This window comes from Prionailurus bengalensis, chromosome X, assembly GCF_016509475.1.
Source record: "Prionailurus bengalensis isolate Pbe53 chromosome X, Fcat_Pben_1.1_paternal_pri, whole genome shotgun sequence".
In the NCBI taxonomy this organism is placed as follows: domain Eukaryota; kingdom Metazoa; phylum Chordata; class Mammalia; order Carnivora; family Felidae; genus Prionailurus; species Prionailurus bengalensis.
The window spans coordinates 82,833,551-82,905,639 of NC_057361.1; the positions used below are offsets into that span (position 1 = coordinate 82,833,551).

General features: G+C 38.6%; 3 protein-coding genes across 5 annotated transcripts; 1 reads left to right on the forward strand and 2 right to left on the reverse strand.

Moving 5' to 3' along the window:
- The first annotated feature begins 674 nt into the window (after positions 1-674).
- On the forward strand, positions 675-2,133 carry TCEAL6 (transcription elongation factor A like 6). Its single transcript, XM_043570921.1, is given in 4 exon segments — positions 675-695; positions 806-875; positions 1,245-1,793; positions 1,795-2,133. Coding segments are annotated over 4 exon segments (660 nt in total). The 5' UTR covers positions 675-684; the 3' UTR covers positions 1,825-2,133.
- Positions 2,134-20,924: 18,791 nt separating this feature from the next.
- Positions 20,925-24,284, reverse strand: TCEAL2 (transcription elongation factor A like 2). Of its 2 annotated transcripts, XM_043570922.1 has the most exons (3): positions 24,172-24,284; positions 23,234-23,303; positions 20,925-22,885 (listed from the first exon to the last, which is right to left on the reverse strand). In XM_043570922.1, exon 3 carries the CDS (start codon positions 22,856-22,858, stop codon positions 22,091-22,093), a length of 768 nt encoding a protein of 255 aa, XP_043426857.1. In that variant the 5' UTR covers positions 22,859-22,885; positions 23,234-23,303; positions 24,172-24,284; the 3' UTR covers positions 20,925-22,090. The 2 variants fall into 2 exon arrangements, with proteins under 2 accessions (XP_043426857.1, XP_043426858.1); XM_043570923.1 differs by lacking the exon at positions 23,234-23,303 and having other exon boundaries at positions 24,172-24,278.
- A 13,506-nt stretch (positions 24,285-37,790) lies between these two features.
- Positions 37,791-39,947, reverse strand: BEX5 (brain expressed X-linked 5). Of its 2 annotated transcripts, none has more exons than XM_043570925.1 (3): positions 39,801-39,947; positions 38,650-38,716; positions 37,791-38,374 (listed from the first exon to the last, which is right to left on the reverse strand). In XM_043570925.1, exon 3 carries the CDS (start codon positions 38,343-38,345, stop codon positions 38,004-38,006), a length of 342 nt encoding a protein of 113 aa, XP_043426860.1. In that variant the 5' UTR covers positions 38,346-38,374; positions 38,650-38,716; positions 39,801-39,947; the 3' UTR covers positions 37,791-38,003. The 2 variants fall into 2 exon arrangements, with proteins under 2 accessions (XP_043426860.1, XP_043426861.1); XM_043570926.1 differs by lacking the exon at positions 39,801-39,947 and adding an exon at positions 39,233-39,364.
- Between the last annotated feature and the right edge of the window lie 32,142 nt (positions 39,948-72,089).

Consider the following 72,089-nt stretch of genomic DNA (forward strand, 5'->3'; position numbering starts at 1 on the left):
CGGAGCGGGGTGGGGAACCGAGCTTGGGTGACGCGGCGCTCACGTGACCGGTCGGGCGCCGACGTGGGCAGCAGCCCCCGCGCCCGCCTGCTCACCCACCCTGCGGTCCGGTGCCTGCGCTGTCCGCTCCCGTCGCCCGCGCAGAACCAGCTCCCTGAGCTGCCCGGGCGGCGGGCGAGGGGCCGGCGGGCTTTGGCGAGCCCGAGGAGGCACAGGGCTGCCCCGGGCCCCGCAGGTCCCTCAGGTCGGTGTGAAGGTGGGTGCTGCCGGTGGCCCCGGGCAGGGGTGGAGGTGGATGGGAGTAGGATCTGGGAGCAGCGCGGGGTGGGGAGGGGTCCGGGAGGTTGGGGAGGAGGGGGACGCGGCGGGGAGGTGGGCAGGTGAGGAGGGAGCATCTTGCAGCAGGCTCTGTCGCCTCCTCGACGCCCCTCCTCTGCGCTCTCCATACATTTTTGGACCCGAAATGGGAGGGGGGCGCCCCCGCAGTGCGACAGTGAAATGTAGACAGACATATTCTAGAAATAACCCCCTCTCACACTCTGCACCTAAGTGGAAATATTGACCTCCGCAAAAAGAGGGTGAGGGCGGGCGGCTTGTCTGCAGGGGAGGGGGTCACAGAGATCCAAACAGTTTGGACAGCATCCTGGTCTGGAGCCTGAGGCCTGGAAAGTAATGGCGGCTGGGATGCGGGGGAGGTAAGTGAGGGAAATGTTGCATGAGGAGGGCCCAGATTCAGGAAAGAAACATCAATTTGCTGAGAGCAAATTGCTGAGACGCCCTGCCCCTGTCTCCTGTCTGTCTGCAGGTCTGTGTGTCTGTCCCCAGCACTCTGCAAGACTAGAAAAATAGGAAGAACCTGTTCAGAATCCCTGCGGGTGAGTGAAAGGAGGGAGGGACACTGGACAAAAACAGTGAGGGGAGGGTGTAGAAAGCACAGCTTGGGCAGAATTTGAGAGCCCCACTGCCCATCCCCCACCACATATATTGCACACACCCCACCACGCTTTAGGATGGTAGAGAAGATGGTAGGGCCTGCCAAGGAAATGGTTGGCTCTCAAGTGTGGGATGAATTGTGGGGTAGAGGGTGGGCAGAAGACACACTTGGAGGGCTGGGCCAGGTCAAAGGAACCCAGCCAAGGGGAAAGATGCCAGTACTATCAGGACCTGCATTCCACCTCCAAGCCCTCAGTCTCCCTTGTCTTCTTTATCTTCTCTTCCCCTTACCACCTCACCACACCCCCCAGTACAGGAAAAGAAGGGGAAATCTCAACATGGAAAAACTCTACAATGAAAATGAAGGAAAGCTGGAAATCGAGGGAAAGCCAGAAGACGAAGTAGATACAGAAGATGAAGGAAAATCAGATGAGGAAGAAAAGCTGGAAGTGGAGGGGAAGCCAGGGCATGAGGGAAAGCTCCAGAATGAGGGACAGCCAGATGATGAGGGACAACCAGAAGACGAGAAAAAGCAAGAAAAGCAGGGCAAGTCTGAAAATGAGGGAAAACCACACAGTGAGGGCAAGCCAGAATCCCTGGCAAAGGCTGAGAGTGAGTCGCGGGCTGCCGAAAAGCGCCCAGCTGAAGATTATGTGCCTAGGAAAGCAAAAAGAAAAACAGACAGGGGGACAGACGATTCCCCCAAGGACTATCAGGAGGACTTTCAGGAAAGGCACTTGGGCAGTGAGGAGATGATGAGAGAATGTGGAGATGTGTCAAGGGCTCAGGAAGAGCTAAGGAAAAAACAGAAAATGGGTGGTTTTCATTGGATGCAAAGAGATGTACAGGATCCCTTTGCCCCAAGGGGGCAACGGGGTGTCAGGGGAATGAGGGGCGGAGGTAGGGGCCAAAGGGGCTTACATGATATCCCATATCTTTAATGTCTTTGACGTTCATTTCTGATTTCTCTAATGAGAATATTGCTGATCCTGCTGTTCCTGGCAGGCATTTGCCAGGCTATGTGCTTTAAATTTAGGCTGATACTTTGCTTTAGGTGTCACTCTTGGTTACCAGCAGCCTTTTGATCCAACTACAGTGTTCTCTGTCTTTTAGTAGGGGATTTTCACCCATGTGCATGGAAAAGATGTTCATGGTACATTGTAAAATAACAATAAAGATAAAACCATTTGCAGAACCATATATACAGTATCAGCCCATTTTTGTAAAAATATATTGGCATAATGCATTTGTTCACAGAGAAGACTCTGAAAGTGTGTTACACTAAAAAGTAGACAATATTTTTTCCTGTATGGTAGTCAAAGTAGGGCTCACCTTTACTAAAAAATGAGTTCAACCACATCATGGTTTGGTTAGGTACCTCTGTGCCATTCCCCTGTGTGCATGCCCATCCCCATGTCTTTCCCTAGTTGTAACCATGTCAGTGATCACCGCTGCTCCTCCTGAGTCCTGTACCATCCTATGGCTCCCACCATGTGTGATTCTTTTTATTTGTTCACTCGTCTCTTTTTCCTAAAGGATATATGAATTATGTTTTTTATAATTAAAAAATAACTAAAACCAGAAAATAATACATGATTGAACTGTTTAATGAGTTTAAGAGGGCAGTGAAGATACTTAAAATTCCTGTTGTTAGAACATATGATAATAGGTAAAACTCCCATTTTCTGGGACTAATAGCTAGAGGAATCCACCTGGCAGTTAGACCCATTTCTGTAAGGGTCAGTGTTGTCATTTGTGATATGGGGATATTACTTGCTTCATGGGCCTGCCAAGTGGATCAGATGAGGTACTGAGGATGTGAGCTGTGTTGTCACCCAGCCTCTACCAGATACTTAAGGGAAAAATGGCTCCCACACCATTCCCATGCAAGAACAGGTATGTGAATGGAATCAGACACTTGGAGCAGGACTGAGGGAGGTCTCACTTGTGCCTGGTAACAAGTCTAGGCAGCTAGAACATGAATGCAATTGTCTCCTGGATACTTCCATGTCCACTGAGCTCTGTGCCCTTTCTCCTGGGTACTGTACTCATTACTGATACTGTCTAATGAGGAGGAGGCCTTAAGGTGCCAAAACCCTATCAATTTCTCTAGAACAAATGCCCACCCACCCTTGACCCTTATAGAAGTGTGGGTGGGCTTTTTCCCACTTGAATTACAATTATTCAGTTACCTGTTAGCAGCTGAATGCTAGTGCTACTTGGGACTCTAATATCTGTTATTTTTTAGCAAAATGACCATTTATGTGTATTTTTTAGTTTGTGTGTTTTTGCATGCATGAATATCCTCGTCAAATTCAGATATCGCAAGCTAGACCAGGAAAAAAAATATATCTGTATGATAAAAGCTGTGCTATTCTTACAGGTTAATATCTGCAAACTCTCTTTCCTAGGTTGAATTCTCTCCCAGGAAACTTGTCAGGCCCCACATAAGCAATTCAGCAGACCCTTAAACATATTTAATTTTTAGGTCCTTATTCATGAACATGTTGTGTATAGACCAGCTGCATCAGTATCACCTGAGAGTTAATTAGAAATGCAAAATATCACGGGGTGCCTGGGTGACTCAGTCAGTTAAGTGTCTGACTCTTGATTTGGGTTCAGGTCATGACCTCATGGTTCATGATTTCAAGCCCCACATTGGGCTCCACACCAACAGTACGGAGACTGCTTGGGATTCTCTCTCTCTCCCTCTCTCTCTGCCCTTCCCTTGATTGTGCATGTTTTTTCTCTCTCTCTCTAAAAATAAATAAATAAGCTTAAAAAAAGAAATGCAGAATCTCAGGACCTCCCTCAGACCTACTGAGTTAGAATCTTCATTTTAGCAAGATCCCCTGGTGATTCCTTTGCACGCTGAAGTTTGAGAACCACTGGCTTAGATGGAGACTCTTTCAGGCTCTCCACTCCCATGTTCCCATAAAATATGTGCCTGGAAAGATAAATATATGCACCATATAAGATACACATCACAGATTATTAAATAGACCTACGTTTTCCAAACTGCAGTTACCCTTCCATGCATTGGTAGGTCTTGAAACCAACTCAGTGGGTCAAGACTTTGAAATTTTTAATGAAATAAGATAGAATAAAGTCAAATAGAAAATATAAAATTGCATTGCACCTATGATGAATATCATGTAAAATTTGTGTTTCAGTATGTGTGTGTGTGTGTGTGTGGGGTGGATGTGGGTGTAACATGAATTGTGATGAGAAAATATATTTCTTACTGTGGGATGTGGTTGTAAAAAATTGAGATACACTGCACTGGACTCTTTGCATCTCAAATCCTATCTAGTCCATTTCATACTTGTATCCCTAGTGCCCAGCACAGTAGCTGACAAATTGTAGGTATTTAATAAAAAGCATAAGTAATAATGACTAATTCAGGAACCCCAATTTTTCCCCAAGCCTAATCCCTGTCTACATAAATAACTTTGGACAAATAATTTTAATTGTCTAACAGGGTTTACTTACATTTCCAAAAGTATCAGGGAACCATGAGCTTCACAGAATGGATAGAGCCTACTGCAATTCACAGCCAGATTTGCCATTAGTAAGAATACACACACATACACACACACACACACACACACACACCAGCAGCACCAAGGAGAGCCACCAGCTGGAGACAGTGTGGTTTCTCAATCCCAGGAAGATAGACTCTGTAAAGTGAAATTAAACAACTGTGTAATCTGTGCTGTAAAAGGATCCAGTGGAGGACTCTGTATATGCCACAAGAGCACAGCCTCACAAAAGAACGGTATGCCTGCCAGAGTGAGAGGCTAGGGTAAGGAGCTGCCCTGGAGGGATAACAGTTGAGCTACCTGTAGATGATCTTTCCCCAGTTAGCCTGTGGGAATCAGGGCCTTAGATTTTAGAGACAACATCTATCACATTGGTTTTTTTGCCTCGACTCCATATGTTTTCCAATTTTGAGTGGTACCCAGAGCAAGAAAAAGGTCTATGGGCTATATATGGTGCAAGCTTCTCTGACACTTCAGCCTCATGACCTGCAGACTCAAGTGTATTACATTCCTGCTATGTAGAGTCTATGAAGCCTTAAAAATTCCCAATAATAGAATTAAAAACCACACTCCCAGTGTTTTCGAGCAAACCATGCCCTCTTCTTTTAGCAATTAGTCTGTATTTGGGAAGCTGCTCAGTTGGGCTTCCTACCAGACCCTGGTAGAGATTGAGCACCTAACAATGAGGTATTAATTTTCTGTATGAATGAGACACCCATTAGGAACTTGTTTCTATTTACTCTGTTGAATAGTAGAGTTTTGTGTGAGCAACTGCAACTTGATCTAAAGGGCTGGGCTTGGGTACATCAGGAAGGCACAAGTAAATTACATGATACCTATTACTGCTACTTCATTGTCTCTCTCTCTCAACCATCATGTATGGCCTCATGAGAGTTCTTCATTACCAGTTAGAAGATGATCCAGTTTATGGATGTATCTTCTTGATATGTTGACAATAGATGCAAGTAGATGTCTGCTGCATTATAACCTCACTCAGGAATGACTCAGAAAAACATTGGGAAGGAAACATGTTACCAGTGGGTAGAAAGCTATGTGGTTCATGTAGCTGTTCTCTTTGTATAAAACTCATGTCTGTAGGTATGGATCTACTCTGACACATATGCAATGATGAAAAGATTGGTCAGGGACTTTGGAAAGAATTGAATTGGAAAATTAATAACAGTGCAGGCATTTGCATCCCATGATATAATTATTTACTATTGCACAACAAACTACCACACAACAGCATGATTGCACTCTCTGCTCAGGGTCTCACAAGGCAGACATTAAAGTGTCAGCCACAACGAGTTCTCATCTGGAAGTTCTGGGGAAAAATCTGCTTCCACATTCATTTATGTTGTTTTCAGAATTCAGTTCCTTGCAGCTGTAGCACTGTGGTACCACATTTTTTTTTTTTGCTGGATATCTGCTGAACTGTTTTCAGCGTATAAAAGCTTGCATTCTTTACCACAAGTCTCACTCCATCTTCAAGCCAGCAATAGCATATTGACTCTTTCTCATGCTTCTAATCTCTGACTTCTCTGTATCTGACTCTAGACCCCTATTTAAAGGGATGATGTGATTACAACAGGCCTACCCAGATAATTTTCCCAAAGTCCACTGGTCTGAGACCCTAATTACATCTGCAGGATGGCTTTACAGAAACACATGAATTAGTATGTGATTAAATAACTAGAAGAAAAATATATATGCAATGCCAGCTGGCAATTTGGTAGGCAATCTTAAAATTCTTCATACCACAGTCCACCTTCTGATTCCTGAGGATTCATGTCCTTTCCAAATGCAAAACATATTCACCTTCTCCCAAGGTTAACAAGAATCTCACTCCCTTACAGCATTAGCTCAAAAGTCAAAATCTCATCATCTAAATCACCTAAACCAGATATGGGTGAGGATCCTAGGTATAATCTGTTAAGTACAGTTCCTGAAGATATTTCTCTCCATCTGAAACTCCATGGGCCCATACACTAAGTGGTCATGGTGACAGAGTTGGATACTATGACTGGGCTCCGCAACATTGCCTTCCTATTACCAAGGCTGACCTGGCTACTGCCACTGCTACGTGTTCAAAACTCCCACAGAAGAAGACAATGCTGACCCATATATTTGGCACAATTTCCTGGTGCAACCAACTAGCTGCCTACTGGTAAATTGATTATATTGGAGCCCTTCTTTCATAGAATAGAGGAGTCGTAATTTTATTCCTAAAAGTAATAGATATTCATATCAGTGGAAGAGTTGCCTTTACTGTCCATGACACTTCTGCCAGCATAATCATGTCTTAGTTGCCTGAATAGTGCCATACACAAAATCACCAAAATATTTTTCAACCAAGGAATTGATTTTGCCACAAAAGATAAAAAGAATTTAGCTCAATCTCATAGAATTTACTAACCTCTGACTTCTCTCATTGTGAAGATTTGGTGATAATTCTTTTTTAAATGTTTGGTAGAATTCAGCAGTGAAGCCATCTGGCCCTGAGCATTTATTTGTGGGTATTTTTTATTACTACTTTAATCTCTTCACCTGTTACAAGTCTATTCATATAATCTATTTCTGCTTTTTCACGGAGGTATAAAATACATACAGTATTATATTAGTTTCAAGTGTACAACATACTGACTTGACATTTTCATATATTACAAAATGATCACCACATTAAATCTATTTACCATCTGTTACCACAGATGGCAAAATATTTATAAATATTTTATAAGATAACTGAAAATTATTTTATAACTGTAAGTTTTTACTTATTGTTCCCTTTCATTCTTTCCCCTACCCATTCTCCTCCCTTCTATCGACCACAAATCTGTTCATTCCTTTTTTTCTTGGTGAGTATAGATTTGTCATTTTGTTTCCCTTTTCAATGAACCAGCTTAGTTTTACTGATCTTTTCCATTGTCTTTTTAGTCTCTGTTTCATTTATTTCTGCTCTTATCTGTATTATTTTCTTCCTTCTACTAACTTTAAGCTTCATTAGTTTACAATTTCCTTTATTTGTAAAGTTTAATTGTTTATTTGAGATTTCTCTTGTTTCTTGAGGTTGGCCTCTATTTCTATGAACATCCCTCTCAGAATCACTGCATCCCACAGATTTTGATATGTCATATTTCTGTTTTCATTTGTGTGTAGGTATTTTTGATTTCTCCTTTGTTTTCTTTGATGAACCATTCTTTCTTCAGTAGCATGTTGTTTTATTTCCAAGTTTTTATGTTTTTTTCCAGTTTCCTGCTTATAATTTATTTCTAGTTTCATACCACTGTGGTCATAAAATATGAATGACATAATTTCAATTGTCTTAAATTTATTGAGAGTTGTTTTGTGGCCTAACATGTAATCTATCCTTGAGAATGTTCGATGTGCCCTTGAGAGAATGTGTATTCCGTCACTTTTAGGTGGAAAGTTCTGTGTATGTCTATTAGGTCCATCTGGTCTAATGTATCATTCATGGCTAATGTTTCTTTATTGACTTTGGATGATCTATACATTGATGTAAGTGGGGTGTTAATTTTCCTTATTATTACAGTATTACCATCAATTTCTCCTTTTAGTTGCATTAATGTTTGCTTCATGTATTTAGTTGCCCCAGTGTTGGGTGCATAGATATTTCCAATTGTTATGTTTTCTTGTTAGATTGATCCAAGAGTACAACAAGATAATAAGTCGTTTGTTAAAGTTTCTGTTTTAAAGTCTACTTTGTCTGAGTATATGCACATTTTTTGTTTCCATTTGCATGGAATATCTTTTTTTTATACCTTAACTTTCTTTTAAGTTTATTTATTTATTATTTTTTAATCTTTTTATTTTATTTGAGAGAGAGAGAGACAGACAGAGACAGAGTGCAAGTTGGGGAGGAACACAGAGAGAGAGGCACAGAATCCTAAGCAGGATCCAGCCTCTGAGCTGTCATCACAGAGCCCAACACGGGGCTTGAACTCACAAACTGTAAGATCATGACCTGAGCTGAAGTCAGATGCTTAACTGACTGAGCCACCCAGGAGTCACTGTTTATTTATTTATTTTGAGAGGGACAGAGACAGCATGAGTAGGGGAGGGGCAGAGAGAGAGGGAGACAGAGAATTCCAAGCAGGTTCCGCACTGTCGGCACCAAGCCCAATGTGGGGCTTGAACCCATGAAACTGTGATATCATGACCGGAGCCGAAACCAAGAGTCAGATGCTTAATCTACTGAGCCACCCAGGTGTCTGTCATCCCTTAACTTTCAATCTGTGTGTGTGCTTACTTCTAAAGCGAGTCTCTTTAGGCAGCATATGTCTTGATTTTTTTTAATCAATTCAGCTACTCTATGTTTTTTACTTAGAAAATTCCGTCCATTTACATTCAAAGTAGTTATTCATAGGTATTACTTACTGCCATTTTATTATTTTCTGGCTGCTTATGTAGTTCATCCTTGTTCCTTTATTGTTGTCTTACTCTCACCCTGTTGTTTGATGACTTTCATTAGTGTTACGTTTAGATTATTTTCACATTTTCTTCTGAGTATTTACGCTAAGCTTTTGCTTTGTGTTTACTGTGAGGTTCACCTACATCATCCTATATAAATATCTATTTTAAGTTGATAGCAACTTAAATTTTAACACATTTCAAAATGCTATACTTTTGCCCCCTCTTTATGTTTTATGTTTTCAATGTCATATTTTACAAATTTTTATTTTATATATCCTTAATTATTGTAACTTTATTTAATTTTACTATTTTTGTCTTTCAACTTTTCTAGTAGCTTTCTAAGTGACTGATCCACGTTTATTATATAGTTACCTTTTCCAGTAAGATTTTTACTTTCATATGTTTCCTTTTTATTAATTAGTTCCATTTTTTTCAGCTTAAGGAAGTTTTTTAATATTTCTTATAAGGTTGGTTTAGTAGTGATGAACTCCTTTAGATTTTGCTTGTGTAAGAAAAACCCTCTATCTCTCTTTCAATTATGAATTATGATTATAGATGACATAATCATTTCAGTTATGAATGATAATCTTGCCAGGTAGAGAGTTCTTGACTGGCAGTTTTCCTTTCAGCACTTTGAACATGTCATGCCATTACTTTCTGGCGTTCAAAGTTTCTGCTAAGAAATCTTCTGATAGCCTTATGGGGTTTCCCTTGTATATAACAACTTTTTATTTTTCTTGTTGCTTTTAAGATTCTCTCTTTAACTATTGACATTTTAATTATAATGTGTCTTAGTGGGGATCTTTTTGAGTTCATCTTATTTGGAACTCTCTGGGATGTCTGAATCTGAATGATTGTTTCCTTTCCTAGGTGAGGGATGTTTTTAGCCATCATTTCTTCAAATAAGTTTTCTGTTTTTTTCTTCTCTCTCTTCTCTTTCTGGGACCCCTATTATGTGAATGTTATTCTGACTGATGTTGTCCTATTGGTCCCTTAACTTATCTTCATTTTTTAAATTTTTTTTCCTTTTTGATGCCCTGTCTAGATGAGTTCTATTGCTTTGTCTTCCAGCTTGCTGATTAGTTCTTCTGTTTCATCTAGTCTGCTATTGTACACCTCCAGTGTATTTTTGGCGGTTCAATTATTGTATTCTTTAGCTCTATGACTCCTGTTTGCTTCTTTCTTTATATTTTCTGTCTCTTTGTTGAGGTTCTCACTGTGTTTATCCACTATTCTCCTGAGTGTGATAGTTTCCTTATGATCATTCTCATTAAGGTCTTTTGAGGTTTTGTCTTGTTCTTTCATTTGAAACATATTTCTCTGTTTCTTCATTTTTCCTGAGTCTGTGTTTTTTTTCTAAGTATTAGGCAAAATAGCTACCTCTCTTAGTCTTGAAGGAGTCTCTTAGCTTTAGGTAGATAATGAAACATCTTATTCAACCTTGCTCTAGTTCTTGTTTTTTTCTTAAATCTTTGTGATTATCTAAACTGCTGATTTGTTCTTGAAGTGTTCCCACTTTTGGAAGTGTGCCAAGACATGTCAGTGCTCCAAAAGCAGGAATCTCATTTAGCACCTAGTTCAAGCTGGTTGGAAACCACAGGCAGACAGCAGCTTTTAAATTACATAAATTTTTACAGTCCTGTCAGGATGCAATTATTATCCCCACTAGCCTCCAGACCAGAAAATCTGGAAATTTCCTTTGGACAACAGTTGCAAAAATTAGGGTTTCAGATATGTATATAAGCTCCTTTCTGTGAGGTCTCATCAAAGTGTAGCAAGGCCTATGGGGTATGCAAAGATGGGGTATCTTTCTGCTTACAGTTCCTGGGAGCACTTCCTTAGCCCCTAGATGTGTGGAAAATCTGAAGTCTGTCCTTCAGGCCAAAGCTCAAAGCTAAGTAAATAGGCTTTTTTCATAGGAAGACTGGGGTTGTGTTTCAGTCTGTTGTCTGTTCAGCACCCTGGGGGTGGTAGCCAACCAATAACTGTCTTTCTGATTGTTACATTCCCATGAGGTTTAGGAACACCAGTCAATTGGCCACTAGGGCCAGGTTATCAAGAAGGATCCATTGTGTGAATTTCATGCTCCCTCTGGCTTTAGCTAGGCAGCTGAGAAGTGTAGGAGTTAGGATATGCTTGCCAGCTTCAGAAAGGCAGTGGGAAAATGTCTTGACTTTGCATGCCTATGGCCTTCAGAAATGTATCAAGGCAGTGCTTTTTCTGTCCCCATGTGCCAGCTTTAAGCTAGGAGTGGGAAAATGCCATGATTGCCTTCACTCCCCAGCACTGGCCACAGAGTAGGGGGAGTGTTGCAGTCCCCCATGCTCTCTGGATTCAGCAAAGCAGCAGGATAGTGCCACAACTGCTCACCCCCAACATGTCTTAGCAGGGTGGCAGAAGGGTGCTGCATTTGAACTCAACCACCTGTACTGGTCGGGTAGGTAGACAGTGCAAAACATGGCATCTGCTAGTGCCTCCATCTCTGGGAAGTGTTCCAACTGTCCCCTGCCCCTCCAGCAGATGCTTTTGGATTAACAAATGAATCTCCTTCACATTTAGTCGAGGTGATTTTTAATGGGTCTCAGGATGAGTGAGACAACACATGAGTTCTTTAAAGGGGGAATCTCAGTTTCCTATACATTGTGCCCCTTAGACATCAGCCCCATTGGTTTGCTAAACCAAACATTTTAGGAGCTTGTCTCTGTTGCAGATCCCAGGGTTTGGGGTGCCTGATGTGGGGCACCAACCCATCACTTCTCCAAGAAATAAGCAGGACTGGTGATATCCCTCACTATTGTGTGCCACTGTACTGGGGGTGGGGTTTTTGGAAACTATGTCTGTCTGTCTCTCCTACCCATCTCAATGTGATCTTTTTATCCCTTGTTGTGGAGAAGCAATTCTTCTAGTTTTCAGATCTTTTTCAGAGGAAAAAGATCTATCTATATGTAGCTGTAGATTTGAGGTATCCATGGGAAGATGTAAGTCCAGAATGTTCCTATCCTGCCACCTTGTAGAAATCTCTCTTTCTTCATAAATCTGTGGAATTTTTTATGTTTATTATTATTATTATTATTATTTATTTTGAGAGAGAGCAAATGAACACACAAGTGAGCTGGTGAGAGGCAGAGACAGAGGGAGAGAGAGAATCCCAAGCAGGCTCCATACTGTCAGTGCAGAGCCTGACAAGGGGCTCAACCCCACGAACTGTGAGGTCGTGGCTTGAGCCAAAATCAAGAGTCAGCCACTTAACCAACTGAGCTGCCCAGGAGCCCTTCTCTTTCTTCTTGATTCAATTTTAGTAGTTTATGTCCTTCTAGGATTTTTTCCATTTCATTTAAATTATCTAATTTATTGGCATACAATTGGTCTAGTATTGCTTTATATATATATTTTTTTATTTCTTTAAGGTTGATAGTAACATTCCCTCTTTCACTTCTGATTCTAGTTATTCAAGTCTCTCTTTTTACCTTGGTCAATTTAAAGGTTTGTCAATTTTGTTGACCTTTTCAAAGAACCATCTTTAGGTTTCACTGATTTTCTTTATTGTTTTTTTCTCTTTTCCATTTCATTAATTTACATTATAATCTTTATTATTTCCTTCCTTTTTCTTGCTTCATGTATAATTTGCTCTTCTTTTTGCTCTGACTTAAGGTGTAAGGATAGGTTATTGATTTGAGATCCTTCTTCTTCAGTTGGATCCCACAAATTTTGGCATGTTGTGATTTCCCTTTTGATTTCTTCTTTGAGACATTGGTTATTTAGGAGTGTGGTGTTTAATTTTCACATATTTGTGAGTTTCCCAATGTTTTTCCTGCCATAGATTTCTAATTTCACTCCATTGCAGTTGGAGAACATACACTGCATTATTTTTATCCTTTACATTTACTGAGATTTTTTTATGGTGTAGAATATCACCTATCCTGGAGAATGTTTCATGGGCACTTGAAAAAAATGTATACTCTGTTGTTGGGTGGAGTGTTCTATAGATATCTGTTAGGCATGGTTGTTTCACAGTGTGGTTAAAGTTTTCTATTTCTTTGCTGATTTTCTGTCCAGTTTTTCTATCCATTATTTAAAACGCAGCATTGCAGTCTCAAAGTATTGTTTTTAAATTGTCTATTTTCCATTTATTTCTGTCAGTTTCATTTCGTGTATTTTGGTGATTATTAAATGTATAAATGTTAATAAATTGTTATATCTTCCTGATAGGTTAACCCTTTTATCATTATAAAATGTCTCTCTTTAGCTCCAGTTGCAATGTTTAAAAAAATGTTTTAATGTTTATTTTCGAGAGAGAGACAGAGACAGAGACAGAGCATGAGCGGAGAGAGGCAGAGAGAGAGGGAAATACAGAATCTGAAGCAGGCTCCAGGCTCTGAGCCGTTAGCACAGAGTCCAATGCAGGGCTTGAAACCATGAACTGTGAGATCATGGACTGAGCCAAAGTCGGGCGCTTAACCAACTGAACCACCCAGGTGCCCCACCTCCAGTTGCAATTTTTATATTAGCATCACTTTTGTCCAATGTTAGTATAGGAACTCCAGCTTTCTTGTAGTTGCTGTTTGGACAATATACTTTTCTCTATCTTTTTATTTTCAATCTATTTGTATCTTTCAATCTAAAGCGTGTCTCCTATAAACAACATATAGCTGATTGTGTTTTTTTAATCCAGTTTGATAATGTGTGCCTTTTGACTGGAGTGTTTAATGCATTCATAATTAATTTCATTGTTGATATAGCTAGATTTACTTCTGCCATTTTACTTTTTATTTTCTATTATCGTATCCTTTCCTTTATTCCTCGTTCAGTGCTTTATATTGCATTACCTGGTTATTTTTAAATGTATTATACTTTAATATCTTTTACAACATTTTTCACTTATTTTTTAGTGGTTGCTGTAAAGTTTACCATATACATCCTAGCATATCATAATCAGCTTCTGATTCATACCAGTTTAATTCCAGTGATACATAAAAATGTTATTACTATATACCTCTATTCCCTTATAACCCCTTTGTGCTATTTTCATTATATTTTACAATTATTAATGTTGTAAAGCCAATAATATATCATTATAATTATTAGTTTATAATCTGTAGTTATTTCCTCAGCCATTTAGAGCTTTACTCCCATTCACCTCCTCTGTGCTGTTATTAGCAAATATATTACACATATAGTAAATTCCTATATGTTAGTCCCAATAATCTCTCTCTCTTCTCTCTGGTACTACTCTTACATATAATGCTCATATGCCCAATGGTGTGCCACATTTCTCTGAGGCTCTGTTCATTTTCTTCATGCTTGTTTCTCTACTACATAATCTCTATTGATCTATCTTCAAGTTTTCCAACTCTTTTTCTGCCAGTTCAAATTTATTGTTGAACCCCTGTAGTGAAATTTTTACTTCAGTTATTGTACTTTTCATCTCCAGAATTCCATTTGGTTCTTTTTATAATTTCTATATTTTTATTCATATTCTTTTTTGGATATGACATTGTCATTATACCTTCCTATACATCTTTAATCATGATTTCCTTTAGTTCTGTGGAAAATATATATGTATATTATATATATGCATAAAATATGTATATTATATATATATATATATACATATATATATATATTTACAAATATACATATCTATACCTATTCATCTTTGAAATACTTTTCTATTAGATCTGATACCTGGTCACTCTCCCAGTTTCTGTTGCTTGCTTTTTTCCCAGTACTTGAATTTACTTTTTTGTTTCTTTGCATGTCACATAATTTTTGCTGCAAACTGAACATTTTAAATAATATAGCAACTCTGGATACTCCCCTCACACACACACACACACACACACACACACACACACACACCATGATTTGTTATTGTTATCTGCTTGTTTATTTTTTAGTGAATGGCTGGACTATTTTAGTAAAGTCTATCCCCCCACACAGTGTTAAGCATCTGATGGTTCAAGTTTGGGTATGAACACAGACTTACTGGAATCACAGTAGTACTGGTAGAGCTTTCCTTCACCGTTTACCTGACACATATAGCTGTCAATCTCTACTAATTACTAGAGCTGATTGCTCTATTGTTTCAACAGTGCCCTGGGGCATAAATTTCTCTACAAACTAATCCAATCAAACTGTGGCTCCTTCCATGGATAATTTCTGAGGTCAGTATTTGATACTTGTTCTGACTCCAGAGGCTCCTCGAGCTGTCTTATTTTTCAGCTCTATACTGCAAACCAGCCAGGCCACAGTCTAGGCTCTATGTTCATTAGATCCATGAATATTCTTCCAATTTATTTTCACCACAACAATCACCCTTCTTAAGAGTGCCCTTAGGCTTAAAATTCTTCATCCTTCCTTGTAGATGAAGTCAGTTCCTTTGGGAAGAGATAAGGATCTATTTTATGGCTTGCTTATTCCACTGATAAAATCTCTGAGAAAGGGCTCTGGAACTGGGGATGGGGCAATGGATAGCTGCTTTCTGAATATAACTCATGTTGTATGATCTGAGCCCTCAGTGAAAGGGGACAGCAGCCTGAGGTCCTCTCAGCTTACCTTTCCTGCAATAGTACCACTGCCTCATAAACTGAGGCAAGGGACATTGGGGCCACAAATATTCTAGGCATGCTATGCCCAAGGTACATTCTCTGTTCCACAAGTGGGAGTTGGGTAGAAGAAGGAAGCCCCACTTCTCAGCTGAATTCATACAGGACTTAGTCTCAACAACAGACAATTGGGATAAGGGTAAGAAATGCTAAAGTCCTGCTCTACTTGTGAAGAAGGCCCTCTGATGGGATCTGGGGGAGAGGGAGCCCTGTGTTTTTGGCTCTAGCAGTGTGGAAGGATGTATCCACCTCATTGAGCTTGGAAAGTGGGGAATGAAGGAACTGTCTTGGTTCAAATATTACAGGCTCTCACCATACTAAATTTTTGTAGATTTTCTTGAATAGATGTTTCTTTGTGTGCTGTTTGTCCTTAGCATTGCAGGATTTTTTTACCTCAATACCTGGGGTCTGTCGTCTCACTGTTTTGAAGAATGAAGAGGCAGACATAAAATGAGCAGCAGGCAAAAGTTTATTAGAGTATAAGATTAGAAAGTATGAAAGCTCTCTTTACAGAGTGGGGGCATTCAAAAGTGAGCACCCTGCAACTATAGGTAAGGGTCTTTGTTGTATAAGGTTTTGGTCAGGTCCCACCCCTACCTGTCCCCTTTGTTCCTTCTCAGGTTCTACCCTTATTGGCTTGATAACTGTAGGTGCAGGGCTGTCCATTCTTGATTGGCTCAATTCTATTGTGTGAGGAGTCAGACTACAGTCATAATGTCCCTCGAATAACATAAGTTTTATGGTTTGCCTATTTTAGTTAGGTATTTTGACTGTCAAATTCTTGAGGGGAGTAGGTGGTATCTGTTACATTCTTAAGTGGATCCTTGCACTTGAGGGAGTTTGCTGTGGTCAGATGCTCCCAGTATTTTTCCAAAATATGTGTTTTTCCCCACCCAGGGACCTCAGGTCTTATCCTTTCCCTCCTTGCCTATTTTATCATATATATCCCTATCATATTTAAGACCATTTTCAAAATACTTTAATGGGTGTTGGTTTTTTAAATATAATTTTCATCACTTTCACTGGGTATCAGTCAGTGGGGCTCCTCAGGCTGTCATGATATAAGTGAATCTTCCATTATTTCTTCATAGTGTTTCTCCCCCATTCTCTTTCGCCTCTTCTTCTGGGACTTTGGTTACATATAGGATAGATTTTTTTCCCCACTATGTCCCATTAGTCTCTTATAGCCTTTTCTACATTATTTATCTTGTTGCCTATCTGTTCCTTAGTGTGACAGAGGTTAGCACCAGTTCAGAGTCTTTAGCCAATAACTCCAAGAAGGTCTTGATATTTCCTTTTCCCTAGTACACAGTTACCCTAAAAAAAAATATCTGCAGGTCCCATTGGGAAAGGTTTGATGGAAGATTTATAGTATACACCAGTGGCTTCAAGGTCCTAACTTAAATGTACCCTCTCTTCCATTTAGTTGGGTAAGAAGTTGAGAAACGTCACTACAGCAACTCAAATTAGACTTTCCAGCAGACCTAGAATTTTTTTCTGCCTGAATATGTTGAGCAACATCCTATAGACTGCCCAATTATTTCACTTTTTGGAATGCTCTGGTTAGCCCTCACCACAGATCCCTGTGGGTCAAACATCCTCTAATTAGCATTTCATTCTTGTGGCTTACTGTGGTTATTGTACTCACCTTGTCTTATATGATTAAGCACTGTCACCTGACCTCCACCACTCTAGGATCCCTTCAATTCACATTAAGATCAAGTAGCCAATTCCACTGCAGCATTCTCCACCATTGTCTCCAGCCTACAGAGCACAGACACACAGAAATTTTCAAAAATGCTTGCTGACCCTCTGACCACTGCATTTCTTAATGTTTCAGACCATGTCTACACAAAGTCTCTATCTGATACATCAAGGTTCTATTCCTTCTCTACATGTGCCCTTACCCTATTGTAAAAGCCATAGCAAGTAGAATATTTAATTGGCAGTGGAACTCTGCAACACTGAGTACCTGGGCTTGGTCCTCAGCTTTATCTATCATAACATGAGGGACTCCTCCAAACATGTCATGCAGGCTTTCTAGTGATCTAGATGTGTTTTCTATTGTATTTTCATAGCTTTCAATTTCTTCTTTTTCCTATGCATACTCTTTAGGACCATCAGGTGAATGTAGGCGACTTCACAACCTTTTGGATAATTATTTTCAACACAGTGTTTAAATGACACATCTACTTGATTTCCCCAAACTTTGGATTTCTGTACTTTATTCCATGCCATGAGTGGTGTTAATTTGATTAAGTGTGATACTACTACATGCCATTACCAGTGAACCTCTCCTAACACCTGCTCCCCACTCTCCTGACCCCCATTGTAAGAAGGTTATTTTTCACTCCTCAAATGAGACACCCAATTCCTGGAGTAACTTTTGGTATCTACTGTATCTGAGAAGAGCATGACAGAAACAGGGGGCACGTTCACATTAGAAAATGTGAAAGGTGGAGTGCCTGGGTGACTCAGTAGGTTGAATGACTGACTTCAGCTTAGGTCATGATCTTGCTGTTCCTGAGTTTGCGCCCTGTGAGAGGCTTTGTGCTGACATCTCAGAGCCTGGAGCCTGCTTCTGATTCTGTGTCTTTCTCTCTGCCTCTCCCCCGCTCACACTCTGTCTCTCAAAATAAATAAACATTTAAAAAAAGAAAGAAAATGTGAAAGGAGATTAAAAAAAATACAATATATAATGGTGTGAGAAGAGTATTTGAGAACCACAGGGACAGTACAATACTTCATGGCTAGTAAAGGTAAGATTATCAGCCCTAGGCCTGGGGGACAAAAGAAGAGAGGATTTGCTAAACTCTGGAGACATAGAGCCTATGTTGAGAGGGCCACCTTGCAGGAACCTTTCGAGAGGAGACTCAGCATCTGATGACAGTGCAGGAAACAAACTAGGAGGAAAATTTCCTGACCACATTATCCACCACTGGTTCCCAAAGGACAAAGGAGTCCTTTGATGTAGTTCATACAGGCCAGACCTCGGACATAAAACAGGGAGGAGAGTGAATCCAGATAAGAAGGTAGATAGATATCCAGCAACTGGGGTGAGGGCATGTTAGTAGTAGTCACTGGGAATTGTGTGTGCAGTGAGAAGGGGTATCCCATCAGCTTTATTTACATGGCAATGAAGAGAGTAAAAGGCATATAACAATATTAGAGGTTAACCTGACTGGGATTTGTCTGAGCTATTCTACTGAAATAAGAAATGCACCTGTGTGGTACTGTCCCATAGTAAAGGCATTAAATATACTAAGAATATTGTTTTATAACCATAGGTCTGAGGAGTTTTGGATGCTTTGTACTAGTTTGTTGTTTATTGGTAACAAGGTTATTTGTACCTGATCTTGGTGAATCTTCCCACCAAGAGCTCTACTGTTGAAGCTAGCTACATATCAAGAATATGCCTACATAACCATCAGTGTAGGAGAATCCTGGGCTGAGACTGCATTTGTGCTCTCTGGTTCTGAGGTATTCTGTGTACACATCAGTGTTGCCTGGTCCAAAAGAAGAAGTGCATATTGCCAGGCATCTTATAGACAGAGGGGGAAATTGGAGCTTGCACCTGGCCACTCCAGACGCCTCGTTATGAGACAGTTTTTAGCTGTGACACAGATCCTTAATGCTGTTGCTATACTGAATCTTTTTTTCTGCACTAAACTATGGATTTGCAAGCATTAACATTTGGAGTCCCATGAGTCTTCTTTAGCAATGGAACTAAATAGCTGCTATAGTTATCATAGCATCTGAAGAAGGAATTACACCATACTATGAGATGACTTCTATCTGCCTTTGTTTATATATGTGATTTGCTCTAAAGACACTTTCAGATTCTGTTCAATAGATATGTATTAATCCTTGCCTTTATGTGTTCTTACTCCCAAACTTTGTTTTATACCTTAGAAAGACCTTGATTTCCCATCCCTCTCCAAAAATAGATTACAACTTTTTTTCTTCTACTTACCTATTGGTGACTCACACTTAATATGACTGAATAATAATGAATATATAAGTCAGTGGACATTTGCCTTTGGTATGAATCAGAATTACACAGGAAACAGACCTGAGGTCGGGGTCAGGAGTTCACATTTTCAACAGTCCCCTGATGATTCTGACATGTAGAAGACTAGCACACTTTAAAAACATGCAAGCATTGGGGCGCCTGGGTGGCTCAGTCGATTGAGCGTCCAGCTTTGGCTCGGGTCATGATCTCACAGTTTGTCAGTTCGAGCCCCGCGTCGGGCTCTGTGCTGACAGCTCAGAGCCTGGAGCCTGTTTCGGATTCTGTGTCTCCCTCTCTCTCTGCTCCTCCCCCACTCGTGCTCTGTCTCTCTCTCTCTCTCAAAAATAAATAAAACATTTTTTAAAAAAACATGCAAGGATTAATAAAATGAAATAGGGTTAAGTTTGTGGTACATAACCTTCTACATGGTGTTCCATTTGGAACTGCAAGGAAACCCTGCTAGTGAAGTCCACAGTAATTTATCTAGACAAGAAATGATCTGGGGTGAGAACTTCTATTATTATTTACAACTTTATTAGGAACCTATGACTTGTCAGACACTGTGAGAGGTATTAGAGGTACCAGGATGGAAAGGAAAGATTGTGCTTTGAGAAGCAGAGTCCAATGCATTGTTTCTTAGTTTTTTTAAAAGCTTCAGTCCACAATCACAAATATATATATATATATACACACACACACATATATATATATACACACACACACATATATATATATATATATATACACATAAACATATATATTGGTATATATACACACATGCACACATAACGGAAACACAAATTTCACAAAACAATTTTCAACCTACCTACCTGTGATATATTCTGATTCTTTCCTATTTGGCTGTAATCAATTCTATTCTACCCTACTTCCTTAAAAAATTGCAGGTCTTGACTCATTACATTTGTTTCAGGCTCTATTAATTCAGGGAGTGTGGGACTAAGCTTAACACACCACAGTTTAACACAGTAACACAGTTTAACACATATCATCTGTGATGTATATCTTCTGTAGCACATATATTTATTCTTCTAGGCACATATTTCATGTGAAGGTGGGAGTGGGGAGGCTAAGTAGTCTCCTTGTAGACCAGTGCTTCTCAAACTTTAATGCATACAGAAATCAATTGCAGATCTTGTTAAATTAGGATTCTGATTCAGTACATCTAAGATGGAGACTTGAGATTCTGCACTTCTATCTCTCAGATGATGCTGATGCAGCTGGTCCATTGACCACTTTAGAGTAGCAATGCTCTAAAAACCTTAAGTGTGGGTAGGTGTGCTAACCTTGTAAAGCAGGACCTGGCAGGAGTTTCCTAGGAGACAATTACCTCTAAGGAAAGAGGAATCAAGCAGACAAGGCACTGAAAGATGAGAAAACCAGTGTGTGGAACTCAGATTTTATTTCAACGTCCCATATTTGAATCTGGTATAGAGATAGCTGTACACAAAAACATATTTACAACACAACAAACACAGAAAGGATTGGCTTGCTAAAAAAAATCTGAGATCCATTAAGTGTCAAAGTATCACTGGGATGTTATTCACTTGTGTAAGCATAATTCTAGCTTTATCCTCACTTCTATAGGTGATATGGTGTGAGGCAGGTTTTGGGCTTACTGGGGACTCCAGGGAAATCAACTGGACTTTGTCACCTTGAGGACATCAGCCTGTCAGCAACAGTGAGAACCTTAAGAGTGTGCCCAATCCATGAGAAGAAGCACACTGTGCAGCAGACATAGCAGTACCCTGGGGAGGGTGGTACCCATCTTTTGACTTCCTGGACTAATTCCTGGTTATTGGTGAGCTGTACCTCATCCCCCTTCTAAATGTCTGATGAGGGTCTTGGTCCTGCTAACATAGGGGAAAATGTAGAAACCAGACCAACATAGCTCACATACACACTGCTTCATCTGTTCTACTCAGGAATATTGTGAGGCTAGTATTATCCCCATTTCAGAAAGACAAGACTGTGTTTTACAACAATGGGTCTGTTATAACTGCCAGGTTAATTCTTCTAAATATGAGTCCTAGAGGGAATATGAATTTCACATATTAAGTTCTGACAAAAATTTTAAGTGTTTCCACTAGTCTTCATAAATTCACTGAACAGATCTTCATATTTCTTTTTCCATATTGTTTTCCTTTTTTATATTTTAGCATTTCCTTATGAGAAAAGCAATCTGTGTTCTTTAGGAAAAAAATAAACATACAGGTAGAAAGAAAACAAAGAAATCAAGTTCTCCACAGTATACTAATTCAGAGAACTACTGTTAACCTTTTGGTGAACAAATTTTCTATTTTTCCTGTGCACATATGTATTACATAAACTTGTGTTTTTTTACAAAAGTGGACCAATTCTGTAGAGGATATTATAAGCTGCTTTATTTCCCCAAGAATTATAATGTCTTTGCAATGCACGGGTGAAAATCCCCTACTGATAGAGTGCTCTAGTTGGGTCAGAAGGCTGCTGATAACAAGAGCGACAGCTAAAGCAAATTATTAGCATAAGGTTGAAGCACAGGGCCTGGCAAATGCTTTCCAGAGGCACTACACAAAAGGAATGTCTTCAAAGCCCCTTTGTGGGGCCCTGCAACCACCCCTGAGTTCCCTTGGGCCCCTTGGGTGGAAGGGGTCCTGTAAACTTTTTTGCATCCACATAAACCCCCCCAACTTCTGCCTGGTTTTCTTCACCTCATCCTCCACCCTGGCCATCTCATCAAATTCTCTTATCATCTCCTCATTGCTCAAATGCATATCATGTATGGCCTCTTTATATTCCTTGAGGCACTGAGCCAACCCCTTTTTGGTTTTTCTTTTGGCCTTCTTGGGTACATCATCCCCAGCTGGGCGCTTTCCTGCAGTCTTTGGGTCATTGGCTGGTTTTTCTTCTTCTTTTGGCTTTTCCTGGCTCTCTGGCCTTCCCTCATTCTCTGATTTTTCCTCTTTTGGCTCTCCCTCACTCCCTGCTTCTCCTTCTTTTGGCTGTCCTTTGTTCCCTGGCTTCCCCTCACTCACAGGTTTTCCTTCTTCTTTTGGCTTTCCCTGGCTCTCTGGCTTTCTCTCACTGACTGATTTTCCCTCGCTCACTGGCTTTCCTTCTTTTGCTTTTGCCACACTCCCCGGCTTTTGGTTGTCCTTTAGAATTTCATTTTCTGTCTTTCCCTTGTGATTTGTTTTCCCCTCATTTTCTAACTTTTCCTTGTCTTCCAGAGTACAAGTTTCTTCTGGCTTTCCCACATCCTGTGGCTGTTCTTTGTATTCCATCTCTCCTTGCTTCTCAGGCATTCCTTCATTTCCATTGCAGAATTTTTCCATGTTGAGATTTCGCCTCCTTTTCCTGTCCTGGGGGTGGGAGGAAGAGGAGACAAGGGAGACTGAGGGCTTGGGAGTAGAATGCGGAATTCAGGTCTGGATCATATTCACACCTATGTACTCTTATCTGGGTTCCCCTAACCTGGCCTGGCACTCCAAGTGTGCCCTTTTGCTAAGCTCCTTCTCCCACCATTCCTCCCACATACAGGAACCAACCATTTCTCTCAGGCCCTGCCATTGTCTTTTTGACAGCTCAGCATGGTAAAATGTAAATGTGTTGGGAGGTGGGTGGTTAGACCCCAAATTCTGCTCATGCTGTACCCTCCACAATCCCCACCATTCTAGGTCCCTGTCCAGACACCCCCTTACTTCACTGACCTGCAGGAATTCAGGACAGGTTTCTCTTCCTTTTCTAGCCTTGTAGAGTGCTGAGAATAAACACACAGAACTGCAGACAGACAGGAGAAAGAGGCTGGGCATTTGGTGGATGCACAAAGAGCTGGGTCCCTTTCCTGAATCCTAGCCCTCCAAGTGTCTTCTGCACATTATTTACCCTACCATTCCTCCCAACCGTTTCCCTGGCAGGACCTACCGCCTTCTGTACCATCCTTCAGCGTGGCTGGGTGTCTGCAATATATGTGGTGGGGGGGATGGGCAGTGGGGAACTCAAATTCTGCCCAAGTTCTGCTCTCTACACCCCACCATCCCTGTCCAGTGCCCCTCCTATTTTTCTAGTCTTGCAGAGTGCTGGGGACAGACACACAGACCTGCAGACAGACAGGAGACAGGGGCAGGGCGTCTCAGCAATTTGCTCTCAGCAAATTGATGTTTCTTTCCTGAATCTGGGCCCTCCTCATGCAACATTTCCCTCACTTACCTCCCCCGCATCCCAGCCGCCATTACTTTCCAGGCCTCAGGCTCCAGACCAGGATGCTGTCCAAACTGTTTGGATCTCTGTGACCCCCTCCCCTGCAGACAAGCCGCCCGCCCTCACCCTCTTTTTGCGGAGGTCAATATTTCCACTTAGGTGCAGAGTGTGAGAGGGGGTTATTTCTAGAATATGTCTGTCTACATTTCACTGTCGCACTGCGGGGGCGCCCCCCTCCCATTTCGGGTCCAAAAATGTATGGAGAGCGCAGAGGAGGGGCGTCGAGGAGGCGACAGAGCCTGCTGCAAGATGCTCCCTCCTCACCTGCCCACCTCCCCGCCGCGTCCCCCTCCTCCCCAACCTCCCGGACCCCTCCCCACCCCGCGCTGCTCCCAGATCCTACTCCCATCCACCTCCACCCCTGCCCGGGGCCACCGGCAGCACCCACCTTCACACCGACCTGAGGGACCTGCGGGGCCCGGGGCAGCCCTGTGCCTCCTCGGGCTCGCCAAAGCCCGCCGGCCCCTCGCCCGCCGCCCGGGCAGCTCAGGGAGCTGGTTCTGCGCGGGCGACGGGAGCGGACAGCGCAGGCACCGGACCGCAGGGTGGGTGAGCAGGCGGGCGCGGGGGCTGCTGCCCACGTCGGCGCCCGACCGGTCACGTGAGCGCCGCGTCACCCAAGCTCGGTTCCCCACCCCGCTCCGCCCCCTCATCCCCATCCCGTAGGGACCAGCCAGCCACAGACGGTGGGGAGCAGTGTGGCAAAAGGGGGTCGCCGAGAGGGCAGCCCAGAGGCTTCTTTACCGCAGGTGCTTTACCTGGCGCGCATCTCAGGTCCTCACACAGCATCCCTCTGAGAGGTACGTCATTGCCAGGTGTGACAGCTGATCGCAGGGAGGGTACCCGACTTTGCCGAGAGCACTCAGCAACGGAATCCCACAGGCTGCTTTCAAGACAGGCTCTGCCAGACTCCAGAGCTCTGGTGGTAGTGTCCGCCAAAGTAGAGCTGCCACCTTGAGTAGCTGTGTTCCTGGGCCTCCTCTCTCCTCAGTCCACACGTTCTCTCTCCCTGAGTTATTTCTGTTCATTTCCCTCTAAGCACAGATGATTCTCCAATCTCCATCACCAGGCTATCCTCTCCCCTGAGCTTTAGACCCTCTTTGCCAACTATTGGCTACCACTGCTTGAATGTCCCTGAGGAACCTCAAAATCCGTATACCCCAAACTGCTTTCACCAACTTCCTTCTCACCTTCTCCCTTCACTTCTCTTCACACTTGAAACTTGCACTCCAATATTTGACCTCTTCTTATTTAGAGAGAGTGTCAGACAGCTAAACAAGATAGCATTAAAATATATTTTAAATGGATCACAGATGAATAGATTTATCATCATCCTTGGTCTACAATACACTCTGTATCATTAACCCTTTGTCCCTCTTTTCTTTTTTCTTCCCTTCCCTTCCCTTTCCTCTTTCATACTGTGAAACCACCACCCACCTCAAAAACTAGAAAATTGCCAATATAAAGTTGCTACAGCGTAATGCCACATATTTGGTTTTGACAATGTGACTATACTGTGCCTTGGTTTGGATCATGTGTATCCTGTTGTAGTTAACTGAACTTTTTGGATGCATAGATAGTGTGTCCTCTAATGAGAAATTTTTATCTTTTATTTGTTCAAAAATTCTTTCTTCTCATTTCTGTATCTCTTCTCCTTGGAGTCCTGTCATGCACATGTTAAACATGCTTCATGTGTCTCCTGGTTCTCTTAGGCTTTTTAAAATTTTCTTCAGTTTTTTTTTAACTTTTTGCTCCTCAGACTGGATAATCTCAATTGATCTATCTTCAGGCTAACTGGTTCTTTTTCATGCCTGCTCAAATATACTGTTAAACCCCTTTAGTGAGCTTTTCATTTCAGATATTGTGCTTTTCAGCTCCAGAGTTTCTGTTTGGTTCCTTTTTATAAATTTCTATCTTTCTACTGATAGTTTATATTTGCTAAAGTGTTGCCTCTTCATTTCCTTAGTCCTTTGTCCATCTTTTCTTTTAGCTGTTTGAGCATATTTAAGACAGTTGATCTATTTTTTTTGTCTAGTTAGTCCAATACATAACCTTTCTTATAGTCAGCCTAATAATGTTTCTTTCTTATAAATAGATCATATTTTCTTTATTTTCTTGTTTCTTCATATGCCTCACAATTTGTGTTGGAATCTGGACACTTTGTATATTAGAAAATATCAACTCTGTAAATGAGATCCTCCCACTTTCCAAGGTTTGTTGTTGCTCTTTGTTGTGGGTTGTTTCTTTGTTTAGTGACTTTTAAAAATAGTTTTGTAAATTCTGTATTATTTGTCATGTGTGACGACTGAAGCCTGTGCCTTATTAGCTCAGTAATCAACTGGTATTTGGTCATGGTTACTTTAAATGTCTAGAACCATGAGAATAAAAATACTTCCCCAGTCTTTGCAGATGAACTCCGACATTGAAGTAGTTTTAGTGCTTTACTTTCTGCTTGGGCAGATCCTGAAGAACAGCCCACGGTTAATGCTTAGGGTTTTCTGTGGTTTTTTCTGAGCATGTATCCAACCTTGGGTATGCACATATACTTTTCAATTCCTTAGTATATGTGAGTTTTTAAAAGTGCTTGTTCCTCCGTGTATGTCTTTCCCCAACTTCTCATACTTAGGCTTCTCAATGTATTGTTTACCTCAAATGTTGTTCCTTGTCCCAGGCTGCTGTGGCCAATACCTGTGACTTTAAGTGTTTTTGGCAAAAGCCACCCAGGAAGCTATCCCAGTTCCAGTCCCAGGAATGGTCTGTTTGGTGTGACAAAGGGAATTTTTTGTGCTGGTCTTTCAGGGAGCTGCCAGACAGACTAAGACCCACAACCAGAATTCTATGAGAATGGGATCTGAATTCTTCCCTCTGGCACTAGCAGTGTAAACCAGGATATCAAGCTGCCATCCACGGACTGCTGACAACCTGGGGCATGGGGGATGGTAGGCAGACAATTTAAAATTTCTTACCACAAAGCAGTAGCCTCTTTCTTCACCAAATTTCCCCCTGGTTGTTACAATTTTTATTTTACTAGATTCCAGAGTTCTACAAAAGTTGATTCTGATATTTTTTGCCAGCTTATTAGTTGCTTTTACGGGAGGGGTCAAGTCCAAGAATTCCATACCTTGCTATTTTCAATAAGGTTACTTTTCTTTCTATTCCTATTTGTCAGTGTTGGTAGTTTGTGTCTTTATTGGAATTTGTCCTTTTCATCTATCTTGTCTTATTTATTGTCACACAGGTGTCCATAATATTACTGTATAATCCTGTATAAACCTGTAGACTTAAGATTCATGTCTCTTTTTTCATTCCTGGCTCTGATAATTTGAATCCTCATCCTTTTTCTTTCTTTCTTTTTTTTTTTTTTTGATCAGTGTATCTATAATTTGCCACTTTTTTTTCCTTTTATTTTCAAAGAAGCAATCTTCAGTTTTAGTTAGGTTTTCTATTGCTTTACTATTCTTTACTTCATTTATTTCCACTCAAATATTTACTATTTCCTTCTTTATGATTTCTTTGGTTTTAAGCTGATTTTTCTAGTATTTTAAGATGGGAATTTAAATTACTGATTTGAGATTTTCATGTTTTCAATACAAGCAATTACAACTATAAATTTCCCTCTAAGTACTGCTTAACTACATCCCATAAGTTTTGGTATGTTGTGTTTTCATTTTTATTCATCTGTAAGTAGTTTCCAATTTCTTTCATGATTTCTTCTGATTAAATGGAAATATATTGCTTAATTTCTACATGTTGATAGATTTTTCAGATATCCTTATGCTGTTGGTTACTAATTTAAGTCCATTATTATCAGAGAATATTATTTGTGTGATTTCAATCCTTTAAATTTATATGGTATTTTATTATGGCTTATCCAAAAAAATGTTCCATGGGTGCTTGACAAGATGTGTTTTGATGTTGCTTGGAATATTTTATAGATGTCTGTTATTCTAGTTGGTTTGTAGTTTTATGCAAATGTCTTATCTTCTTATTGATATTCTTCCTACTTGTTCCATCCAATTTTTAAAGTATCATTTTGAAGTCTGCATTTTCTTTTTTTTTTTTTTCAACGTTTATTTATTTTTGGGACAGAGAGAGACAGAGCATGAACGGGGGAGGGGCAGAGAGAGAGGGAGACACAGAATCGGAAACAGGCTCCAGGCTCTGAGCCATCAGCCCACAGCCCGACGCGGGGCTCAAACTCCCGGACCACGAGATCGTGACCTGGCTGAAGTCGGACGCTTGACAGACTGCGCCACCCAGGCGCCCCAAAGTCTGCATTTTCTATTTTCAAATTCTCTGTTTTTCCCTTTCTTTTCTGGTAGTTTTTGCTTTATGTATTTTGACATTTACATATGTTTACATATATTTTAATAGATTCCTTATGGATTGACCTTGTTATAAAATACCTTTCTTGTTCTCCAATAATGTATTTTGTCTTAAAGTATTTTGCTTGATATTAAAATATCCACTACTTTTTTCATTACCCTTTGCATGGCATATATTTTTACATCTTTTCACCTTCATTATATTTATTTATTTGAATCTAAAGTGTTTCTCTTGTAGATAGTGTATACTTGAATCATGCTTTTATGCCCATTTGACTAATTTCTGCCCTTTGAATGGAGCATTTAATCAATTTGTATTTATTAATTTATTTTTTTAACATTTATTTATTTTTGAGACAGAGAGAGAGAGAGCATGAACAGGGGAGGGTCAGAGAAAGAGGGAGACGCAGGATCTGAAACAGGCTCCAGGCTCTGAGCTGTCAGCACAGAGCCCAACGCAGGGCTTGAACCCACGGACCGCGAGATCATGACCTGAGCCGAAGTCAGCCGCTTAACCGACTGAGCCACCCAGGCACCCCTAATCAATTTGTATTTAATGTAATCATGGATAAGGTAGGTTTTACATCTGCCATTTTACTATTTGCTTTCTATATGTTGACTTTTTTTGCTTCTTTATTTCTCCACTATTGCATTCTTTTTAAAAGACATTTTCAATATGCCATTTTAATTCCCTTGTTGTTTTTTAGAAGATTAAAAAAATTCTTAGTGGTTGCCCTACGGATTAAAATTAACATCTTAAAACAATCTAACTTTGTCAATTCTAACTTTATTTCAATACTATTAAAAAGGTTGTTCTAATGTATCTTCATTCCCTCCTTCCTCCTTTGTGCTATGATTGTCCTAGAAACTACATGTTTAGCCATTGTATACCCCTAAATGCTATTTTATAATTATTGTTTATGCAGTTTTCTTTTCAATCAAATAGGAAAAACTCACAAACAAACATACATTTATACTGTCTATATTAATTTTTTATTGCTGCTGTAACAAAGTACCACAAACTTCATGGCTTAAAACAACAGGTTTTTTCTCTTATAATGCTGGAGGTCATCAATTTGAAATGGTTTCATGGGGTTTAACCATGGTATTAGCAGGGCAATACTGCCTCTGGAAACTTTAGGAGAACATCCATTTCCTGAAGTCTCCAGCTTTTAGAGCTGCATTCCTTAAATTATGTCCACTTCCTCCATCTCCAAAACCAAAATCATACAAATGTCTCTGCTTCCATCATCATATTGCTTTATTCCTCTTCAGTGTCAAATTTTCTTCTGTCTTTCTCTCATAGGAATACTTGTGATTGCATTTGGGCCACACCCAGAAAATCCAGTACAATCTCTCCATCTTGAGATCCTTAACTTAATAACACCTGTAGAGTCTGCTTTTGCCATATAAGGAAACATTTATAGGTTATAACATTTGGATATGAATATCTTTTGGGAGGCCATTATTTAGCCAACCACTTTGTCTTTTATATTCACCTATTTAGTTACCTTACCAGTGCTCTTTATTTCTTGATGCAGATTCAAGTTACCATCTAGACTCCTTTGATTTCAGCCTTAAGGACTCTATTTAATATTTCTTATAGAACAGTGAAACTGTAGGCGTCCCTGGGTGGCTCAGTTGGTTAAACATCTGACTCTTGATTTCAGCTCAGGTCATGATCTTATGCTTATGAGTTCGAGGCCCCCATCAGGCTCTGGACTGAGCATAGAGCCCACTTTGAATTCTCTATCTCCCTCTCTCTCTGTCCCCCTCTCTCTCTGTCCCTCCCCAGCTTGTGTGATCTCTTTCTCTTTCTTTCTCTCAAAAATAAATAAACATTATAAAAAAAACAGTGAAAGTGTTTAAAGATTCTCTCAGTATTTGTTACCTGAGAATGTCTTAGTTAATACTTAATTTTTAAAGAAGAATTTGTTGGTTAAGATATCTTGGTTAATATTAATTCTTCTTCTTGCATTTTCTGAAGAAGATATCCCACTGCCTTATGAGCTCCATTAATTTCTGATTAGAAGACTGCTGTAGAGTATTTTTTAAGTTAGATTAAACTTGAAAAGTTTTGGTTAGTACATTTTCAAATGCATTTTCTTGCTGCTTTATTTCTCATCTCTTTCTGTGATTTCCATTGTGTCTATGTAGGTATATTTGACAGTGTCTCAAGGTTCTGACTCTCTCTATGCTCTTATTAATTTTTATTTGTTTTGTTTTTCAGACTTGAAATCTTTATTTACCTATTTTCAAGTGTACTGATTCCTTCAGCCAGCTCAAGTCCATGATTGAGACACTCACGTGAATTTCTCATTTCAATTATGTTCTACTCAATGGGGAAAATAGTATCTTTCCAATAAATAGTGCTGGGAAAACTGGATATCTACATGCAAAAGAATGAAGTTGGGCATTTACCTTACACCACTTACAAAAAGTTAATGCAAATGGATCAAAGATTTCAACAGAAGAACTAAAACTGAAAATTTTGAAGAAAAAGATGAGAAAAACTTCATGTCATTGGATATAGCAATAATTTCTTGAATATAACACTCAAAGCATAGGCAACAAAAGAAAAATAAGATAAATTGATGCTATGGACTGTTTGTGTCCCACCAAAATTCACATATTGAAACATGCTAGAAAAAGCCAATGTTGCTCTGAAAGGATTGTTAAACTCCATTGTGGTGAGGGTTCAGAAAGGAAAGAAGAGTGCTGGAAATAAAATTTGCATCTTTTTATAGAGTAATACATAAATAATCATGTATAGAATGTTGGTAGTAATATAGATGGTAAAGGCCATTCTGTTAGGTCTCAGAATGAGGAACATGTTATTGGACAATGGAGAAAAGGAAAAAAGGAAACCCTTGTTATAAGGTGACAATAACTTGGTTGAATTGTGTTCCTATTTGAGTATTTTGTTAAAAGTAGAACTTGCAAGCAACAAAATTGGATTTTTAGACCACTGCAGACATGTATGCCACCTATCAGAGTTGATGTGTGGGTGGGGCCCCTGAAGAAAGCTGATTTGTGGGAAAAGCTATCACAGAGCTGTAACATGGGCAGCAACCAGAGGAGATATATGAGTGATGTTACCACTTCAGAGGGCCTGAAGGGCAGAACATTGAGCCAAAGAAGATTATTCTCATGCCTTAAGATCTAATTGGATTTGCTGTGCTAGGTTTTGGACTTGCTTGGGACCCATCACTCCTTTCTTCTTTCCTGTTTCTCCCTTTGGAATGGAAATGTCTATCTTATGCCTGTCCCACCATTGTATTTTGTAAACACATAACTTACGTTGTTTCATAGATTCATAGTTGTAAAGTAATTTTGCTTTAGGATAAATTACACCTAGAACCTCACTCATTTCTCATTTAGATAATATTTAGAAGAGATTTTGGACTTTAAAAGTTTATGCTAGAATGAGTTAACATTTTAAAGGCTGTCGGGATGGAATGAATGTATTTTTCATGTGAAAAGAACATGAATATTGGGGGGCCAAGGGTGGACTACTATGGATTGAATGTGTCCTCCCCAAATGTATATGTTGAGAGCCCTAATCCCCAGTGTGGTGGTAGTTGGGGATGGGATCTTTGGGATGTAATTAGATTTAAATGAGGTCATGAGGGTGAAGCCTCTATGATGGGATCACCGTCCTTATAAAAGAGGAAGAGCTCTCTGTCTTTCCACCATGTAAGGATGGAGCATGAGGGTGGCCATCAGCAAACCAGGAAGAATGCTTTCACTGGAGACTGAATTTTCCAGAACCTTGATCTTGGACATCTCAGCCTCCAGAACTACAAGAAAAAAATTTTTGTTGTTTAATCCACTCAGTCTATTGAATTTTGTTATAGTAGTCAAAACTAACACAGTTGAATTTTATAAAAATTAAATACTTTCTATCCATCAAAGAATACTATCAATAGAGTTAAAAAGTAACCTACAGGATTGGGGAAATATTTATAAATCATATGTCTCTTAAAGGATTAATATTGAGACTATATAAAACACTCCTACAACTCAACAACAATAAAAAAGAACCTAAAAAGTAGGCCAAGAACTTGAATAGACATTTCTTCATAGAAGATATGCAAATGGCCAAAGCATGTAAAAAGATGCTCAACATCACTATTATTGGAGAAAAGCTAATCCAAACCACTGTAAGGTATGACTTCACACCCATTAGGATGGCTATTATAAAAACAACTCAGAAAACAATGTGTTAGTGACGATGTGGAAGATTGGAACACTTGTACACTGCTGGCGGGGATGTAAAGTGGTGAAGTTGCTGAGGAAAACATTATTGTGTTTACTCAAAGAAAGCCCAAAACATATCATTATAATATGTTCTAACAATCCACTTCTGGGTATATACCCAAAATAATTGAGAACAGAAGCTTAAATAGATACTTGTACTCCCATGCTCATAGCAACATTATTCACAATAGTCCTAAGGGATAAGCAACACAAGTGCCCATTGAAAAATAAATCGATAAAGAATATGTGGTATATACATTCAATAAAATATGATGCATCTTTGGGGTGCTTGTATGACTCAGTTAGTAAAACTTCCAACTCAATTTCAGCTCAGGTCAGATCTCACGTTTTGTGGGTTTGAGCCCCGCATCGGGGCTGACAGTACAGAGCCTTGTTTGGGATTCTCTGTCTCCCTCTCTCTCTGTGCCCCTTCCCAACTCTCTCTAAATAAATAAATTAATTAATTATTTAATTAATTAAAAATATGATGTAGCCTTAACAAAGAATAAAATTCCACTACACATTATACTGTAGGTGAACCTTGAAAATATTATGCTAAGTCAAATAAGCCAGACACAAAAAGACAAATACTGTATGTATTATTCCACTTATATAAGGGACTAGAAGAGTCAAATTTATACAGACCTAAAGTAGAATAGTGGTTACCAGGGTCAATGGGGGATAGGAGAATGGGAAGTTATTATTTAATGAGTACAAAGTTTCAGTTTGAAATGATGAAAAAATTGGTGGAAATAGTGGTGATGATTCCACAACAATATGAATGTACTTAATGCTACTGAATTGCACACTCAAAAATGATTAAAATTTAGATATTGCATTTTGTGTATTTTTCCACAATAAAAAAAAAACATAGACCATTTTAAAGTGAACAATTCAGTGGTATTTAGAACTTTCACAATGTTATGGAACCACCTCTATTTAGTTCTAAGACATTTCTATCAGGCCAAAGTAAAAACTACTTATTCACTAAGTACTTTGCCTTCCTTTATCTACCCAGTACCTGGCAATCACTGATTTGTGTTATATCCTGTGTTGGTCTTCTGAGACTGCCAGAACAAAATACCACAGATTTGGTGACTTAACAGAAATTAATTTCTCACAGTTCTCAAGGTTAGAATTCCAAAATCAAGTTGTGAGTGGGTGTGGTTTCTCTTGAGTCCTCTTCCCTTGGTTTGCAGATGGCTTTCTTCTTGTTGTATCCTCATATGGCCCTTTTCTTGTGAGCAAACACTCTTGGTGTCTCTTCCTTTTCTTATGAGGACACTTATTTTATTGGGGTCCCACCCTTAAGACTTTATTTAACCTTATTTACCTCCTTAAAGATGATATCTCTACTTACATTGGGGGTTAAAGTTTCAACTTATGAATTTTGGGGAGACACAATTCAGTACATAACATTCCACCCTCTGGCACCCCAATACTCATGTCCTTCTCATATGCAAAATGTAAAATTTATCCTGTCCCAACAAGCCCCAAAGTCTTAACTTATTCCAGCATCAACTCCAAGTCCAAAGTCTCATCTGAATATCTGAATTAAGTCTAGGTGAGACCAGATATATGATTCATCCTGAGGCAAAACTCCTATTTAGCTATGAATCTGTGAAACTATTTATGTGCTTCCAAATACAATGGTGGAATAGGCATATAATAGAAATTCTCCTTTCAAAAGGGAGAATTCCATTATCATGAAACTTTTCCCCATGTTTTATTTTAAGAGTTATGGTTTTAGCTCCTAGGTTTAGGTTTTTGATCCATTTTGAGACATTTTTTTGTATATGGTGTAAGTTAAGGGTCAAACTTCAATATTTTGCATATGCAGTTTTCCTAGCACTACTTTTTGAAAAGTATGTCCTTTTCCCATTGAATGACCTTGGCACCCTTGTTGGAAATCATTTGACCATGCATGTGTGGGTTTATTTCTGAGATGTCTATTTTATTGCATTGGCCTATATGTCTGACATTGTGTCCATACAACACTATTTTGATTATTGTAGCTTTGATAAGAGTTGCACTGCAATGAATGGATTCTTCTATAGGGCTTCCAGTGGGAGCATCACCCTGCCCACACATTAATTTCTGACTTCAGTCTCCAGACCTGCGAGAGAATAAATTTATATTGTGGTAGTTTTTATTAAAGCAGTCATAGGAAACCAATACTAATAGTGAATGACAGACTTTGTGGAAAATTAATGTTTATGCCTGTTTTCACTTTCCCATCCTTTCCCTGAGACAAGCAGATGAACACCCCCTAGATATGGGATAAATTCAAAGTGGCTAGGATGGACTCTCACAAGCAAGGTTTGAAATTGGTAAGAGGAATTAAATTTTTATTCATTTTATTGTTTATATGTTACCTGCATTGGAATGAGAGAAAAGCATTACATAGTCTTCAGTTGAGAAATGTAGCTTTTTAAGACATGTGAACCCTCCCTTTGAACTTTTATTTACAGTCTTGATTTATTTTGCAGAAAATTTAATATTTTTTACATAGTAAATATGAATCTTTCCCTTTATGGTTTCATCTTTTATTTCTCTAAAGCTCAGACAGGCTTTCTCCTCTATACTCTTGTCCCTGAATTCAGATTAACATATATTTATATTCTCTTTTACTTTATTGATTTGTCCTTAATATACTTGAGATAAAGGGGCACCTGGATGGCTCAGTCAGTTAAGCATTCGACTCTTGATTTTGGCTCAGGTCATGATTTCACAGTTGGTGAGTTCAAGCCCTGAGTCAAGCCTAGCATCAGTCTCTGCGCTGATAGCGCTTGGTATTCTCTCAAAATAAATAAACTTTAAAATGTGTGTGTGTGTATGTGTGTGTGTGTGTGTGTGTGATAAAAATGTGCGCACAGGTAACTCTAAAATTTTAGTGTGCTTCAGAGTCACCCAGGAGTTTAACATTGCAGTTACATAAGCACCATTACCAAAGAGTGGTCTTGGGTGAAGGGTCAGGATACTGTATTTTAAACAAGCTCCCCATGTAATACTGAAACATTTGCTAGACTAGAAAACCTTGGGGAATACTAATATATACTATTTAAAAGGATCTCATGTGTTGATTTGGGGATACAATTCCTCCTCTTTGATATGTATTTCACAAGATATATATTCTAGATAAATAAAATGAGTTGCTTAGGGTCACACAGTCAATCAGGGGTAGTGCAGAGAAAATTAATCAGAGATACTTTAGTCACAAATTATACTCAGTTGTTCTAAACTCTACATGTACATCAGAATCACTGTGAGAGATTTTTAATTTTTTTAAGTTTATTTATTTTGAGAGAGAGAGCGCACAAGTGCAAGCAAGGGAGGGGCAATGAGAAGTTACTTGCCCATAAATAATCCCAAGCAGGCTCCTCATCTGTCAGTGCAGAGCCCAATGCGGGGCTCAAACCCACGAACCGTGAGATTATGACCTAAGCCAAAATCAAGACTTGGATGCTTAACCACTGAGCCACCCAGGTGCCCCTCACTGTGAGAGTTGTTTCAATGTAATGATCCCTTGGTCTCATTTCCAATGAGTCTGATTCAATTGGTTGGGAGTGGGTCCTGAGTTCCACTTTAAAATCTCAGGTAATTCAAACCTGCAAAGGTTGAGAACCTATGCATTAATGATAACAACACAAAAATAACACAGTTATCTCTTTAAAAAGGGCACAGTCTAATGGGAAAATAAAATCTGATGTATATAGTTTAAGGCACTTAAAAAGTGCTTTCATATATACATGATGAGGAGAGGAGTGCCCAAACTTGAACTAAAGCTGGGGCATCTCCACTTTAATTTATGTAAGTCCAGAGATGTCTGATGAACTTGGAGTAAAACCTAGTTTCCAGAATTTTTTTTGTCAGTTCCTCAGGTGATTATGATGCAGTTGGTCTGTATAGCACATGTTGATAAACATTGGCAAATGTAACATTATGGTAAGTCCCTGTGTTGATATTGTTGCTTAATGCTTTCTCTGTTGTGCTCCTTTTTCAATTGCAAGCTACAGCCTGTAGAGAAATAAAGTTACTTGCCCATAATCAGAGGCAAACCTGAGCCCACATTGCAGGACTCTCAATTCAGCTATAATTAACTGTTGTACCCTTCAACTTACCATTCCCTATGGTAGGCACTGAGGGTACAAGTACCAATAGGACAATATATTTACTGTGAGAAGGGTACAGTTTACTTGGGGACCAGTAGTGATGGAAAATTCTCTAAACAAATGGTTGATTTACCAGGTATTTAGTCTCAGCCAGTTTCCCATTGTTATGTGATTGTAGGTTTATTGGGCACAGCAAAAATCAAAGCAAGGGAAGAGGGAAATTCCTCTGGATCCATGTAGGTTAGTGTGAGTACAGACTACTCGGTATTCTGGGGTTAGGTTGGCATAAAACCACCTTCACACCTGTGTATGTGCAGAGTGAGACCTATAGCAGTGTCTGCACAGAAAATGGAGAGTCAAGGAAATGGGCCATATGCATCAGAGGATGGAAATGATAGTCCAATTTTAGGCACACTAAATAGGCACTAAATTAGGCACAATAAATCTAGTGTCACTCAGATTTATCTAGGGGAAAGGGATAATGAGGAAAGTCTGAGAAAAACCATAAAGGGCTATTTGGATCCCTAAGCAGAACTAGGGAAGTATCCACCTGGATTAAGTATAACTACAAAGCAGAAAGTGACATTCTCCATATTTCTGAAAGGGCAAAATGGAAATTCAGACCATTGAAGGTTCAAGAGAAATCAGTGGGTCTTTGTCATCTTTAGGATTCTAGCACATCAGCAGTGGTAGGGACCAGTGGAGGGAGCAAAACCTAGCAGAAGGGGAAGGAATACTTAGCAGTCATGGCATTATCCAGGGAAAAGGGGCACAGAAGCATATAGAAAGGTTACCCACTTGGCATTAAATTATACTCCAGGGTAGGCATACTTCTCGGGCTCTTCTCTAAATATGAAGGGCACTTAAAGTGTCAGAACCTTGCATGTATGGGTAGAGCCAGCCACAGAGGTTCTTTATTACCTCATGTTCTTTATTACCTCATTTGATTCCCACACTAGTCCTGGAAGGCATATATTATTTTCATTTTATAGATTAATAGGCTGACTGTAAAGAAATGTAGCTGTAATGATTACTAGGTTTGTGCTTCTAAATAAGAGATCTTATAAGAGGTAAGACAAGATTTATGTCTTTAAATGTTTCTCAAATATTTGTTGATTGTCTCCATTCCCTTTATAATCCAATTGGCAAGTTCTTTGCCTCTTACTTTTTTCTAACATATATAATACATATGTATTCATTTTGGAAAAATAAGAAAAAACAAGTAATCAAGAAAAAATTAAAGAAAATAAGAAAACTATATATGTATATAATATGCACACTTTTAAATGAGATAGTATATCTATAGATTTCTTTTTAACTGCTTTATTACCTTCACAGTATGTAATAAACATCTTTTCATGCAAGTTGATGAAACTCCCCTGCTGACAGAAAAACTTGCAGACTAAGTCAAAATGAAATATCTAATCAGAAAAATGACAGAACACCACAGGTTCACAGTAAAGGGTACATCAAGAAAATACAACTTTGGGAAGCAGGGGGGTTATTATTATTAACCTTAGCATTCAAGGCATAAGGCAAAACTCATCATGATGGTCATGGTGAGGGGGATCTCCTATAAGTATGCGCAAACTGTACCTCAGCTGAAGTTCCCTAATTTTCCTCCTTAATTCTCTCATCTCCTCCATGAACCGTTCCATATCATCTGCATCTCCGTCTATCATGTGAAGGTTATAGACAAGCCTATTGGGCATGTCCTCTCTACCATCGTGGGCAGGTGGGGCCCAACCCGCTCTAATATTTCCTCTAGGCTCCTGGCCTTCGCCACCTCCCAAAGGGTGGGCTTTTTCTTCATTCTGCACTGGAGCCTGATCTTCTCCTTTGCTTTCCTGGGGGACACTTTCCATGTTGAGATTTTTTTTCTTGCTTACTTTTCCTAGGGGATAAGAAGCAAGAAGGATGGAATGCGTTATAACAACAGAATTCAGAGCTGTCAGAAAAGGTTTTCCCATCTGAGAGATTTCGTGCGCCCTCTAGGGGACGCTCCAGACCCAGCCCTGCTACAAAGCCCACCATTTTCCCCATAAATTCTTCCTTAGGCCCGTGCTCACACATCCTGCACTTAACTAGGGCAGGAAAGGCAGTGAGTCCCCCAGGTTCTGTCCTGATCCCTGGTAATCCTACACCAAAGGGCCCCAGGCAGCCCCCTACCTGCAGGGATCAAAAGCAGTCTTCCTCTTTTAGCCTTGAAATCTGCTGCGCCAAGGAACCTGAAGACCTGCAGACAGAAATGCGACAATGGCCAGGACTGATTAGTTGATCAATATCAGAGGCACCAGCTTTGTTGTGGATTTAGGACTCCGCTAATCAAATGTTGCCACTTCCTCTTTCTCCTCCATAAAGTATCACGACTTCATATTCTGCCCTGTGATGTGCTCCATAAATAGGCACTGTAACCAAAGATGATTATTCCAAACCAGTTTCCTCTCTTCTTTAGGCCCCTTCCCCACCCCCCCACCTCCCCATCCCCGTCTCATCCCTCCCGTCACCTAATTACCATATCTTGAATGCAAATGGCCAACTTGTTGGGCGGGGGAGTGAAAACCGCTTGCTGGATGGTGACGTTGTTTATTTATAAAGAATTTCAACGTGGCTGCGACGCAGCAGCCTTTCTAGAGTTCACCCTCCTTTCACTGCCCACCATTTTATGCATCAAAATGGACGAAGGGCAAAGAGGTAGTGTGGGAATTGCAAACCTGTACCCGCTGAGATCTCAGGACTTTGTCTCGCTTACCCCAGGGACCACAAGCAGCGCCCAGGTTTACACCGACTTGCAGGGGTCAGAAACAAGTTTCCTGCTCCCCAACTATATCCCTCAGTCCGAAAGCCCCCACTCGACTGCCTCCTGCGCAGAAGGGAAGTGTTCACCGGACCTAATTCCTGTCCCTATCCTCTGCAGCAACGCCCATCCCCGCCCCTTCGCCCCCGCTTGCCGCAGCCCACCATTTCCCGCTCCAAAATGGACGAACGGTGGAGAACCGATACCAGAACAGAGGCCTAGAACCGTGACGGGGTCGACCATCCCCAGGGTCAACGGTTACGACCCCCTCCCATCGCCTTGCAATAATCAGGCTTTTTCCTCGCTCTCCCGTTCTCTGGCCCTTCCCTTCCAGACGCCGGATCGCCTACGAGATCACCACTCCTAGGACATCCCAACTGGTACCCATTCCTAACTGTTGGCCCCTCTCTGTCTCTTCCCACCAAGTCCTCCACTTCTTGCACCATATAAATGGGTATTGGGGACGGGGATAGGGAAAATCCAGCTGGAACCGCTCTGGTCACCCCAGTCAGCGCCCACCAACCTGCTACGGATCAGGTTCAGCTTCTACAACTTCCTCCTTCCCTGGGCTACAGGCTCTCCCGCCTTCAAGGCAATAGCGAGCCAGCACACAGCCACAAACGACTACCAGACTGCAACTAGGAGGAGACACTAATCTACGCGTCAGCTGTAGGTCTCCTAAGGGCCACGTCACTGTGAACTCAGATAACCAATTATGGTTCATACCTGCATTGCGGCCAGAGAGTGGGGAGCGGGAGCGTGGGCGGGGCCACCTTTTTCTCCATCCCTGCCTTCTCCCCACAATAACACAGCCCCCCCCCCAACCTTTTTCCTCCTGTTTAGTAGTCTTTAGGACCAAACAGGTCATAATATTTAGTACTTTGTATTTGCCTTTGCCCTGACTTCTGCTGGAGCCTTTAAATAATTACTTCTTTCTCTTCTATACCATTAAAAATGCCCACTTCCCTCCACTCCCCTGCAAGAATACCCCAAAATTATCCCTAACATCGAAGCTAGGAAGTATGGAAAATACATAGGAAGTGACTTTTTTTTTTTTACTTTATATATTTTTGAGAGGTTGAGGGGAGAAGGGCAGAGAGAGAGAGAGAGAGAGGGAGACAGAGAATCTCAAGCACTCTAATGCAGAGCCCAAGGGGGGGCTCAAAAAGAATCAGGAGATCATGACCTGAGCCTAAATCAAGAGTGGGTCACTTAACTGACTACTGAGGCACCCCAGGAAGAGACATGTAAAAAAAACCAAAAAACAAAAAAAAAACTTTCATTTACCTCTTTTTTTTTTTTTTTTTAATAGGGAAGGGTGAAGGGTGGTTGTTTTTGTCTTGTTTCCCATTAGCATGCATTCAGTGTTTGGTTGTTATAATCAGACAATACAATTATTTTCAGCTGAAAAATAGGGTTTCAGTTGTAAAAACTTGGCAAGGCCTGCTTCTCCTGACAGCAATCCCCCCCCCCCCGCCCCCACCGTTTAAGGACTTTGAATTATAAACCTAAGCTGATGGTTCCTCTTGTGAAGGGTCTCTTTGAGGTCTTTCCATGAGGTGAGACACTGAGTCTTGCTGGTAGATTTTCATATCCTTAGAACCTGTGACAAACTTATGGTCTCCTCTTAATTATATCAGTGCAACTTCACTTTACAAGACTCTAGCATGGCCTTCAAAATAGAACAACACTGAGGTCTTCCAACAATCCAGAACAATAATTTGAGAAAGTTATGCTGACAGTTGCAAAGTATTGTGAAGCTATAATATTAAAACATGTGATAACAGAATAAATATAGAACAAATGAAACAGTAGAGAAAGCCAATTATCAAGAAATATAGAGAAATTTTAGAGATCTGATTGAAATATTTTGAATTAGCAGTAAGAGGTTACATTACTGAAGGAATGGTGGTGGGATAATTGGTTAGCTATTTGGGAAAAAAATGAAGTGTCTTATTCCTGTTATATGCTTAAATACAGACATAAAATGTTTAGATAAAAGGACATGAAACTATTGAAAATAGTATATACTAAATATTATTTTGTATATAGTCTTAGGATGAGAAAGTTCATTAAAACTATAGTACCAGAGATAGCCATGGCCAAAAGGCATTGGCACAATCCTGCTGGGACCCTCTCAGTCCAAAGTACCATGTAGAATGTGCCTCAGAATTATCCCAATTATTGATGGAAAACTGGGGTATTTATCCATAGATGTGGGTCATTTATTGGTAGATGTTACTCTGGAAATGTTAAAATCTCTGACCCTTCAAGATTGTCCTAAGCCTGGGTTGAGCAAGCTCCCAAGATGCCAGAAAAAGTCCTCAGTAAAATTAGTAAAATTAAATACAGACAAAGAAATATACTATTCAGGGGTGCCTGGGTGGCTCAGTCGGTTGAGCGTCCAACTTCAGCTCAGGTCATGATCTCACAGCTCGTGAGTTTGAGCCCCACGTCGGGCTCTGTGCTGACAGCTCAGAGCCTGGAGCCTGCTTCTGCTTCTGTGTCTCCCTCTCTCTCTCCCCCTAACCCACTCACATTCTGTCCCTGTCTCTCTCAAAAATAAATAAACATTAAAAAAAGAAATATACTATTCATATTTTATTCTAAATCAGTCCAAATATTTTCCTTTAAAATAAAGATAATACACATCCATTCCTATATTTATAGATATTTGTGCTGTTTGTAGTTTTGACCATAAGAAAGAATGTTGATTGAACTTCTTTGTACATAGTTTTTCTAATACTAATATGTATTAAATTAAATTCCTAGGATTGTCATTGTATATGACTATGGATGCTTTTAATTGTCATAGAAATCAGCCTTGAAAATATTTTCTCAATTTGCCATGTACAGTGTATGAACATTCCTGTTTTCTCATGTGTATACCAACACTGAGTACTACCTGGTTTATTATATTTTTAAAATTTTATTCAAGTTTGTTTTATTTTTTTCTTATTTCATTTATTTTATTTGACTTGTGGTGAGCTCAGGATAACATACAGAGAAGTTGAATCACTCTGTTGTACACCTGAAACTAAAGTAACATTGTGTATCAACTGTACTCATATAAAATTAAATTTGTTGGCAAGGTCATCAGATAATGTTTCTAAACCTGCCACATCATAACAAATAGCTCAGATTAAGATTCTTAGACTCTTCTCTGAAGATTCTAGTTTAATAAATTGAAGCCAGGCCTGGGAACCTGTGTTTAAGTTCCTTAAAAAAATTCTTAATATGAGGTAGGTTTAGGAATCATGTCACAGGCAAAAACACAAACTAAATAAAGAAAGACACCTTCCATTATATATAAGTAGTATTTTTTTAAAGAACATTGTTACAAAATAATTTCAAAGTTACAGAATGGTGTTGAAAGTAGCACAAAGGGGGCGCCTGGGTGGCGCAGTCGGTTAAGCCTCCGACTTCAGCCAGGTCACGATCTCGCGGTCCGTGAGTTCGAGCCCCGCGTCGGGCTCTGGGCTGATGGCTCAGAGCCTGGAGCCTATTTCCGATTCTGTGTCTCCCTCTCTCTCTGCCCCTCCCCCGTTCATGCTCTGTCTCGCTCTGTCCCAAAAATAAATAAAAACGTTAAAAAAAAAAAAGAAAGTAGCACAAAGAACCCCCACATATCCTTCACTGTATTCCCCACTGTTAACATTTTGCTACATTTGCTTTATTATTTTCTCTTCACCTAGAAGGACACATGATTTTTTTCTGAACCATTTGAGTTAGTTGAAGACTAAATGGTCATTTAAAATTATTTAGTTCAATTAATTTAATATAAAACTTTCTTAAATTATTTTATTTTTTTGCCTTTGGAGGTTTCTTTTATAAAATTTGAAATATATACATAAACGTGTAATATATAAAGATAAATATTTTAGTATATGGTCTTACTAAATGTTCTTTACTCACTATTATATTCATATAATTTATTTATGCATCTATTTTAATGTAATAGCATATCATAAATTATTTTCAGGTTAGTAATAGTTTAAGCACTCTGTTTCTGATGTTTCAAGAGTGTTCAAATGATAATTTATTTAACCAATCCCCAATTAATTAATATTGGTATTATTTCCATACATTTACAGTTACTGGTCTTGTTTCAGTAAATGTATATATGCAGATTGCCCTCAAAAAGATTGTCCACACCTTACCAACATATGTTGTAATCAATCACATTAATTTATGAAATACTGAATCATACAAAACAAGGTTGAGAGAATAAAGCATACATCCATGCTTTTATACTATATACAGTTTGAAAAAATATATAAAACACATACATACAAACACATTCAGTCATTTTTATAATATTTTACATGTGTGTGTATATGCATATAAATACATATATATCCATAAATAAACAAAGCATATAAATAAATATATATCCATACATAAACAAAAACACAACCTGCTTTTATTACAAATCATGTTTTTGAGATTCATCTATATTGGTTTATAGATAGATGTAAGTCTTTTCTACAGGAGTACAGTGTTCCATTGTATAATTGTATTGCTCGTTTTTTGTTTTCCTATTGACGCACAATTAGATTTTTCCTTTTTTTTCTGTTACAAGCATAGATTCAGGAAACATCCTTGTGCATGCCTCCTTTGTACTTCCTTCACTTGAATAGCAAAATTTCATATTTGTTCCGTTTGTTTATTATTTTTAGATTTTTTTTTTTTGGTAAGTCTGATCTCCCAGGATTTTCCAAATCTTCCCTTTTTTGGGTGGCATTCTAGATATGCAAATTATACATAGGTACATTGGTTTGTCTTCTGGAGGTTTTAATTTAGTATGTTTGGAATGGAATGTGACAATTTGTAATTTAAGAAGGACCCCAGATAATTTTTAAGATCAGGCAAGTTTGGAACCCTTTAATGAGGTTTAAAAAATTATTTCTTTAGGGGCGCCTTGGTGGCTCAGTCAGTTATGCGTTCAACTTTGGCTCAGGTCATGATCTCACAGTGAGTTCAAACCCCGGGTTCTGTGCTGACAGCTCAGAGACTGGAACCTGCTTCAGATTCTGTGTCTCCCTCCGTCTGTGCCCCTCCCCCTCTGGCGCTCCGTCTCTCTCTGAAAAATAAATAAACATTAGGGGCGCTTGAGTGGCTCAGTCAGTTAAGTGTCCCACTTCAGCTCAGGTCAGGATCTCATGGTTCATGGGTTCAAGGCCCCCCCCCCCCTCCCCGTCAGGCTCTGTGCTGACAGCTCAGAGCCTGGAGCCTGCTTTGGATTTTGTGTCTCCCTCTCTGTCTGCCCCTCCCCCGCTCGTGCTCTGTTTCTCTCAAAAATACATAAAAATTAAAAAAATAAAAAATAAAGAAATAAACATTAATTTTTTAAAAAATTTGCTGATTTATGTAATTTGCTGATTTATGTTCTTTAATTTTTGGTATAGTTCAGCATCTATTCTTAGATATCTTTATTGCCCTTAATGATTGTGTTTTACAAAATACAGTAATAAAGATATATATAATATAGAAAGTAAACGAGTTTGCTATTTATGTTTCAGAAAGTTTATTTTGTATGTATTTCTGCATAGGAATACTTTCGTACCTCAAGCAAGGAGGAAATACACTTAAAATTGTTCTTTAATATTTAGGATGTTACTTAGCTTCTCAACCGAGTAGCACTTAAGCACAAAATTTTAGGTTGAAGGGAAAAGTTTCAAAGTGAATACATTTTTTTTCTAAGTTTTCCATAAAAGCAAACAATCTATTTTGGTAAGCCTTGAAATTGGTACACACACACACACACACACACACACTCCTCATTGATCTGTAATTTCTACTTCTATTTTTGTCTGTTCTTTTAAAAATATTTTTAAAATCTTAATAATTGAGTTATTTTTCAAAAATAAAACAATCCAGTTTGATGTATATTATTGGAATTCATTTTCTATGCATATGCTAATGTAAAGGAAAATTTTATTAAATCTGGGCAGAATTACATCATAAATGTGAGTTTCTCCTTTAAGGATGGTACAGAATTATGCTTAACAGAAAAATGAAAGTTTGAAGAAGAATGAAGTTTTAGAGTCACTACATTTTTACGATTTACTCTGAACAAGAGACTTTTGTTCACCACTCAACTAAGTTTTTTTAAAAAAATGAATACAAATGTTTTCTAATGCTAAATGTTGCAAAAATTTCATGGGCATAAATGATTATTTGTCCTTTTGTTATTTTAAATGTTTTAAAACATTTGAAACATTGTAATATAGCATGAGTAATACAGTAATGATTAGTTGGAAAATTATTGTTTGAAAAATTTTATCAGCTGATGTAACATCCCTTTTTTAAGCTTAGTAAGACTTTGTTAAATAAAGCTTTGTACTCAAATGTTACTAAAACTCAGTTTTTCTTGATAATATTAGTAAGAATGGTTTAAGATAAATATCCCTTCTGTAGTAGAAATAAAGATAATTCAAATGGCTTTTCTAATCTTAGACACATTAGGAATGCTGTTTGCTTTATTAAAATATGTTAATAAAAATAACACATTATAGGGGCACCTGGGTGGTGCAGTCGGTTAAGCGTCCGACTTCAGCCAGGTCACGATCTCGCGGTCCGTGAGTTCGAGCCCCGCGTCAGGCTCTGGGCTGATGGCTCGGAGCCTGGAGCCTGTTTCCGATTCTGTGTCTCCCTCTCTCTCTGCCCCTCCCCCATTCATGCTCTGTCTCTCTCTGTCCCAAAAATAAAATAAAAACGTTGAAAAAAAATAAAAAAAAAACACATTATATATATTCACATATTTCAATTGAATCATATATAGTATAGTGAGACTTGCTTTTTTTTTTTTAACCTAACAGTATATTTGGACATAGTTCCATGTAATAAATACAGTAAAACCTATATTAGTTTCTATTATTGTGAAGCCAAGTACCACAAACTTGGAAGCAGATACAACAAAATTTACTAGAGGTCATATCAGGCACAGCATGGCTAGGTTCTCTTCTCAGAGAATCACAAGGCTGAAGTCAAGGTGTTGGTTTGCTGTGTCCTTATCTAGTGGCAAACCTAGGGGAAATCTGCTTTTAAACACTGTCTTGTTATTGGCAGAATTCAGTTACTTGAGGATGTAGGACTGAGGTCCCAATTTTCTTACTAGCTATACCCAAGGACAGCTCTTAGCAACTAGAGGTTGTTTTCATATTTTATGATATGGTCCCCTTAATCCCAACAAGAGAGAACCACCATTACTTTAAATCTCTCTAACACTTAGAATTTCTCTAACTTCCACTTCTGCTACTAGCTGGAGAAAATTGTCTACTTTTGAATGGCACATGTGATTAAGTCAAATCCACCCAGATAATATCAACATTATAGGGTCAATTCATTTGGGATTTCAATTACATGTGCAAAATTGAATCACAGAAGTACTTTGATTAGCATTTGATTGAATAACCAGGGGCCTATAATCTCGTGTGTGTGTGTGTGGGGGGGTGCATCTTAGAATTCCCTCTGTATCACTATCTAAATCATTTTTCTTTTTAAATTGAGGTAAAAGTTACCTATGTAAAATTCAACATTTTAGCCACTTGAAAGTGCATGATTCAGTGGCACTTAGTACATTGACAGTGTTTTGTAAACATCACCTCTATCAAGGTCCAGAAAATTTTCACAACCCCAAAAGAAAACTCCACGTCTATTAAGTAATCAATCCCCTGTGCTCCCCCCACACAACTTCTGGCAACCACTAATCTGCATTCTGTATTTATAGATTTTCATATTCTTGATATTTAATATAAATAGAATCATGTAATTAATGACCTTTTGTGTGTGGTTTCTTTCACTTTACATAGTGTTTACATAAGTTTCACCCATGTTGTAACATATATTAGTACTTCATTCTTCCTTATACTGTATGGATATGCCCCATTTTCTTTATTGATGCAGCAGCTGATGGACATTTGGATTGTTTCTATCTGCTGACTATTGTGAATAGTGCTGCTAAGAAAATCTGTATACAAATTCTTGTTCAACACCTGTTTTCAATTTTTTTTCTAGTATATATCTAGGAATGGTATTGCTGGGTCATATGGTAATTCCACATTGAAGTTTTTGTCAAGATATTTGATTTCTAGTTACTATTTTGTTTACTTCTGATATAATATTTGTTATTTCCTTATTTCTGCTCATTTTTGGTTTAGTGTGCTCCTCTTTTTGAATGTACATGTTTAGAGCTATTCTCTTCCCTTTGAGCACTGCTTTTGCTGCATTACATGAGATTGCTACGTTGTGTTCTTGTTTTCATTTTTTTTCAAAGTATTTTCTAATTGCCCTTGTTATTTCTTCTTTGGCCCATTGGTTTTGTGAGTGCATTTAAATTTCTTCATATTTGTAAATCTTTCAGGTTTCCTTCCCTTATTGATTTATAATTTCATCCAATGTTATTGGAGAAGATATTTTTGTATGATTTTAATCTTTTTTAAAGTATTGAGATTTGTTTGTATCCTAATATATGGTCTATCCTGGGGAATGTTCCATGTGTACTTGAGAGGAATGTGTATTCTTGTGCTTTGGGGTTAGAATTAGACATGAAGTTAGACATTCTATGTATGTCTGTTTGGCCTAGTTGGCTTATATTGTTGTTCAAGTCCTATATTATCAATCTTTTGCATTATTGTGCTATCCATTAATGGAAGTGGAGTATTGAATTCTTTATTATTTTAGAACAATTTATTCAATTATCAGTTTTCCCTTCTTATATTTTGGGACTCTGTTGCTAGGTGTGCATATGTTTATAATTATTATATCTTCTTGATGGATTATCCCTTTTAAGAAATGAAATGATATTTGTCTTTCTATGACTTACTTCTCTTAACATAATACTCTCTAGCTCCATCCATGTCATTGCAAATGGGAAGATTTTGTTCTTTTTTATGGGTAATACTCCGTTGTTCATACATACCACATCTTCTTTATCCATTCATCAGCTTATGGACACTTGAGTTGTTTCGATAATTTGACTATTGTAGATAATGATGCTATAAACATTGGGGTGCATGCATCCTTTTGAATTAGTATTTTTGTATTCTTTGGGTAAATGCCTAGTGCTGCAATTCCTGGATTGTGGGGTAGTTCTATTTTTAACTTTTTGAGAAAACTTCATACAGTTTTCCAGAGTGGCTGCACCAGTTTGCATTCCAACACTACAAGAGGGTTCCCCTTTCTCCACATCCTCTCCAACACTGTTGTTTCCTGTGGTGTTGATTTTAGCCATTCTGACAAATGTGAGGTGACATCTCATTATGGTTTTGATTTGTATTCCCTGATGATGAGTGATGTTGAGCATCTTTTCATGTGTCTGTTGGCCATCTGTGTATCTCCTTTGGAGAAATGTCCACTCATGTCTTCTGCCAATTTTTAATTGGATTATTTGTTTTTTGGGACTTGAGTTTTATAAGTTCCTTATATATTTTGGAAACTATCCCTTTAGCAGATATGTCAATTGCAAACATCTTCTCATATTCCACAGGTTGTCTTTTAACTTTGTTGGTTGTTTCCTTCTATGTTCAGAAGCTTTTTATTTTGATGAAGTCCCAATAGTTTATTTTTGCTTTCTTAACCCTTACTTCAGTAGGCACATCTAGAAAGAAGTTACTACAGCCAATGTCAAAGAGGCTACTGCTTGTGTTATCCTCTAGGATTTTTATGGATTCATGTCCCACATTTAGGTCTTTAATACATTTTGAGTTTATTTTTGTGTATAGTGTAAGAGAGTGGTCCAGTTTTATTCTTTTTTTTTTATTTCTAAAGAGGTTACTATTGGGATTACAATTAGTATCTTCAATTTGTAACAATCTAACTTGAATCAATACCAACTTAGTTTCAATAGTTTATATAAATTTTCTTTCCATACAGTTTTATCCCTTCCTCTCTATGTAGTTATTGCCACAAATACACCTTTTACATTTTGTTTCCATTAACATAGATTTATAATTATTGTTTTATGTTTTTGTCTTTTAAACCACATAGAGAAAGAAGGAGGAGTTACAAACCAAAAATATAATACAATGCTAACTTTTATTTTTATCTATGTAGTTACCTCAACTGATGACCTATGGCTTTGTGTCAAGATTTCTAGTGTACAAGGATAAGGTGTACAGTATTTTATAGGTTTAGTGATCTAGTGGGTAGGTATTCAGGATAAAAGATGAAAGTCATGTGAGACGTGATAAGGTCACCATGAAATTCCTACTTTTGTAACTCTTAGAAATATTTACTATATGCTTTTTGATAAATAATTCAAATAATAAAATGTATGTGAAGTAACAATATAGGAATGGCCTTCCTCACTTCCACTGCCTCCATTAGTCAAAGAACACTCTTTGTAAAAGTCCTGTTAGCCAGGTAACAACCCTGTTTCTGTCAGACTCCAGGTATGACATCTGGGTTAGTTACACTGTCTCTAATGCTCCCTAGAAACAACATATTTCCTCACTCATCAGGTCTTATTTACAACTTATTTACAACTATCTAGGATAACAATGAAGCAATGAGAGTGCTAGGGACTGCTCAGGTTTGAATGGTGAGGCAGGACCTTTTGGTGTGGTCCTGCTGGTTCATGACTGGAGAGAGTAATCAAGGATATACAGCATATAACATCACTTGTAGAACAAACAGCATCATTCGCTACTTTGAAAAGGAATAGGGATTTTTGGTAGGACAAGTACACAAAACAACTGGCTCCTTGGGTGGATGAACATTAGCCCTATAGGATAAGCTTTAGCTTCCTGCACAAGCTGTACTTCTCACCTTAGTCCAGGCCAGAAAAAAAAAAAAAGAGTAGGATGATAATGACAATCCAGTGGCTCCTTTCAAAGTTTTTGTTTTAGAACCATGGATCACTTCATGAAAGCCTCTTCTGGGATCTTGATCATAGTCTACAGGAAGTGAAGGGAGAGTGTTGGGAGATCCTGAGTGCCAGGAGCCCTGAGTTTCATCCCAAAACCAACCAACCTCTGTGTTCTTGGCCTAAATTCCCAGATAAAACCTTAAGCAGAGAAAGAACTCACGTAGCTCTAATATAGTCCCAGTGTTAGCCGTGAGGCATCTGGAAGGGTTGGTTGAAGGACAGACAACATCTATTAGGACCTAAGTGTCAACAGTCTGACCGTTAAGTGTCATTCCCTAGCCTATGCGACAAAAATATGCCTTTAAATTTGCCATAGGGGCGCCTGGGTGGTTCAGTAAGTTAAGTGTCCTACTTTGGCTCAGGTCATGATCTCATAGTTTGTGAGTTTGACCCCCACATAGGGTTCTGTGCTGACAGCTTGGAGCCTGGAGCCTGCTTCTGATTCTGTGTCTCCCTCTCTCTCTGCCCCTCCCCTGCTCATTCTCTGTCTCCCTCTCTCTCTCTCTCTCAAAAGATAAATAATAAACATTATTTTTTTAATTGTCATGAAATATGCCCCGGAATGAGTACTGAGGCACAGTGTGTATTGGGAAAAAAAAAAGTCTTGTTTATCTAAATGTCAGTGATTGAACAGGGTCCATGGAATTCAGGAAATTACTGTTCACCTGTTCAAAGTGCAAAGTTGAGCATAGACCTAGAGAAGGGTGTCAGTTCTGGCTTGAAGAAGTTATTCTGTGTCTATTCAGGGCTGGTGCTCCTCATAATAAGCTCATCATTAGAGATATTTGACTTCACACCACTGTGGGAGCTGAGTAAGTAGTTTCTGTAAGGCTGTCTTCTTCACATCTGATGCTGAAGCTTTATCACCAAAGTGCAGGCAGTCAGAAAGAGAAGTTGCTGTAAACATGGGGAGAACAATAACAAGCTATAATGCATAAGCACAAGCTGGAGCCCTTGAGGACAGAATGTGTTCTCAGAGCCTCTGTAGTTAATGGCATGGGTGTTATGCAGAATCTGAGGTCCTTCAACACATATCAAGTACACATACCAGACAGAAGAGTCAGAAAAGCAAAGAGGATCCAGAGGAAATTTGGAACAGCTGCAGGCTTGACCAATGTCTCACGCCACTGAGGTGAGCCAACCAATAAGCAATGTCTGTGAACTATAAAAATGGTGATGTATGGAATTGTTGTATCACTATAAGTGTACACCTGAAAATATAACACTGTATGTTAACTCTACTGAAATTAAAATTAAAAAAATTATGGAGTGTCGGGGCATCTGGTTGGTTCAGTTGGTTAAGCATCTGACTTTGACTCAGGTCATGATCTCGCAGTTCATGAGTTCAAGCCCCACTTTGGGGCTGACAGCTCGGAGCCTGGAACCTGCTTCAGATTCTGTGTCTCCCTCTCTCTCTGTTCCTCCTCTGCTTTCTCTCTCTCTCTCTCTCTCTCTCTCTCTCTATATATATATATATATATATATAATCTCCCAAAAATAAATAAAGGTTAAAAAGTTTTTTTTTAAATGATGGAGTGTCTTCACTTCCACCCTCAAAATCTCCCATAGTAATCTCTCTTGTGACTCATTCTAAACTCAGACATCCAGGTAAGTGAATCCTAGAAAATTTAGTCCATTCTACTCAAGTTGACACATTTAAAATATCCACAATATGATTTCACTTATGAGATACTCTGGTGAAGGCAAAGATATAAGGGATAGAAAACTACTCAGTGGTTGCCAGCAGATAGGTGTGGATAGAGGTTGTGACTACAAAGTGGCCTGGGGAAATGTTTTGACCTGATGGAACTGTTCTATATCCTATCATCCCCACTGAAATGAAGGTGACCATGTCAAGAGAAGGATCTCTCATCTCATCTTTGGCTTACACAATTCAGCTACTTTATAACACTTCAAAGATGAAGATGCCCTCCTCACCAGTATGTTCCTCCGTGCTGTGGGGAAAGGCATGTTTTCTGAGTCCCTAAAATCAGTTGCTTGGTCCAACCTCATATTGACTTAAAAGATATTTTAATTCAAGTGACCACAGGTGATAACTTTGGCAACTATTTTTACCATTGAATTCCACAAAATACCAATATTTCATCCTCTAATGTCAATTGGATCCTTACTATCTGCAGATCCACCTAGGCCAGATAACCATCCCAGATACCCCTTCAGGGCTTTTTGCCTATAACCAATTTTAGTGTCAGTAACTTTATTAATCAGTGTTCCCTCTTGTCAATGCTAAAATTAATTCTGGCTATTTTATAAAAATGAGATATCTTTAATAAAATATATTATATAGCTTATAAAACAGCTGTGAAGGCCAGGAAACTAGGCTTAGATGCTGCCCAGCCAGGGCATGCTATGGGACTGTTATAAGGAAACATCACTCTTTGTCCACTACTTGACATGTATGGCAGAAACTGAATTCTAGACACTCTGCCATGTTTGTTTCACAAAAAAAAACAGATCTCTCCCAACATACATAGCTGACCCATGTCCTTAAGCCATATGTGTCTCCCACATAATTCAGTTACACCTCCAAGTCTCAGGATGGTGTATATGCTTGATACAACCAACATCAAATTTAGGAGTCTAGCTGCAAGAGGCTCTGGCACACATGCACGTACACACACACACATATTTATATATGTCTCCTTTCTTCTTTTTAGCTTTTTAGACTTTATAGCATGGGAAATCAAATAAGAGTGTTAGGGTCATTTCCAAGTGAGCTAACAGTATATTTCAAATTCCTTATTATTTTATTTTTTGCTATTGTTGATGGCATATTCACAGTGAAAATCGTATTTTGCATTTGTTGTAATTGTTTTGTGCACAGTAGTCTTACATACAGCAAACTTACTAATATATATAATTAAATATACTTCTTATATAGATTCTCTTGGATTTGTATATGAAAACAATCATATTAACAGTTTTGTTTCTTTTCACTTGTATACACTTAATAATGTGTCTATGTATTTATTTTGTCTGACTGCACTGGCTAGGGCGCTCAGTACCACATTGAACAAAAATGGTTATATGAGTCATTCTCTTTCTTTTCTACTTTTAAAGACAGTATTTTTAATTTTATGATTAAGTATGGTGTTTACTGTAGTTTCTTTAATGTCCATTTATCATTTTAAAGAATAACCTTTTATTCTTGGTTTGCTGGTTTATTGTTGTTTGTTAATTGTTTTTTGTTTTCTATTAATAATATTGTTGTTTAACTTCATTGTATACCTTTTTTCTGGAACTGTTTTTGAGAAAATTATCTTTTTTCCTATTTATTTTATGAATGTGGCAAATTACATTATAGACTTGCCAATGTTAAGCCAGCATTGCATATTTAGGGTAAGCACAGCTTTGTCATGTTTTAGCCATTGATGGATTTAGTGTATAATTATTTTATTTAGAATTTTGCATTTATATAACTAATTGATATTGGCTAGTAATTTTGGCTTTTCACACATTCCATTTCTGTAATACATTTTTTTAAGTTTATTTATTTATTTTGAGAGAGAGAGAGCAATAGAATGTGAGAGTTGGGGGGGGGGGCGGGCAGAGAGAGAGGGAGGAGACAATCCCAGGCAGGTTCCACGCTCAGCACAGAACACGATGCAGGGCTTGATCCCATGACCACAAAATGATGACCTGAGCCAAAATCAAGAGTCAGACGTTCAACCGACTGAACCACCCAGGTGTCCCTGGAATACTCTTAATATTAATAATATTCTGTTTATTTTTGACTCATTTGGAAAAGTTACATTTTTTCCAGAAATGTAACCATTCCATCTTAACTTCTACATTTTCGAATATTTTTTCATACTATCCTCTTATTTCTTAAATCTTTGTTGTAACTGCAAACATGGCAACTTCTTCATCACAAAAGTAACTTATTCATGGGTTTTCTCTAATTTTCTTTATCCGTGTTGCCAGAGGGTTCTTTATTATCCTATCTCTCTAAAGTGCTGACAACTAGAATTCTGTTGAACTCTTCATATCTGTTATCAGTTTCACTAATTTCTGCTTTTATTTTTATTAATTTTCCTTGACAATATGGAAAAACATGGCATTATTTTTATTAAGTAAATAATTAATAGTCTTTCCATCTATCATCAAGTTTTATTCTTAATTTTTATCCTTGAATATAACAGACACAGAAATATCCAATACATTCATTTTATTTATTTTTTTTTTTTTGGAAGAGAGCTGTGGCTTATCAATGCTGAAGTTTTCAGCCAAGGCTGTCATGTCTATTCATTTGCTATATATATATAGTAAAGACTTTAAGAGAATAGCATACAATGTAGAAAGGAGTATAAAAATACCACTGACTTTATTTTTTTATTATTTTTTTAAACGTTTATTCAGTTTTGAGTGACAGAGATAGAGCACGAACGGGGGAGGGACAGAGAGAAAGGGAGACACAGAATCCAAAGCAGACTCCAGGCTCTGAGCTGTCAGATGACAGTCCAATGCAGGGCTCGAACTCAGGAAGCGTGAGATCATGACCTGAGCTGAAGTGAGACGCTTAACCGACTGAGCCACCAGGTGCCCCGAAATACCACTGACTTTAAATTCATACCTATTTATATTGAAATACTGGTCCTGTTACTTATTACCTGTGTGATTTTATGCAAGTACTCCATCTATCTGAGTTTCAGTTCCATCGTGCATTAGTTGGTGGTGTCGTTTGCCAAGTGTTCACATTTCTGCCCTGTTCCAGGAACTTGATGGATGCGCTTTTGCTCAACCCCCTTTTTAAGAGGCACTAGTACATGTGACTAGTTCTGGTTAATAGGTTCAGAGAGACATGTATTTGTGGGCAAGAACATATGGTTGTTGGTTTGAGAAACTCCCTCCACTCCAGTGCCCTCTTCCCCTTAGGCACAGCGATTGACAATTTTCTAGATGGTGTCTGCTCTATCAGTTTGAATGTCCAAGGCATTCCAATAAGAATCGCTCAGACTCCCAACATCCACCAGCTTGTGGTGGATGTGCATTTGCCATGGACATTTAGTAAGAGTGAGGAATAAGCCACTGATACGGGGATTGCCTATTTCCACAGAATAACCCCTGACTCTCATGACTCACACATCTTATCTATAAATTCAAATAATACCCTCTCAAGATTTTTCTGAGGGTTAAATGAGTTAACTTATATGATGAAGTTATTACAGTGTTTGGCATATAATAGGGACACAAAATATGGCAGCTATAATTACTAAATAATAAAATCAAAACTGCTTTTAAAAAGTGTGGCATATTTGTATAAAATTAGATTTATAGCATCTGCTCATCCTGACAGGTAAGTTGTTTTTTGTTTTCAAAAGTAGAGCATTTTTGTTGCTGTAGATAAGACATACTAATACCAATTTATGCACTTGTTTTTTTTTAACTTTTTTAAATTTTAAGTTTTTATTTAAATTCTAGTTGGTTTACATACAGTGTTATATTAGTTTCAGGTGTCCAATATAGTGATTCAACACTTCTATACATCACCCTGTGCTTATAATGACAAGTGCATTCCTTAATCTCCATCACCTATTTTACCTATCTACCCACTCCCTCCCCTCTGGTAACCATCAGTTTTTTCACTATAGTTAAGAGTCTGTTCCTTGGTTTTTCTCTCTCTTATTTTTCCATTTGCCTGTTTGATTTGTTTGTTAAATTCTACATATGAGTGAAATCATATGGGATTTGACTTTTTCTGACTGATATATTTTGCTTAGCATTATATTCTGCAGCTCCATCCATGTCCTTGTACATACACACATACAAAAACCACTTCTTTATGCATTAATCTGTCAGTGAACACTGGGCTGTTTCTATACCTTGCCTATTGTAAATAATGCTGCATAAGGGTGCATATATCTCTGAATAAGTGTTCTTGTAATCTTTGAGTAAATACCCAGTAGTACAATTGCGGGATCATAAGATAGTTCTATTTTTAACTTTTTGAGGAACCTCTATACTATTTTCCACAGTGGCTGCACCATTTTGTTTTCCCTCAACAGTGCATGAGTGTTCCTTTTTCTCCACATCTTCACCAACACCTGATGTCTCTGTTGATTTTAGCCATTCTGACAGGTGTGAGGTGATAGCTTATTGTAGTTTTCATTTGCATTTCACTGATAATAAGTGATCTTGAACAATTTTTCTTGTGTCTATTGGCCATCAGTATGTCTCCTTTGGGAAAATGTCTTTTTATGTCTTCTTCCCATTTTCAATTTGTTTTATTTGCTATTTTGGGTGTTGAGTTTCATAAGTTCTTTATATATTTTGGACACTAACCCATTATTTGATATGTCATTACCAAATATTTTCTCCCATTCCATAGATTGCCTTTCAGTTTTGTTGATTGTTTCCTTCACTGTGCATAAGCTTTTTATTTTGATGTAGTCCCAAGAGTTTTTGTTTTTGTTTCCCTTGCCTCAGGATACATCTCTAGAACAATGCAACTATAGCCAATGTCAAACAAGTTATTACCTGTGCTCTCTTCTAGGATTTTTATGACTTCATGTCTGACACATAAGTCTTTAATCCATTCTGAGCTTATTTTTGTGTGTGGTGTAAGACACTGGTCCAGTTTCATTTTTTTGCATGTTGCTGTCATTTTCTAAACACCATTTATTGAAGAGACTGTCTTTTTCCCATTGGATATTCTTTCCTGCTTTGTTTTTTTTGTTTTTTTATGAAATTTATTGACAAATTGGTTTCCATACAACACCCAGTGCTCATCCCAAAAGGTGCCCTCCTCAATACCCATCACCCACCCTCTCCTTCCTCCCACCCCCCATCAACCCTCAGTTTGTTCTCAGTTTTTAACAGTCTCTAATACTTTGGCTCTCTCCCATTCTAACCTCTTTTTTTTTTTTCCTTCCCCTCCCCCATGGGTTCCTGTTAAGTTTCTCAGGATCCACATAAGAGTGAAAACATATGGTATCTGTCTTTCTCTGTATGGCTTATTTCACTTAGCATCACACTCTCCAGTTCCATCCACGTTGCTACAAAAGGCCATATTTCATTTTTTCTCATTGCCACGTAATATTCCATTGTGTATATAAACCACAATTTCTTTATCCATTCATCAGTTGGTGGACATTTAGGCTCTTTCCATAATTTGGCTATTGTTGAGAGTGCTGCTATGAACATTGGGGTACAAGTGGGCCTATGCATCAGTACTCCTGTATCCCTTGGATAAATTCCTAGCAGTGCTATTTCTGGGTCATAGGGTAGGTCTATTTTTAATTTTCTGAGGAACCTCCACACTGCTTTCCGGAGCGGCTGCACCAATTTGCATTCCCACCAACAGTGCAAGAGGGTTCCCGTTTCTCCACATTCTCTCCAGCATCTATACTCTCCTGATTTGTTCATTTTGGCCACTCTGACTGGCGATATCTGAGTGAGGTGATATCTGAGTGTGGTTTTGGTTTGTATTTCCCTGATGAGGAGTGACGCTGAACATCTTTTCATGTGCCTGTTGGCCATCCGGATGTCTTCTTTAGAGAAGTGTCTATTCATGTTTTCTGCCCATTTCTTCACTGGGTTATTTGTTTTTCGGGTGTGGAGTTTGGTGAGCTCTTTATAGATTTTGGATACTAGCCCTTTGTCCGATAGGTCATTTGCAAATATCTTTTCCCATTCCGTTGCTTGCCTTTTAGTTTTGTTGTTTGTTTCCTTTGCTGTGCAGAAGCTTTTTATCTTCATAAAGTCCCAGTAATTCACTTTTGCTTTTAATTCCCTTGCCTTTGGGGATGTGTCGAGTAAGAGATTGCTACGGCTGAGGTCAGAGAGGTCTTTTCCTGCTTTCTCCTCTAAGGTTTTGATGGTTTCCTGTCTCACATTCAAGTCCTTTATCCATTTTGAGTTTATTTTTGTGAATGGTGTGAGAAAGTGGTCTAGTTTCAACCTTCTGCATGATGCTGTCCAGTTCTCCCAGCACCATTTGTTAAAGAGGCTGTCTTTTTTCCATTGAATGTTCTTTCCTGCTTTGTCAAAGATGAGTTGGCCATACGTGTGTGGGTCTAGTTCTGGGGTTTCTATTCTATTCCATTGGTCTATGTGTTTGTTTTTGTGCCAATACCATGCTGTCTTGATGATGACAGCTTTGTAGAAGAGGCTAAAGTCTGGGATTGTGATGCCTCCTGCTTTGGTCTTCTTCTTCAAAATTCCTTTGGCTATTCGGGGCCTTTTGTGGTTCCATATGAATTTTAGGATTGCTTGTTCTAGTTTCGAAAAGAATGCTGGTGCAATTTTGATTGGGATTGCATTGAATGTGTAGATAGCTTTGGGTAGTATTGACATTTTGACAATATTTATTTTTCCAATCCATGAGCAGGGAATGTCTTTCCATTTCTTTAAATCTTCTTCAATTTCCTTCATAAGCTTTCTATAGTTTTCAGCATACACATCCTTTACATCTTTGGTTAGATTTATTCCTAGGTATTTTATGCTTCTTGGTGCAATTGTGAATGGGATCAGTTTCTTTATTTGTCTTTCTGTTGCTTCATTGTTAGTGTATAGGAATGCAACTGATTTCTGTACATTGATTTTGTATCCTGTAACTTTGCTGAATTCATGTATCAGTTCTAGCAGACTTTTGGTGGAGTCTATCGGATTTTCCATGTATAATATCATGTCATCTGCAAAAAGTGAAAGCTTGACTTCATCTTTGCCAATTTTGATGCCTTTGATTTCCTTTTGTTGCCTGATTGCTGATGCTAGAACGTCCAGCACTATGTTAAACAGCAGCGGTGAGAGTGGGCATCCTTGTCGTGTTCCTGATCTCAGGGAAAAAGCTCTCAGTTTTTCCCTGTTGAGGATGATGTTAGCTGTGGGCTTTTTAGAAATGGCTTTGATGATGTTTAAGTATGTTCCTTCTATCCCGACTTTCTCAAGGGTTTTTATTAAGAAAGGGTGCTGGATTTTGTCGAAGGCCTTTTCTGCATCGATTGACAAGATCATATGGTTCTTCTCTTTTTTTTTGTTAATGTGATGTATCACGTTGATTGATTTGAGAATGTTGAACCAGCCCTGCATCCCACGAATGAATCCCACTTGATCATGGTGAATAATTCTTTTTATATGCCGTTGAATTCGATTTGCTAGTATCTTATTGAGAATTTTTGCATCCATATTCATCAGGGATATTGGCCTGTAGTTCTCTTTTTTGACTGGGTCTCTGTCTGGTTTAGGAATCAAAGTAATACTGGCTTCATAGAATGAGTCTGGAAGTTTTCCTTCCCTTTCTATTTCTTGGAATAGCTTGAGAAGGATAGGTATTATCTCTGCTTTAAACGTCTGGTAGAACTCCCCTGGGAAGCCATCTGGTCCTGGACTCTTATTTGTTGGGAGATTTTTGATAACCGATTCAATTTCTTCGCTGGTTATGGGTCTGTTCAAGCTTTCTATTTCCTCCTGATTGAGTTTTGGAAGAGTGTGGGTGTTCAGGAATTTGTCCACTTCTTCCAGGTTGTCCAATTTGTTGGCATATAATTTTTCATAGTATTCCCTGATAATTGTTTGTATCTCTGAGGGATTGGTTGTAATAATTCCATTTTCATTCGTGATTGTATCTATTTGGGTCCTCTCCCTTTTCTTTTTGAGAAGTCTGGCTAGAGGTTTGTCAATGTTGTTTATTTTTTCAAAAAATCAACTCTTGGTTTCGTTGATCTGCTCTACAGTTTTTTTAGATTCTCTATTGTTTATTTCTGCTCTGATCTTTATTATTTCTCTTCTTCTGCTGGGTTTAGGCTGCCTTTGCTGTTCTGCTTCTAGTTCCTTTAGGTGTGCTGTTAGATTTTGTACTTGGGATTTTTCTTGTTTCTTGAGATAGGCCTGGATTGCAATGTATTTTCCTCTCAGGACTGCCTTTGCTGCGTCCCAAAGCGTTTGGATTGTTGTATTTTCATTTTCGTTTGTTTCCATATATTTTTTAATTTCTTCTCTAATTGCCTGGTTGACCCACTCATTCGTTAGTAGGGTGTTCTTTAACCTCCATGCTTTTGGAGGTTTTCCAGACTTTTTTCTGTGGTTGATTTCAAGCTTCATAGCATTGTGGTCTGAAAGTAAGCATGGTATAATTTCAATTCTTGTAAACTTATGAAGGGCTGTTTTGTGACCCAGTATATGATCTATCTTGGAGAATGTTCCATGTGCACTCGAGAAGAAAGTATATTCTTTTGCTTTGGGATGCAGAGTTCTAAATATATCTGTCAAGTCCATCTGATCCAATGTCTCATTCAGGGTCCTTGTTTCTTTATTGACCGTGTGTCTAGATGATCTATCCATTTCTGTAAGTGGGGTGTTAAAGTCCCCTGCAATTACCACATTCTCATCAATAAGGTTGCTTATGTTTATGAGTAATTGTTTTATATATTTGGGGGCTCCGGTATTCGGCGCATAGACATTTATAATTGTTAGCTCTTCCTGATGGATAGACCCTGTAACTATTATATAATGTCCTTCTTCATCTCTTGTTACAGCCTTTAATTCAAAGTCTAGTTTGTCTGATATAAGTATGGCTACTCCAGCTTTCTTTTGGCTTCCAGTCGCATGATACATAGTTCTCCTTCCCCTCACTCTCAATCTAAAGGTGTCCTCAGGTCTAAAATGAGTCTCTTGTAGACAGCAAATAGATGGGTTTGTTTTTTTATCCATTCTGATACCCTATGTCTTTTGGTTGGCGCATTTAATCCATTTACATTCAGTGTTATTATAGAAAGATACGGGTTTAGAGTCATTGTGATGTCTGTATGTTTTATGCTTGTAGTGATGTCTCTGGGACTTTGTCTCACAGGGTCCCCCTTAGGATCTCTTGTAGGGCTGGTTTAGTGGTGACAAATTTCTTCAGTTTTTGTTTGTTTGGGAAGACCTTTATCTCTCCTTCTATTCTAAATGACAGACTTGCTGGATAAAGGATTCTTGGCTGCATATTTTTTCTGTCTAGCACCCTGAAAATCTCGTGCCAATTCTTTCTGGCCTGCCAAGTTTCAAAAGAGAGATCAGTCACGAGTCTTATAGGTCTCCCTTTATATGTGAGGGCACGTTTACCCCTTGCTGCTTTCAGAATTTTCTCTTTATCCTTGTATTTTGCCAGTTTCACTATGATATGTCGTGCAGAAGATCGATTCAAGTTACGTCTGAAGGGAGTTCTCTGTGCCTCTTGGATTTCAATGCCTTTTTCCTTCCCCAGTTCAGGGAAGTTCTCAGCTATGATCTTCAAGTACCCCTTCAGCACCTTTCCCTCTCTCTTCCTCCTCTGGGATACCAATTATGCGTATATTATTTCTTTTTAGTGTATCACTTAGTTCTCTAATTTTCCCCTCATACTCCTGGGTTTTTTTATCTCTCTTTTTCTCAGCTTCCTCTTTTTCCATAACTTTATCTTCTAGGTCACCTATTCTCTCCTCTGCCTCTTCAAGCCGAGCTGTGGTGGTTTCCATTTTATTATGCATTTCGTTTAAAGCGTTTTTCAGCTCCTCGTGACTGTTCCTTAGTCCCTTGATCTCTGTAGCAAGAGATTCTCTGCTGTCCTCTATACTGTTTTCAAGCCCAGCGATTAATTTTATGACTATTATTCTAAATTCACTTTCTGTTATATTATTTAAATCCTTTTTGATCAGCTCATTAGCTGTTGTTATTTCCTGGAGATTCTTCTGAGGGGAATTCTTCCGCTTGGTCATTTTGGATAGTCCCTGGCGTGGTGAGGACCTGCAGGGCACTTCCCCTGTGCTGTGGTGTATACCTGGAGTTGGTGGGAGGGGCCGCAGTCCAACCTGATGTCTGCCCCCAGCCCACCGCTGGGGCCACAGTCAGACTGGTGTGTGCCTTCTCTTCCCCTCTCCTAGGGGCGGGATTCACTGTGGGGCTCGTCTGGGCTACTTGCACCCTGCCAGGCTTGTGATGCTGGGGATCTGGCGTATTAGCTGGGGTGGGTAGGCAAGGTGCACAGGGGCAGGAGGGGCAGGCTTAGATCGCTTTTCCTTAGGTGATCCACTTCAGGAGGGGCCCTGTGGCAGCGGGAGGGAGTCAGATCCGCTGCCGGAGGTTTGGCTCCGCAGAAGCACAGAATTGGGTGTTTGTGTGGAGCAAGCAAGTTCCCTGGCAGGAACTGGTTCTCTTTGGGATTTCGGCTGGGGGATGGGCGGGGGAGATGGCGCTGGCGAGCGCCTTTGTTCCCCACCAAACTGAGCTCTATCGTCAGGGGGCTCAGCAGCTCTCCCTCCCTTTGTCCTCCAGCCTTCCCGCTTTCCGAGCAGAGCTGTTAACTTATGACCTCCCAGATGCTAAGTCGCGCTTGTTGTGGGAACACAGTCCGTCAGGCCCCTCCGCTTTTGCAAGCCAGCCTCGGGGGCTCTGCTTGGCCGGCGAGCCGCCCCTCCGTCCCGGCTCCCTCCCGCCAGTCCGTGGAGCGCACACCGCCTCGCCGCCCTTCCTACCCTCTTCTTTGGGCCTTTGGTCTGCGTTTGGCTCAGGCGACTCCGTTCTGCTAATCCTCTGGCGGTTTTCTGGGTTATTTAGGCAGGTGTAGATGGAATCTAAGTGATCAGCAGGACGTGCGGTGAGCCCAGCGTCCTCCTAATCCGCCATCTTGCCTTTTCTCTCTGTACATTTCAAAAATCTCCTGCTTTGTTGATGATTAATTGACCATATAGTTTTGGGTTTATTTCTGGCTTTTATAGTCTGTCTCATTAATATATGCATCTATTTTTGCCAGTACCATACTGCTTTGATCACTACAACTGTGTAATATAACCCTAAGTCTGGAATTGTGATGCTTCCAGCTCTACTTCTTTTTTTCAAACTTGCTTTGACTACTTGAGGCCTTTTGTATTTCCCTACAAATTTTAGGATTGTTTGCTCTTGTGAAAAATGATGTTGGTATTTTGATAAGGATTACATTAAATGTGTAGTTTTCTTTGGGTAGTATAAACATTTAAAAAATATTTGTTCCTCCAATCCGTAAGTATGGAAGTCTTTCCATTTCTTTGCATCTTCAATTACTTTCATAAGTGTTTTATAGTTTTTAGATTAAAGGTCTTTCACCTCTTTAATTTGCTTTATTCCTAGGAATCTTATTGGTTTTAGTGAAATTGGAAATTTTATTGTTTTAGTTACTCTTTCTGCTGATAGAAGTGGTGATAGAAGTGAAACAGCTTTCTGTACATTGGTTTTGTATCCTGCAACTTTACTGAATTCTTTTATTGGTTGTAGCGGTTTTTTTTTAGCAGTCTTTCAGGTTTTTTATATACAGTATCATGTCATCTGCAAATAGTGAAAGTTTTCCTTCTTCCTTACTGGTTGGGATGCCTTTTATTTCTCTTTGTTGACTGATTGTTGTTGCTAGGACTTCCAATACTATATTCAATAAAAGTGGTGAGAGTGAGCATCCTTGTCTTGTTCTTGAACCTAGGGGAAAACCCCTCAGTTTTTTTCCCCTTGAGGATGATGTTACCTGTGAGTTTTTCATATATGGCCTTTATTATGTTGAGGTATGTTCCCTCTAAACCTACTTTTTTAAGGGTTCTTATAAAGAATGGATGTTATACTTTGCCAAATGCCTTTTCTGTGTCTGTGGCAATGATAATATGGTTCTTATCCTTTCTATTATTGATGTTATGTATCACATTGATTGATTTGTGAATATTGAGCTACTCTTGCAATATAGAAATATATCCCACTTCATCATAGTGAATGATTTTTTTTAATGCATTGTTGAATTTGGTTTGCTAGTATTTTGTTCAGAAGTTTTGCATCTATGTTCATCAGGAATATTGGCCTTTAGTTCTCTTTTTTAGTGGGTGTCTTTACCTTGTGTTCATATGAGTGTAATGCTGGCATCATAGAATGAACTTGGAAGTTTTTCATCATTTTCTCTTTTTTGGAATAGTTTGAGAAGAATAGGTACTAACTCTTCTTTAAATGTTTGGTAGAATTCCTTTGTGATGCCATCTGGTCCTGAATTTTATTTGTTGGAAAATTTTTGATTACTGGTTTAATCTTTTGCTGGTTCTCAGTCTGTTCAAATTTTCTATTTCTTCCTGTTTCAGTTTTGGTACTTTATAGGTCTCTAGGAATTTATCCATTCCTTGTATGTTGCCCAATTTGTTGGCATACAGCTTTTCATAGTATTCTCTTACAATCGTTTGTATTTCTGTGGCTTTGGTTATAATTTTGCCTCTCTCATTTGTGATTTTATTTACATGAGTCATTTCTCTTTTTTTCTTGATAAGTCTGGCTACAAGTTTATCAATTTTATTGATGTTTTTCAAAGAACCATCTTCTGATTTCATTAATCTGTTTTATTGCTTTTTTTTAGTTTATATATCAGTTATTTCTGCTCTAGTCTATTATTTTCTTCCTTTTCCTGGTTTTAGGTTTGTTTGCTTTTCTTTTTCTAGCTCCTTTAAGTGTAAGATTAGGTTGTTTATTTGATATTTTTCATGCTTCTGGAGGTAGGCCTGTATTGTGATATGCTTCCCTCTTAGAACTGCTTTTGCTTCATCCTTGAGGTTTTGGAGCATGGTGTTTTCATTTTCATTTGTTTCTACATAATTTTTAATTTCTTCTTTTATTTCCTTGTTGACTGTTCATTGTTTAGTATCATGTTATTTAACCTCCAGGTACTTGTGATCTTTCCAGATATTTCTTGCAGTTGACTTCTAGTTTCATAGTGTTGTGGTCAGAAAATATGTATGGTATGATTTTGATCTTCTTGAATTTGTTGAGTTTTTTTTTATGGGTTAATATGTGATCTCTTCTGGAGAATTCTCCATATGCACTTCAAAAGAATGTGTATTCTGTTGTTTTAGGATGGAATGTTCTGAATATATCTGTTAAATCCATCTGTTCGAATGTGTTATTCAAACCCATTATTTCCTTGTTGATTTTCTGTTTAGATGATCTTTCCATTGATATAAGCAGGGTGTTGCTATTATCATATTATTATAGTTTCTTTCTTTTTCTTATTAACAGTTTTATGTATCTAGGTGCTTTATGTTGGGTGAAAAAATATTTACAATTGTTCTATTTGCTTTTTTTTTTTTTTTACATTTTTTTGAAGAACACCTATCCTGTTAAAGAAGGCACTTTTCAGGATAAGCCCTAGGAGTCATATGTAAGTGATTAGTAACTGGGTTCTACTCCTGAAGCCAAGACCACACTGTATGTTAACTAACTTGAATTTAAATTAAAAAAATGTTGTATCTTCCTGATGGATTGTTCCCTTTATTATTATATAGCGTTCTTCTTTGTCTCTTGTTAGAGCCTTTTTTTACCAGTCTATTTTTCCCATATAAGTATTTCCACTCCAGCTTTCTTTTGACATCCATCTGCAGGATAGATGTTTCTCCATCCTCTCACTTTCAATCTTTAGGTGTCTTTATGTTTAAAATGAGTCTTTTGTAGGAAGCATAGAGATGGGTCTTGTGTTTTTGTCCATTCTCTCTCCCTATGTCTTTTGATTGGAGCATTTAGACCATTTATATTCAAAGTAATTATTGATAGATATGTATTTATTGCCATTTTATTACTTGTTTTGTGACTTTTTCTGAAGATTTTCTCTGATGCTTTATTGTCCTTCTTTTCCTTCACTGGTTTCCTTAGTGATGTATTTGGATTTCTTCTTCTTTATTCTTTGCATATTTATTAGTGGACTTTGATATATGGTCACCATTAAGTTTGTATATAACCTCTTCTGCATATAGCAGTCTACTTTAAGTTGATGACTATTTAGGTTTGAACCTATTCTTTTCTCCCTTCTCTCATGTTTGAGGTATATGTTATTATATTTATATATATATATATATATATATATATATATATTTAGTTCCTTGACTGCTTTTTTTTTTACAGAAATATTCATGTTTAGCGAAGGAATTTATGATGGTGGAGAAGTAGGTGACCTGGGCTTCCTACGTCACTCACACAATTGTATTGGGGTCAGATTTCTTAGAACACTCAGGAAATTGATCTGCAGAGTGGCAGACAGATCTCCATGGTTGGAGAGAGACAGCTTGGCAGGTGTGAGATGCGTGGATGTGAGTTGGGGAAGAGAAAACTATGGGGCCACTGAAGGAATGGAACCCATTCTGTGGAGAGATAAAAATGAGAGAAAGGGAGAAGGGTTGAGATAGTATGGCATCGAGTTAGCACAAAAGAAACACATTTCTGGACCATGGGCTGGGGAACAGAAGTACTGAGGGTTCCGGTTGTTTGCAAACAGCTTCTGGAGCCCAAACTTGGAGGTTTTGGAAGTGTGTGACTTTTTCCAGAGCAGAGACATGGCGTACCCTCCTGTGGAGGAGGGAGCTGGCCCCAGAGTGCAGAGCATGGTGTAGCAATCTCCAGGGAGCACTGGGAGGGAACAGTGCCCTTCATGGAGTACTTTTGCAAGAGGGTTTATTGCCTCCCCAAGGACAAAGAACCCTGCAGGTACCAGCAAAGGCTATTCATCAGCAGGGTAGAGAGGCTCTACACTGGAGGAGGGCTGTGTCGTGTTGTGTCCAGTCCTTTAAGACCTCAGGTTTTGAATCCCATCTGTGGGTCAAGGAGAAGGTAGAGGATACTTGTGGCACAGGGCAAGCTGACTGCCCTCAGTATTCTGTGAGGGATGCCTGAATGGCAGGGGTTGAGATAACCAGTCTAGGGATGAGAGATTGGGGTGACGCCATTTTCCCTCAATACCAACACGGTGGGACTTCAGAGAGCAACACAGATGCCCCCGGTGGAAGCGGGCCCACATAGGCCAACCACTGCCCCTCTGTGCCTGGCAATTGCTTATTTACTGGGGCAAGATGGACTGAGCCAATGTAGCTGGCCTCTCCTTCAGACCAGCACAGCCACCATCACCCAGATACCAACAGATAACTCTTTTTTTTTCTTTTTTACTTCCTTTTTTTTTCTTTTGGAATCAGGCTCATAGTTTCTAATTTGTTTTTGGTCATTTCTTTTTATCTTTAATTTTTTTCATCAGGTTTTTCTATTCTTTTCTTTTTCCTTCTGCTTTTTTTTTTCAGTTTTTTTCTTTTGTCTTTCCTTGGAATCAGCCTTATAGTTTCTTGACTCTCTGGTTTTCTTTTGTCCCCTTTCCTTTTTCTCTTTTTATGCGATTAGGCTACAATCCCCCTTTTTTCCCCAGGGTCACTTCAACAAGTAAATCAAAGCACAAACAGTTAAAGGTCCAAACACTCCACCATTGCAAGCAAGGAGGAGCTCTGAAGAGGACTGACCTGTGGGAAAGAGAAGCTAAAACACAACAGCAGAGTGCATGCAACATACACCAGAAATGTTTCCTGGAATACCAAGCTCTGGACAGTGTATTACCTCTTTTTAATATAGTAGTACTCTCAGGTGCAGAATACATAAAAAGCTTTTAAAACGCTCAAGATACAGAAACTTAGCCAAAATGACAAGATGGAAGAATTCTCCCCAAAAGATAGGTCAAGAAAAAATCACAGCCATAGAATTGCTCAAAACAGATATAATCAATATATCTGAATACGAATTTAGAACAACAGTCATAAAACTACTAGCTAAGCTTGAAAAAAGCATAGAAGACACCAGAGAAACCCTTGCTAAAGAGATCAAAGACCTATGAACTGGTCAGGTTGAATTTAAAAATGCCATAACTGAGATGTAAATTAAACTAGATACAGTGACAGTGAGGACTGAAAAAGCAGAGGGGAGAATAAGCGAAAGGGAAGATAAAATTATGGAAAACAATGAAGCTGAAAATAAATGTGGCTAAGGAAATTACTAGAGCATGAGGGGATATTGAGAACTAAGTGATTCTACTATGAAATGAAACAATATCTGTATCATAAGAGCCCCAGAAGAAGAAGAGCAAGAAAAAGAGGCAGGAGGTTTATTTGAACAAATTATAGCTGAGAACTCCCCTAATCTGGGGAAAGACACAGGCATCCAAGTCCAAGAGGTACAGACAACTCACTTTAAAATCATCAAAATCAGGTCAACACCAAGACATATCATAGTGAAACTTGTAAAATGCAAATATAAAGAGAGAATTCTGAAAGCAGCAAGGGACAAAAGGTCATTAATCTACAAGCGTAGACACACAAAGTTAGTAGCAGACCTGTCTACTGGAACTTGGCAGGCCAGAAATGAGTGGCAAGAAATATTCAATATGTTGAATAGCAAAAATATGCGACCAAGAATCCTTTATCTAACAAGACTGTCATTCAGAATAGAAAGATAAAGACTTCCCAGAAAAACAAAAACTAAAGGAGTTTGTGACCAGTAAACCAGCCCTGCAAGAAATTCTAAGGGGACTTTCTGAGTGGAGAAAAAAAAAAAAAGACCAAACCAGCAAAGACTACAAAGGGCCAGAGAACATCACCAGAAACGTGAAATCTACAGATAAAACAATGACACTAAATTCACATCTTTCAGCAATCAATCTGAATATAAATGGATCACATGCCCCAATCAAAATACACAGGTTATCAGAATGGATAAAAGAGCAAGATTCATCTATATGTTGCCTATAAGAGACTGATTTTAGAACTAAAGACACTTTCATATTGAAAATGAAGGGATGGAGAACCAAATGCATTCTTTTAGAGTGCACATGGAGCATTTTCCAGAATAAATCAAATAATGGGTCACAAATCAACCCTTAATGGTACAAAAAGATCGAGATCATACCATGCATATATTCAGATCACAACGTTATTAAATTTGAAATAGTCCACAAGAAAAAATTTGGAAAGCCCTCAAACACATGGAGGTTAAAAAAATCCTACTAAAAATGAATGGGTTAACCAGGAAATTAAAGAAACTAAAAATCACATGGAAGCAAACAAAAATGAAAATACAATAGTCCAAACCCTTTGGGATGCAGCAAAAGCAGTCCTAAGAGAAAAACACATTGTAATTCAGGCTTATCTTGAGAAGCAGGAAAGATCCCAAATACAAAATCTAACTTTCCACCTAAAAGAGGTAGAAAAGGAGCAGCAAATAAAGCCGAAGGCCAGCAGAAGAATGAACATAATAAAAATTAGAGCATAAATTAATGATACAGAATCAAAAAAAACCCCACAAAAACCAGTAGAACATATCCATGAAACTAAAACTGATTTTTTGAAAGTATAAACAAAATTTATAAAACCCTTAGCTAGACTTCTCAAAAAAAAAAAGAAAAAGAGAGAGAGAGAGAGGACCCAAATAGATAAAATAATGAATGAAGGAGGAGAGATCACAACCAACACCACAGAAATACAATGATAAGAGAATACTAGGAAAAATTATATGCCAGCAACTGGACAATCTGGAAGAAATGGACAAATTCCTAGGTATTCACACACTACTAAAACTCAAATGGGAAGAAATAGAAAATTTGAACAGTCCCATAACCAGCGAAGAAATTGAATCAGTCATCAAAAATCTTTGAACAAGAGTCATGGGCCAGATGGCTTCCCAGGAGAATTCTACCAGACATTTGAAGAAGAGTTAATACCTATTTTCCTCAAACTGTGCCAAAAAAATAGAAATGGAAGGCAAGCTTCCAAACTCATTCTACAAAGCCGACATTGCCTTGATTCCAAACCCAGACAAAGACCCCACTAAAAAGGAGAATTACAGGCCAATATTCGTGATGAACATGGAAGCAAAAATTCCCAACAAGATACTAGCAAATCAAATTCAATTGTCAATTAAAAGAATTATTCACCATGATCAAGTGGGATTTATTCATGGGCTGCAAGACTGATTCAATATTTGAAAATCAATCACTGTGATACACCATATTAATAAAATAAATGATAGGAACCATACGATCCTTTCAATAGATGCCTAAAAGGCATTAGACAAAATATGGCATCTTCCCTGATAAAAACCCTCAAGAAAGTAGGGATATAAGGAACATACCTTAACATCATAAAAGCCATATCTCTCCTTTGTATTCAAAGTGTTCCATTTAATATTTCTTACAGGGCTAGTTTAGTGGCCACAAACTCCTTTAGTTTCTATTCGGGAAACTATCTCTTCTACTCTGAATAATAGCCTTGCTAGATAAGGTAATTGGCTGCATATTTTTTCCCATTCAGCACTTTGAATTTATCATGCCACTCCCTTCTGGTTTGCGAGAAAATGGAAGCAACTCAAGTCTATTAAGAGCTTAATAAACAAAATATCTTAATATATTAATGAAATGGACTATTACATAGCAATATAGATAGATATTTGCCACAGGCATAATGCTGAAAGGGGCCATATGCAAGAGAGCATATACAGTAAGATTCATGTATATGAAGTTCAAAAAAGCATAAAAAATAATTTATCATGATAGAGGTCAAGTTTTGGGTGGTATCAATCAGTTTAAGGCATGAGGAACACTGTTGAAATACTGGAAATATCCCATATTTTTAACCTGGTCAGTGGTTGCATGTATTTATACATATGCAGTAATCCATTGGGATTTACACTTAAGATATGTACACATTATTGTATGTATATTATGCATCAATAATAGTTGTGTTTTTTTTTTTAAGAAGTGAAGCTCAGGCTTTTCCCCCTAGTAGTTAGTCAGGAAAACAGCTTCCAGGAATTGAGAATTCAGTGGTCAGTCCTAATACTGAGATTCCAAGACCTTGTGTCTTTTTTAAGTTCATCAGCTGCATCCTAGACTCAAAATGGCTTCATTATTTAGTGCTTGATATCATCCCAAAATGATACTAGCCATAAGGAAGAGGGGAAAGAATCTTTCCAAATAAAAGTACAGTAGAAGCCTCTTTAGCCAACCTCCACTTATCTACCTTGCCAGAGTTCAGAAAATCTATATTCCCCACCTTAAACATAACTGATGTGCCAGCTTTCCATACACTGTCATCTTGTAGTACATTTTATAGAAGAGATTTTTCCAAAAGTACAGGTTGAGACCCATTAGTGGGCCATTAAACCAACATTATTGGGTGATGACTAACACTTTTGTTATAAAACAATAGAAAAGGGAAAATTGAAATCAGTACACAGGTAGCAACAACTATGTACATTACAATAAATACTGAAGCCATCAAGTCCAGTGAAAGAATCAAAGGAATGGTATTATGAATGCCTGTATCGTGGAGGGACTGGCCATTCCATAGGGTGCTAACTGATATCTAATTTTAGTTTTCAATTTAACCATTACTCTAATGAGATAATTTAAATCATACAGTCTAATTTTATAATAACATAATTCAGTTATTGGTGAAGTAAGGTGTGGGGGAGGTTTTTTCACATTTGTCATAATATCTGTTTTGAAATTTGGGTTTTTAGAGGAATTGAGATTATCAAGCGGGATGTTTTTTATGTTTGAGACCTTTTAATTTAACAAATACAAATGTCCTTAAAATGTATTATTTTGAATGATGAAGAAAAAATGAAGTGGCATATTCATGGTTAAATTCTTGATCTGGACAAGCAAATAAGAAAAACAAAGGGGATTTTCCCATACATACAGTAAACCTCAACTTTGGATATTATTCCTAAAAAATACATTCTTATGTTGAAAATTATTTTAAACATACTTTTTTAAAACTGAAAGGAAATAAAGGCTTTAATATGAATTATGGTATTGTGTGAATAATTAACAATGAATGCTTAAAACCTTCAGAATTTAAAAGACAATTGAAAACACACAAGGCTAAGCTCGTCAGCAAGTCTTGTGTGCACTATCAACTAAATGAAAAAGACATGAATATGTTGACTTTTTTTCCTAATTGCTAAAATGACTGTTGTGAGAAAATTGCATCATTGTCATATGTGGTTCCATATTGTGTGGCAAAAGAGAAAATGGCATAACAGTTGCTGGAATAAATATATTACAAGAAGATTTGGATATGGTGCATGTAATTTTTGGTTAAAAAAGAATATAAATTAAAATGATCATAACACATAGCATAATAGCTCATTGAATTTATTTTGTTATAG

What these genes read in the sequence shown, in the direction of transcription:
- BEX5 (XM_043570925.1), bottom strand. Translation starts at nt 38,345, where the DNA reads ATGGAAAGTGTCCCCCAGGAAAGCAAAGGAGAAGATCAGGCTCCAGTG.
- TCEAL2 (XM_043570922.1), bottom strand. Translation starts at nt 22,858, where the DNA reads ATGGAAAAATTCTGCAATGGAAATGAAGGAATGCCTGAGAAGCAAGGA.